Consider the following 70,492-nt stretch of genomic DNA (forward strand, 5'->3'; position numbering starts at 1 on the left):
GGTCAAACTTCTCGCCACAGGAGAAATGCCAACCCTCCCGCGTGATGTCTGGTGGTATAATTAAACCTATGCTGAATAAAGTAATGTGCAGATAGTCAGAAGAGTGGGAGCATGGTATGTGATAACGCCAACCCATCTATTCCTGAAACAACTCCTGTAGGAGCCTGCTGAGGAACTGAAAATGCTGTTCCATCACCATCGGAGTAGGAGAAAAGCATCTGTAATCCTTGGACAGCTGTAACTTTATGGCGAATACAGAGGCATTAAAGTCTAAAGAAAGCAACTCAGCTCTGGAAGGAAATATTATCCTTCTGCCAGGCTTTGGGTAGGGCTGGAAGATTTCTATACCCAACCCAGGAATTTGTGCTTAGGGCACTAGCCTGGGACCCACAGATCTAGAGTTAAGTCCTGAGTCTGCTACAGACACCTTGGATGACCTTTCACAAGCCACCTAGGCCAGATTCACTGATTTTGGGTGCCCAGCTTGATACACCAAGGTGCTGGACAGCTAATATTTGAGACACCCCAAAATTAATGGCCCTGTTGGAAAATTTGTGGCTAAATTGTCCATAATCTCTCTGTGCTTCAGTTCTCTATCTGCAGAATGGGGATAATATTTCTTCCAACCTCACCAGGGTTCTGGGAGGAGAAAGTCATGAATGTGTGAAGGGCACTCAGATGGGGGCCATACAAGATAGAGGAGAGTCAGGGATACACTAGCAAGGGTGTTACCAGATTTGCCCGTTACTTTGGGGTAGGCTCATTTATTAGGGTAACTCTTCTGGGGAGGGGGTCTGTAACGTCAATGTACTGTCTGTGTCACTTGTGTTCTTATACAGAGCTCTGCTTCTGCAAGTCCCCTCCCAATGGAACTATCCTGCAGGACCCAGGTTCCCCAGGGCTGGTTCTTCCAGCCCCAGAACCAGACGAACACACACATACACATGAACAGAGCGTGTCTGAGAGGACTGGGTTAATCAGCACTCCCAAGCTGACCCCTTAGATGTCCCTGGACTCAGTAGGCTGGGTCGAGCTGCACCTCCAAGCTGCCACCCTCAGATGTCCCAGGTTCAGCACATCCCTTTCCCCACGTTCATGTTACAATTGTTCTGGTCGTGACCCACTTGATGAGCAAACCCCACAGGGCTTTTGGGCGCTGCAGGGTGTGACGTTATTGACATAAACTGGGACCATATAGATCATTGTTGCAACCAAGGTCCTGTAGTGGCACCCAAATCTTGTATAAAGGGGGTCAAATGGGGTGTCTAGGACAAGGTTATGGTTTACTGGTTATGATTATGCTGTCTATATGGGTGTATCAGTTTTGTAGTTGAAGTTATGAATATTGGCTCTATACTGTCTGTATGGCAAACTTATGCTATGCTTCTGGGTGACATCCCAGACAAGCTGAGATTACCTCTGCCTAGCCTGCTTGATGGCCCATTAAGGACCATCAGCTATACAATGGACCCATTGAGAGAAGGCAGATACGCCTTGTACCTCAGCAAAGTATGCAGGGACTGCCCCATGTGACTCCAGACTCCATTTTGCTGTAATTTTCCACAGTAAGAACAAAGAGGGGTTCTTACACCTGGAAAAGACTATATAAGGCTGATGCCTCATCTCCATCTGGTCTTCAATCCTGCTTCTTACCTCTGGAGGAACTTTGCTACACTGAAGCTCTGAACAAAGGACTGAGGACCCATCCCAGCGGGGGATGTATTCCAGAGGCTTGACTTGAACCTGCAGTTTATTCCATCGCTGCTGCAAGCCTGAACCAAGAACTTTGCCATTACTGTATGTCATTGATTCCATTTAACCAATTCTAACTCTCATCTCTATCTTTTTCCTTTTATGAATAAACCTTTAGATTTTAGATTCTGAAGGATTGGGAACAGCGTGATTTGTGGGCAAGATCTGATTTGTATATTGACCTGGGTCTGGGGCTTGGTCCTTTGGGATCAGGAGAACCCTTTTCTTTTACTGGGGTATTGGTTTTCATAACCATTTGTCCCCATAACGAGTGGCACTGGTGGGAATACTGGGAAACTGGAGTGTCTAAGGAGATTGCTTGTGAGACTTGCGGTTAGCCAGTGGGATGAGACCGAAGTCCTCCTAGTCTGGCTGGTTTGGTTTGCCTTAGAGGTGGAAAAAACCCCAGCCTTGGGCTGTAACTGCCCTGTTTTAGCAATTTGTCCTGAGTTGGCACTCTCAGTTGGGTTCCGCCAGAACCGCATTGTCACACAGGGATCTTTAGCTTAGGTACGAAGAGCGTTGCTGCAGAGCGAATGAGGAAGCCAAAAAACACCCACGGGGGGAGGGGGGGGAGAGGGAGAGAGAGAGAGAGAGAAGCAACCAGCTTAACCATGAATGTTATTTATTGCCAGGTAATAACCATAGGGGAGCCGAACAAACAAAACAGTTATAATATTAAATCTAACTTAAATTTGATTATAAAAGTCAGGTTTAGAAAACTATAACTGATCCCGCAAGTCAGGGTCAGAAGGCTATACGTAGAGAGAGAGAGTTGGGTTCTCACCACTCCATGAAGCTTGAATCAACCGAGGGTCGCAGGTGGTGGTAGTGCTGGAGACAGGCAGAGCCCCCATGATCAGTCAGGAGAAGATGAAGCCCCAGTGGAACTGATGCAGATTTTGGATCCAGGCATCAGAGCACTTGAGCATGGGTAGGGATTTTTGTAGGGAAAGAGCAATGGTTCAAGGGAGAACACTAGATTTGTGTATGGGTGAACTGATGGCTCAAGGGAGTATACCAGAGTTGTTTTGTTCAGGCTAGACAATGGGAACTGCTCATTCCTGGCTATGGGCGGTGTTCCTTCCAGGGAGCTCACAATGCAATTAGGCAGCTTCACTATTTTGGATACCAATAAAGGGTTTATTACTAGAATTGGTCTGATAACTACTGAGCTGGGTGTGTGCAGGTGTGGGTTCATTAACATCTGGAGCAGAGATCCCCCAGCATGCAGTGCTTCCCTGCCTTTCTGGTTCCAGAGTTCTGTGCGGTTCTTGCTTTGGAATCTCTGTTCTCCATTCTGTATGCTAATGGAGATGCCTCCCTGTCCCATCTTCAATGCAAATAGGGCTGGGGGGTTTCCTTAATCCTGTCACCCTTGTCTGGAGGGGCTTAGCTGTGTCTCCCACGGCCTTTTCAGTAAGTCTTTCTTCTGATCAGTTTTGGTTCAAGCACAGGCTGTGGGGGAGAATATCTTTCGTGAGTCAGACAGGCTGGATACCGTGCCTTGGTTCCCCAAGAACACAGAGCTGCTAGGTAACAAGTGACCCACTGTACTGCAGGTTCCCATCCCTGCTGAGCTCTTTGCAAACTCCCTGGGCCTTGCAGGAGTTCCGTTACACTATAACCACATTCCTACAAATATCCTGTGCTCCCTTAGCACCTGAGCTGCAGGGCTTACTATGTGTTTTACTGTGACTCTACCTGACCTGTGAGAATGCCCAATGCAGCCCTCTGCCAAACCCAATGCTGAGAGCCAGTGAGCTGTTCAAACGCTGGCCATCTGCAGCCTCTAGCCCGAGCGTTCAAAAGAGTGCTGCACCCACAATCCAAAGAGCTCAGCGTGTTGGGGGCTGGGCTCCTTTGAAGTCATTAAATCAAACTCGGGTGTCTGAAGATACGCTCTAGTTCAACCAGAAGTTATTGGGCTACATATAAAATGATGGGGTCTAAATTAGCTGTTATCTGTCAGGAAATAGATCTTGGAGTCACTGTGGATATTCTCTGAAAACAGCCACTCAATGTGCAGTGGCAGTCAAAAAAGCGAACAGAATGTTGGGAATAATTGAGAAAAAGGGATTAATAATAAAAAAGAAATATCATGTTGCCTCTAAATCAATCCATGGTACACCCACCCCTTGAATACTGTGTGCAGATGTGATCGCCCCATCTCCAAAAAGATACATTGGAATTGAAAAAGTTACAGAAAAGGGCAACAGAAATGATTAGGGGTATGGAACGGCTTCCATATGAGGAGAGATTAATAAGACTGGGACTTTTCAGCTTGGAGAAGAAATTACTAAGGGGGGATATGATAGAGATCTATAAAATCATTGCTGGTGTGGAGAAAGTAAATAAGGAAGTGTTATTTACTCCTTCTCTTAACACAAGAACTAGGGGTCAGCAAATGAAATTAACAGCCAGCTGGTTTAAAAGAAACAAAAGGAAGTATTTCTTCATACAACGCACAGTCAACCTGTGGAACTTTGCCGGAGGATGTTGTGAAGACCAAGACTATAACAGGGTTCAAAAAAGAACTAGATAAATTCATGGAGCATAGGTCCATCAATGGCTATTCACCAGGATGGACAGGGATGGTGTCCCTAGCCTCTGTTTGCCAGAAGCCTTCAATGGGCAACAGGGGATGGATCACCCAATAATTGTCCTGTTCTGTTCTTTCCCTCTGAAGCACCTGGCATTGGCCACTGTTGGAAGACAGGACACTGGGCTAGATGGACCATTGGTCTGACCCAGTATAGCTGTTCTTATGGATGTAGGAATCCTGCATGAAATTCTATGGCCTGCATTACAGCAAAAGGGAGGGTCATAAAGAGAGAACGGATGGTCCAGTGGTTAAGCCAGTGACCAAGGCCTGAACAGCAACCTGTGATCAATTCCCTACCCTGCTACCAACTCCCTGTGTGATCCGAGGCCATCACTTAAGTTTTCTGTCCCTCAGCTCCCCATGAGATGACAAGTTTGCTTGATGAAGGAATAGTGTCGACCTAATATACTTAGACTTCTTCAGACATTTCACTTGGTACCACATGACGTGAATAAAAAACTAGAACAATATAAAATTAACATGGCACACATTAAATGGATCAAAAACTGTCTCAAAATGTAACTGTAAACGGGGAATTGTCATTGAGCGTGTGTGATTCCAGTGTGGTTCCATAGGGTTCAGTTGTTGGCTCTATATTATTTAACATTTTTATCAATGACCTGGAAGAGAACATAAAATCATCGCTGATAAAGTTTGCAGATGACACAAAAATTGTGGGAGTTGTAAATAACAAAGATGACAGGTCACTGATACAGAGCGATCTCGATCACATGGTAAGCTGGGTGCAAGAAACCAATGTGCATTTGAATATAGCTAAATGTAAAGGTAGTATATCTCTAGGAGCAAAGAATGACGGACATACCATCGGGCTGGGCTCCAGCCTGGGAAGCAGAGACTCTGAGAAGGACTTGGGAGACATGGTGGCTAATCTGCTGAACATGAGCGCTCAGTGCTACGCTGTGGCCTAAAGGGCTAATGCCATGTTTGGATGTTTAAACGGGAATCACAAGTAGGAGCAGAGAGAGGATTTCACCTCTGTATTTGATACTGCTGGAATCCACTGGAGTCCAGTTCTGGTGTCCACAGGTCAAAAAGAATGTTGATAAATGGAGCGGGTTCAGGGAAGAGTTATGAGAATGATTAAAAGATTAGAAAACCTGCCTTACAGTGAGAGACTCAAGCAGCTTGATCTATTTAACATAAGGGGCGACTTGATTACAGTCTGTGAGCACCTGCATGGGGAACCAATATTTAATAATGGGCTCTTCAATCTAGCAGAGAAAGGTGTAACCCGATCCAAATTCAGACTGGAAACGAGGGGTAAATGTGTACCAGTGAGGGTAATCAACCACTGGAACAACTCACCAAGGGTCACGCAGTCAGTGACAACGGGGGGACCCAGCCCCACACTAGCTGGCCCTGCTGCTGTAGCTGTGGGTCCCGGGGTCTATCTGTTACTGGACCAACTTCTGACAAGCCTTCCACCCGCACAGAGCCCCTCCTCGAGTGGGATCCCTGCGGCTGGGAGCGCCAGGAGCTGGGCCGGGCTGTCTCAGGGTTAATGGGAGGGAGGCGGGCGCACTGGGATTCACAGGACTCTGCCCTGCCGGGCTCCCTGCTGCCCTCGCTCCTGCCCACCTCCCCCGCCTGCGGGGCTGGGGGCGCGGCGGCGGCTCTCGCTCCTGCTTTCCCAGGGATGCTGTGCGGTCGGCCAGCCCCTGTTCTCCCGCTGAGCATCCATCGCAGCCCTGCCCCTTTCGCTGCCTGCGAGCCAGACGCGCCCCGAGCCGGAGCAGGCGGCGGAGCCTGGCGCCGCGGGTCGTGCCCAGGGCCAGCCGGCGGCGTGGATGAGGTTGATGCTCCTCTGCTGCACCTGGAGGGACGAGCCTATGGGAGAGGACGAAGGTTCGTACCTGGGCTGGGGCCATTGCGTTGCCTCTGCAGATGCGGGAGCCCCGGCTGCCGGGCAGGGACAGCCCCGAGCGGCCGGGAGCCTCCTCTCATCCCCCCGCCCGAGCTCCTCTCCCAGCCCGGCCGGGGCTGCCGGCGCGCCCAGCGCTCCCCCGCAGGGAGGAAGCCTGGGCCAGCGCTTGGCGCAGGGGCTCCCGGGAGCCCGAACTCCTGGGTCCCGTTCGCAGCCCGCAGGGGCTCGCTGTGACCTTGAGCGAATCGCTTCCCCTGGTGCAGTGGGTGTGGACGGGCGGGCGGGCAGCCCAGGCTCTGACACGTCCCTGGGCAGGTGCAGAGGGGGCTCCCACTGACGCGACTTGGTGTACCGTGCCCCCGCTCCCGGCCAGGCGGGCCCTTTGTGATACAGGGGAGGCCTCCTGCCCCACTGCAGGCAGGCAGCCCTCAGGGGGCAGCTGGTGGCCAGTGGCCAGCTCTTTGCCCTGGGCTAGAGGGCGAAGAGCCAGCAGCCCATGGCCAGGAGGAGCCCTTCAGGCCAGGGCCCCAGAAGCTGCCCCCTCAGTCCTGCAGTGAGGCGCTCACCACTGATCTCTCCCTGGCTTGGGGTTCCCATCCTCCAGCACAGGGGCTAGTAACCCTGGTGTCTGAGCCCTCCCCAATGCCAGGGGGTGCATGCTGGGCCGGAGCTTTCTACATCCCTATTTCTATTCTCTGGGGCATCAGTGGCCTGTCTCTGGCCCTCTGGGGGTCACCAAAACCCTCCCATCAAAGGTCCCATGCTCCCAACTCCCAGCTAGGCTGACCAGACAGCAAGTGTGAAAATTTGGGACGGGGGTGGGGGGTAATAGGCACCTATATAACACAAAGCCCCAAATATCAGGACTGTCCCTATAAAATTGGGGCATCTGGTCACCCTACTCCCAGCCCCTTGCGATGCCATTTGCCAGCTGTTCTCTGGCTGCTGGGGGTTCATCATTTCGGGGCATGGCCTGTCACAGCCCCTTGGCTCCTGGCCCCCAAAGCAGGAAGGGAGCAGACCCTGGCCTGGCCCAGATGATCCTGGTGGTTAATGGCTCCCTCTAGTCCTGGCTGCCCTGCCTCCCACACCAACGCATGGCCCCTCTCCATGCAGCCTATCACCTTACTGCCACCCGCAGCTCCGCTTTCAAGCCATTCTGCTTCCACCCCCCGCGGAGCTGGGCTCCCTGCGCCCTTCCAGGTCTCAGTCCTGTGGGCCTCCACTGCCCCCACGCGGGGCCCTCTCTCCTGACAGCTGGGGAGCGGTTCCTGGCTCACCATGGGCAGTGGGCCCCCCTGCGCCCACTGACACCCTGCATACTCAGCCTGTTGACCTGCCCCTCATCTTGTCACCCCACATCTCCTCCCTCCCTCCCTCCCCCTCCCCCCTCCATACCTCGTCCTCTACCCCCTTATCTGGTCCTCCCCTCCCCCACATGCCTCGCTGCCCAGGTCCTCCTTTCACCCTCCTCACCGCACATGCCTCATCCTATCCTCACCTTCTCCTTTCTTCCCCCTCATGCACTTTGCTCTTCCCCTCCACAGCGAGTCACCTGCCTCACAGCATCTTCCTCACAACCTTCCCTCACCCCTCATGCACCCCTCAGGGCTAGCAGGGCTCCCCACCCCCACCTTCCCCAAACCAGCGGCCTCCACTGCTTTCTCCCCTGAGCTCTGGACTTGCTCTTCCTGCCCCTGCCCCTGCCAGTCAGAGGAGATGGAGCAGCAGTCGTGGGGACGCAAGGCAGTGCTGGTACCGCCAGGGAGCCCACCACTCCCCAGGGCCCCAAGCTGGCCCAGGCCACACTCCTGACCCGTGCCAGACACCACATGCCCAGTGCCATTCACCCTGCCCCCGCCTGAGCCCCGATGTGACTCTGTCCCAGCCCTGCTCTGCCCTGCCAGCACAGGCCATGGGCACTGGAGGGGGCAGATCTGGCTGTGGCTGGTGTGGGGCCCCAGCCCCTGTTCTAGAAACCAGCAGGGGATCAATAAGTACAGGCAAGGTGAGTGCGGAGCACAGAGCAGCGACTGGGAGAGCATGGCCATGCCTGGCTTGTGCTGTGCCTCCCCCGGGCCAGAGGCCAGGCTTGGTCAGGGCCCAGAGATGGGGGGTCAGGGTCAATGTGGGTCCCAGTGGGGGATGTGGGGTCAAAGCCTGTGTGGGTCTGGAGGACGGGGATCAGAGTCCATGCAGGTCCCAGTGGGGGGAGGGGTCAGGGTCACTGCAGTTCCAGTGTGGGAGAGGAGTCAGGGTCAATAGGTGTTGCAGTGACAGGATGGTGGGGTGTGTGGCAGGGGTGAGTGTCAGTGCGAGTCCATGTGATGGGGGGAGGAGGCTCAGAGTTACCGTGGGTCCTGGTGTTGGGCAGGTGGGAGTGGGGGAGGGTCAGTGCAGGCCCTGTGAGGAAGGGGATGGGTCCCGGTGGCGGGCGGGCTGGGGGCTCTCAGGTGTGAGGGGGGATGTGCCCGGCCTAGTTATTCCTGCTATGTAGCAGTTTTGGTGCTCCTGGCACAGGGGCCTGTGGGACTAATTGTGTGCCCGTTTCCAGTGCCATTCCACCAAGGCTTGCCGTATCCTGCATAGCCTGCCAGGCAGTCGCTACGTCACATTCCCCTTTCATTGATTGGAGAAACTGAGGCACCGAGCAGGGCGGGGATGTTCTATGTCCCCCCAAGTCAGGAGTCCTGCTGCCCTGTCCTGTCCCTTTACCACCAGCTCCCACTGCTACGCATGTCTCTCTCCGTAGTTGCCTCAATGCAGGCAGGTGAAATTAGGTGCTGGGCTTCCACGGGAGAAGGGCCCTCAGGGCTCCCCAAGCCAGACTGGCTGTGCCCTCGCATGGGGGTGCGACAGTCTGTGCCTCTTCTGTGTCCTGCAGGAAGCGACCTGCCTGTATGTGCGAGCTGTGGCCACAGTATCTACGATGGGCAATACCTCCAGGCCCTGAACGCTGACTGGCATGCCGACTGCTTCAGGTAGGAGCCACGCGGGGCAGGCATGGAGCTCTCCGGCCTGTGCTCCTCAGCATTGGGCCTGCCACGCCTGGCCAAGGCTAGAAGTCTAGGGACAGACACTGGTGTCACCTCCCCGTCAAGGTGGCCACATGTGTACACACACACACACACATACATACAATGTCCTGCACAGATATACACACAAACACAGTGTCCTGCACAGATACACATACATACACACACACACACAATGTCCTGCACAGATATACAAACACACACACCTGCAATGCCCCTTTGGCACACAACTCCCTGGGTCCTTAGCCCTGGTCCCAGCCAGCCATTAGACTTGGGGTGGGGCATTCCCAGGATGGGCTGCAGTTCTCCCCACAGCCCTGCAGAGCCAGGCTGGGGCTGGAGCTCTGGGGCCCTAGCAACCTGTGACCCTTGCAGTCTGCTTTGGTTTCTTGCTTGCTTCCCTGGGCTCCTCTGTCCCCTCAGCACCTGCTCTGCAGGCTTCTTCCCAGCTCTCAGCACTGGCCATGTCACCCAGACTGCCCTGTGGCCTAGCCACAGGTGGGAGCCCTGTGCACTGAGCAGGGCTTGAAGCCTCTCCAGCACTCAGTCAGAGAGGGCTGTCCTCTGAGCCAGGTGCCCCAGGCATGCCAGGTTTTCGGACAGGCCAGCCGGGGTGAAGGGGTGTTTGTTGCTGCAGCTGGATCCCAGCTGGGGTGAAGCGGCTGCTGGAGTGTGAGCATGTCACTGGGAGCCTGCAGGCTCTCAGAGGGCCTGCCCTTCAGTACCACACAGGTGTGCTGCCCCCTCACGTCTGTGGTTGCAGCACAGATAAATGTCATTCCACAGGGAGGGCTCGGACACCTGGCACACAGCATAGAGTGTGTCCCTAGCCTGGGAGAATGGGAGTGCCCAGCTCCCTGGCATTCTTGTTGCAACCTGCCTTCAGCTCGACCCACCCAAACCTTACTGGAATGCTGTGTGCCAATGCTTGCTTCAAGGGATCTCCCTGCTATTCTACTGCAGTCCCAGCCTCTCCCAGCAGGGGCGCTATAGGGACTGGGGCAGGGGTGCTGGCTGTGGGGGAGCTCCCAGCTATTTATGCCCTGGCACCTCCCAGCAGGGGGCTCTGTGGGGCAGTGTGAGGATGGCACCCTTCATCATTATTACTGTTTGTGTTACTGGAGCACCTAGCAGCCTGGCCCAGGATGGCCCAGGACCCTATTGTACTAGGTGCTGTACAAACGCAGAACAAGCTGACCCCTTGGCCTGTCCCTGGGGCACAGTGGTGTCTGCAAGAAGTCTGTCTGGGAGCGACCCAGATTCTGTGGGAAGTTGGGCTGCTCTCTGCACTCCACAGCCCCATGCGCTACTGCAACTGGGCAGCCATTAATAGCAGCAGCAGCTGGAGAGCATGTGAACGGGGCCATCTGCTCCTCATTAGCCTGTGTGCCTGCTAAGCCTGAGCCACGGAGGGGAGGGGTGGATTGTGCATCGCATCCTGTGTGCTGGAGTCCCCAGAGTGGGGGGCAGTCTGCTAGGCTTACTGGGGCCAGGACAGAGCCAAGCCCCCTCTGCCCAGGCAGGGGGGTCGGCAGGTGTTTCTCTTCAGTCTGATGGGGGGCATGGGAGGGGGCAGGTGGTTGGGGGTGGAAGTCGTGCTGGTGCCCTCCTCGTGCTGGCACTGTGATGGTGCCCCCTGTGCGCAGGGTTAGACAGCACAGTGGCTAATGCTGGCAGCTGCACTGGAGCTTTGTGGACAGTAGTGCAGCCAGCCACTGAATCACTGCTAGCACCAGTGCAAGTGCAGCACGGCAGGGCTCTTTGGAGCTGGGAAAGCCCAGTTCCCTAGGAGTGCACACGCTGGGACCTGCCCCAGGGCTCTCTGCACTTGGCAGGTGTGCACCTGTGCATTGCATGCCAGAGGGTGTGCATGCGTCTGCAGGGATGCGCTGGCAGGGACACTGTGAGTTTGGGGGTGGGGGTGAGCTGTGATGCTGGAAGGCAGGGCATGTGCATGCACAGTGCTGTTGCAAATGGGAGCAGAGATGTGGGAGGCCGTGTACGGGTGACAACAGGGCCATGTCCATTTGGACAGTGAAGCTGCACACGTCAGTGCTGATGTTCTGCGTGGAACAGTGGGGGTGCCAGTGGGTTGGCTGCTGATGTTTGCAGGAGTGTGCCAGCAGTGCCATGGCACAGCCCCAGAGAGGGGAGGCCTGTGAGTCCTGAGGAGCCAGCCCAGGGGAAGCGCAGCAATGGCCGATGCAGGGCAGGCTGCTGGCTGTCACTGAGGAAGCGCCGTCCCTGTGTGATTACAACTCTGGTTTCCTTTCCTCCTCAGGCTGCTGGCTGCGGTCTGGGGGGAAGTGAGAGCAAGTGTCTCTCCGTGAGTCACTGAGGCCAGAGCTGTGGGGAGCAGGCTGAGGAGGAGGGGATGATGTCATGGGTTCCTGGTCCCTCCTCCCCTCTCACTTAATGCTTCCAGCTCTTTGAAGTGTCTGTAGGAATTAGAAGCCACAGAAGTGTGTGCAGGGCCTCCCTGGCCAGCTGGGGGAGGCGCCCCCACGGCTGAGTGCAGGGCCCCACCATCCCAGCAGGGGCATTGAGTGCCGCTCACTGAGGCGCGGGCCGCACGGCCCCGGACTCATTCTGGTTCGGAGGATGCTGACTGCTGTGCTCAAGAAGAGCCGCTTCCTGAGTGCTGGAGCCAAGTAAGTGTGTGGGGCTGCTCTGGCTCGCCCCTGAGCCTCTGCTGTGGCTAGGGGCACCGCATCACCATGGGCTTGGGGACACGGTGTGGGACAGTTTGCGATGGAGTCCGGACAGCACCCTGGGGTCCCAGCCCAAGACATGGATAGAGCGAAAGAGGCAATCCCAAGGAAAAGGAGTGTGCCTGGAGACATACTGCCAAGGAAATAGAAACCGTGGCAGGAAATGTCCCCTTCCGCCCCCCTTCCCTCCCCCCAGCCCTCTAGCCTATGCAGCTACCCCCCACATATCTCTCCTCACACAGCCTGCTCACTGCTTCTCCTGCACTCCCCCAGTTAGCAGGCAGCTGAGGCCAGACCAGCTGTGGGAGGTGGAGGAGCTGAGCAGGGTGGGGGTGATGGTGAGATTCTGATAACCTTCTGGGGGCTGCGGCTGGAGCTGGAATTTTCCTCCCCCAGGCTGGAGGGAATTGACTTTCGGTGACTAGAGGAACCTTCTGTGCGTTGCAGCATTTGGTACCTTGTATGCACTTGGTAAAAAGTCTGGCTGCTTTTTGTGTGAAATATCCCCCCCCACCTCCACCCAGCACCGAGGAACTGAAAACCCCTCTGCTCCAAAGTTGGCAGCTTTACCAGCCATCTGGGTGTGTGTGTCGTTATCCCCTTTATCAGATGGGGAACCTGAGACACCCTGAGAGGAAGTGATTTATGTGGGGGGGGGGGGGGGAGGATGCTGGGCTCTGTTGGATTGAGCAAGGGTTGGGAAGTCAGGTGAGTGAGCTGGATTCTTACTCTGGATCTGATTTAGGCCAAGCGGACACTGCACCCTGCCAGTGGGAGTGCCAGGGTAGATCAAAGGCAGGTGGGTTTGCCTGCTCTGAGCAAGGCTAGGGGACATGCCCTGGACGCTCCCCATCGCTGCTCCCTCCGGCAGAGCTGCACAGGGGCTAGAGCAAAGGTCTTTGCACCTCGCCCTCCTGCAAGGCTGAGAGCCCATGCAGCATGGTGACCCAACCGCTGCACCCCTCCCAGGATCACGGATCAACCCCAAAGGTCCATCTCTTCCTATGGAACTTCCGGCAGCCTAGCAAGTGGGGTTCTCCTATTTAGATCTGTACAACGTGCGTGTGCACTGGTGCTATATGTCTGAGCGCACACGTGTGCAGCTGTCTGTGCATGCACAAGTGTGTGAGCGCACAAGTCCCAGTCAGGAGCCTGTCAGGGTCCGTGGTCCTAGCCAGGGTGCAGGGGGAACACAGGGCACCCAGAACGCTGCTGCACCAGGTCCACCTGTGCAGGGCGCCCGGCTGCACACCCTCCTGGCAGGCCCAGGGCCAGGAAGAGTGGCGAGAGCATGGCCCACCCGCAGGGTGCTACAGGGTTGGGTAAGAGCAGGGGCACTCCCACACCAGCACTGCGAAGGTTAACGCAGCTGGGTTGCGCCCGGACACGCGTCCTCATTGGTCAGCACCCTCCCGGGAGAGTTTGACTCAAGCAATCGGAGGGCGGATTCCCTGCCAGGGTGACGTAATGGGGCTGCCAGGGAATGACATCATCGCAATTGACATGCGACCCACGTGCTGCCGAGCGGGGAGAAAGGGGGAGGAGGCAGGAGGGGGCTGCAGAAGCACAACCCCACCCCCACTGCTCCTCACTCTGCATCGCCCCCTACAGCCCCATACCTACAGCCCCACCCCCTCTGCTCCTCACTCTGCATTCCCCCTCCAGCCCCACATCAACAGCCCCACCCCCACCGCTCCTCACTCTGCATCCCCCCTACAGCCCCACACCTACAGCCCCACCCCCACGGCTCCTCACTCTGCATCCCCCCTCCAGCCCCACACCTACAGCCCCACCCCCACCGCTCCTCACTCTGCATCCCCGCCCCCTCCAGCCCCACATTCCCAGCCCCACCGCTCCTCACTCTGCATCCACCCCCACCGCTCCTCACTCTGCATCCCCACCTACAGCCCCACCCCCACCGCTCCTCACTCTGCATCCCCACCTACAGCCCCACCCCCACCGCTCCTCACTCTGCCTCTCCGCCCCCCTCCAGCCCCACGCTCCCAGCCCCACCGCTCCTCACTCTGCATCCCCCCTCCAGCCCCACACCAACAGCCCCAGCCTCACCGCTCCTCACTCTGCATCCCCACCCCCCTTCCAGCCTCACACCTACAGCCTCAGCCCCACTGCTCCTCTCTTTCCATCCCTGCCCCCCAGAGCCCCACTGCTCCTCAATCTCCATTCCTGTCCCCCCTCCAGCCCCACTTCTCCATACCCCACCTCTTACTAGAGCCCCAGCCCCTTTCCCCTCACTCTCCATCCTCACCCTCCCTCCAGCCTCACACCAACCACCCCAGCCACCATTCTCCATACCCTACACTCCACTAGAGCCTCACCCCACCACTCCTCACTTTCCATCCCTACCTCCCTCCAGCCCCTCAGCGACAGCCCCAGCCCTCCTGCCCCCCTCCATTCCCACACCCTTCTCCAGCCCTGCCCCCAACAGCCCCACCCCCACCTCTCCTATGTCTCCATTCCCGCCACCCTCCAGCCCCACACCGACAGCTCCACCACCACCACTCCTCACTCTCCATCTCTGCCCCCTTCCAGCCCCACACCGACACCCCCAGCCCCACCACTCCTACGTCTCCATCCCCACCCCCCTCCAGCCCCACACCGACAGCCCAAGGCCCCCATTCTCCATACCGCAACCCCCACTAGAGCCCTACCCCCACCACTCCTCACTCTACATCCCCGCTCCCCCTACAGCCCCACACCGACAGCCCCACTCTCACTGCCCCTCCCTTTCCATTCTCACCATGCCTCCAGCACCACACCAACGCCCCAGGCCCACCGCTCCTCACTCTCCAGAACCACCCTCCACTTACACCACCTGATCTTCACTCTCCATCCTACCCCCCTTCAAGCCCCACACTGACACCCCCCTCCAACCCCACCCTCCTCCAGCCCCACCGCTCCTCACTCTCCATCCCTCCTCCCTCCAGCCCCACACTGACAGCCCGACCCCCACCCCTCATTCTCCATGGCCACACCCCCAAACTCCAGTCCCACACCGATACCCCCCACTCTAGCCCACAACCCCTGCCCCTCACTCTCCATACTGCTCCCCCACTCCAGGGTTACACTGACACTCCAATGCCCCAACTCCAGCCCACCTCTCTCCATACCCCATGATCCTTACCCCTCACAGCTCTCATAAACAGTCTGCATTCTCCCAGCCACATGTTCCCCACTTTTCTGCATGGCTCTTCCCTACCAGGTATATACAAAGTGATCTTCCTATGCTGTGAGCTTCCCCACAGCAGTGTCCTGCCAGAGCCCGAGTTCCAGCAGGATACATCTGGAGCTGTCGTGAATTGCACTGTTCATGAGTGCTGTGCAGTCCCACCCTGGCTGTAGGGACTAGCTCTCCAGCGAGCCCAGCACCTGCTAGCAGCGGGCTGCCAGGTCCCAAGGCGGGACATGGAGAGCTGTACACAGAGCACAGCAGCTGGGGCTTCCCCACTGGGACAGGGGGTTCATGGGGAGCAAAGGGTCCTGCCGTGTGAGTCAGAGCTGCTGTGCCAGGCCAAAGGACACATTGTCGGGGGGGTGGGGGGGAGCACATCTGCAGGATGGACGGCCCAGACAACGGGAAGGACAGTGCTGCTCATGGAACTCATTCTTTAATGCATCTTGTACGGTGTGCTGAGCACAGTCTGAGCCAGACAGATCTATGCTGCAGTGTGAATGATGAGAACCAGCCAGGGACTCTTTGTACAGTGCCTAGCGCAGCGAAGCCGTGATCCCTGACTGGGGCCCTAGCTGCTACTGCACCACAAAGCGAGTACGTGTACGTCTACACTTAAAACGCTAGAGCGGTGCAGCTGCAGAGCTTCAGGGTAGACACTCCCTACGCTGACAGGAGGGATTTTGCCGTAGACGTAGATAATCCACCTCCCTGAGAGGCAGTAGCTAGGTCCATGGAAGAATTCTGCTGTCTACCTAACGCTGTCTATACCGGGCTCAGGTGGTATGACTGTGTCTCTCGGGGGTGTGGATATTTTCACACCCCTGAGAGACGTAGCTACACGGATGTAAATTCCTAGTGTAGCCCAGGCCTGAGATTCCAGGCCTATTACCTGTCTGTGTGTTACTCTGAAGCCTGGAATGTCGGTTGAGTCAGCGTGAAGCCATGGAAACAGCTACAAGCATGATTGAAGGCTCTTTTTGTTCAGACTGTCACCAGGTTCTGAGATTCACAGTGTGTTACCATCCAGTTCGCAGGCATTGGTACCTTACAAGTTCCATCCGTGCTACAGCAAGGCACGGCGAGGGAGTCTGCACTGACAATGCTGCAGCGGCACAGCTGTAGCGCTTCAGTGAAGACGCGACCTATGGGGCTAGGCAGAGTTCTCCCGGCAGTGCAGGCATTCCACCGCCCGGAGAGGCAGCGGCTAGGTTGACAGAAGAATTCTTCCGTCCAGTGAGTGCTGTCTACCCCAGTGTTTCGCTCGCACAGCTGCGGCTCTTGGGGGGGTGGCTTCCTGGCCAATGGGGTCACAAGACTGCTATCCAGTTCCCTTCTCCTCCAGCACCTGCTCACTCCACCCCCATGACTCACACAGACACCCCATCTGTAGCTAAACCCACGAATGTTCCTAGTCTGGACTGGGCCCAAGAGTCATCAGAGGTAACTCAACCATTCACCCCCCTTACTCTGCAGCTAATTTGCACTGATTGGGTGGGGGAGATGGCACAGATGTGGATCACTTGGCCCAACTGCCAAACCCGTGCACCAGCCTGGGCTCCCAGCTCCATGTACAGCTAACACAAGAGATGCTGTCATACTCTGGCCCCATTTCCCTTTGGGGTAGGTTCCAGGCTGTGGCTGGACAGCACGTGATGTGCACAAATCCATTGCTGCATTGCAGCCCGCGTGCAAACAGGACGTGATTCTGTGACGCTGCTTCCTCTTCTCCCCACACCAGGAGAAACCAAGAGCAAGTTGTGATCCAAACACAGCCAGTGCCTTCCCAGTGCCCCACAGTGTTACCACACCTGGGAACTTAGCTGCGAGGGGGGGCTCCCTCAGCCATGGTGCCAGGCTGGGAATTGAGGGGGATCTGCAGGCAACACAGATAGGACACAATTCGAGACCAGCAGTGGCTACCCAAGCTGCCAATCTGGGACGCTATTAGAGACCAATAGTGGTCACCCGAGCTACAGAGCTCGGCCACAATTAGACACCAGGGGAGGCTACGTGAACTGCAAAGACTGAACAGAATTAGAGATGGGGTGTCTGTGTGAGCCGGGGGGAGGGGTGGAAATAGAGATGGGGGTGTCAGTGTGAGCTGGGGGGAGGGGTGGAAATAGAGATGGGGGTGTCTGTGTGAGCCGGGGGGAGGGGTGGAAATAGAGATGGGGGATGTCTGTGTGAAAAGGGGGGAGGGGTGGAAATAGAGATGGGGGTGTCTGTGTGAGCCGGGGGGAGGGGTGGAATTAGAAATGGGGGATGTCTGTGTGAACTGGGGGGAGGGGTGGAAATAGAGATGGGGGTGTCTGTGTGAGCCGGGGGGAGGGGTGGAAATAGAGATGGGGGTGTCTGTGTGAGCCGGGGGGAGGGGTGGAAATACAGATGGGGGTGTCAGTGTGAAAAGGGGGGAGGGGTGGAAATAGAGATGGGGATGTCTGTGTGAAAAGGGGGGAGGGGTGGAAATAGAGATGGGGGTGTCTGTGTGAATGGGGGGGGGTGGAATTAGAGATGGGGGTGTCTGTGTGAACAGGGGGGAGGGGTGGAATTAGAACATAAGAACGGCCGTACCGGGTCAGACCAAAGGTCCATCTAGCCCAGTATCCTGTCTACCGACAGTGGCCAGTGCCAGGTGCCCCAGAAGGAGTGGACCTAAGAGGCAATGATCAAGTGATCTCTCTCCTGCCATCCATCTCCATCCTCTGACAAACAGAGGCTAGGGACACCATTCCTTACCCATCCTGGCTAATAGCCATTAATGGACTTAATCACCATGAATTTATCCAGTTCTCTTTTAAACGCTGTTATAGTCCTAGCCTTCACCACCTCCTCAGGTAAGGAGTTCCATAAGTTGACTGTGCGCTGTGGGAAGAAGAACTTCCTTGTATTGGTTTTAAACCTGCTGCCTATTAATTTCATTTGGTGACCCCTAGTTCTTGTATTATGGGAATAAGTAAATAACTTTTCCTTATCCACTTTCTCCACATCACTCATGATTTTATATACCTCTATCATATCCCCCCTTAGTCTCCTCTTTTCCAAGCTGAAGAGTCCTAGCCTCTTTAATCTCACCTCATATGGGACCCGTTCCAAACCCCTCATCATTTTAGTTGCCCTTTTCTGAACCTTTTCTAGTGCCAGTATGTCTTTTTTGAGATGAGGAGACCACATCTGTACGCAGTATTGGAGATGTGGGCGTACCATCGATTTATATAAGGGCAATATATTCTCAGTCTTATGCTCTATCCCCTTTTTAATGATTCCTAACATCCTGTTTGCTTATTTGACCGCCTCTGCATACTGCGTGGACATCTTCAGAGAACTATCCACGATGACTCCAAGATCTTTTTCCTGACTTGCTGTAGCTAAATTAGCCCCCATCATATTGTATGTATAGTTGGGGTTATTTTTTCCAATGTGCATTACTTTACATTTATTCACATTAAATTTCATTTGCCATTTTGTTGCCCAATCACTTAGTTTTGTGAGATCTTTTTGAAATTCGTCACAGTCTGCTTTGGTCTTAACTATCTTGAGCAGTTCAGTATCATCTGCAAACTTTGCCACCTCATTGTTTACCCCTTTCTCCAGATCATTTATGAATAAGTTGAATAGGATTGGTCCGAGGACTAACCCTTGGGGAACACCACTAGTTACCCCTCTCCATTCTGGGAATTTACCATTAATTCCTACCCTTTGTTCCCGGTCTTTTAACCAGTTCTCAATCCATGAAAGGACCTTCCCTTTTATCCCATGACAGCTTAATTTACATAAGAGCCTTTGGTGAGGGACCTTGTCAAAGGCTTTCTGGAAATCTAAGTACACTATGTCCACTGGATCCCCCTTGTCCACATGTTTGTTGACCCCTTCAAAGAATTCTAATAGATTAGTAAGACACGATTTCCCTTTACAGAAACCATGTTGACTATTGCTCAACAGTTTATGTTTTTCTATGTGTCTGACAATTTTATTCTTAACTATTGTTTCGACTAATTTGCCCAGAACTGATGTTAGACTGACCGGTCTGTAATTGCTGGGATCACCTCTAGAGCCCTTTTTAAATATTGGCGTTACATTAGCTAACTTCCAGTCATTGGGTACAGAAGCCGATTTAAAGGACAGGTTACAAACCTTAGTTAATAGTTCCGCAACTTCACATTTGAGTTCTTTCAGAACTCTTGGGTGAATGCCATCTGGTCCCGGTGACTTGTTACTGTTAAGTTTATCAATTAATTCCAAAACCTCCTCTAGTGACACTTCAATCTGTGACCGTTCCTCAGATTTGTCACCTACAAAAGCCAGCTCAGGTTTGGGAATCTCCCTAACATCCTCAGCCCAGAAGACTGAAGCAAAGAATCCATTTAGTTTCTCCGCAATGACTTTATCGTCTTTAAGCGCCCCTTTTGTATCTCGATCGTCCAGGGGCCCCACTGGTTGTTTAGCAGGCTTCCTGCTTCTGATATACTTAAAAAACATTTTATTATTACCTTTGGAGTTTTTGGCTAGCCGTTCTTCAAACTCCTCTTTGGCTTTTCTTATTACATTCTTGCACTTAATTTGGCAGCGTTTATGCTCCTTTCTATTTGCCTCACTAGGATTTGACTTCCACTTTTTAAAGGAAGTCTTTTTATCTCTCTTTTTATCTCTTCTTTTATATGGTTGTTAAGCCACGGTGGCTCTTTTTTATTTCTTTTACTGTGTTTCTTAATTTGGGGTATACATTGAAGTTGGGCCTCTATTCTGGTGTCTTTAAAAAGCGCCCATGCAGCTTGCAGGGATTTCACTTTAGTGTGAGCCAGAGGGGGAGATGGAACTAGAGATGGGGGTGTCTGTGTGAACAGGGGTGTGGGGTGGAATTGGAGATAGTGGTGTCTGTGTGAGCCGGGGGGGGGGGGAGATGGAACTAGAGATGGAGGTGTCTGTGTGAACCGGGGGGTGGGGTGGAATTGGAGATGGGGGTGCCTGTTTGAGCCAGGGGATGGGATGGACATAGAGACTGCACGTGGCAAGGATGGGGGTGTCAGTGTGAGCTGGGGGGAGGGATGGGATTAGAGATGGGGATGTCTGTGTGAACCAGGGGGTGGGGTAGAATTGGAGATAGGGGTGTCAGTGTGAGCCGGGGGGAGGGGTGGAATTGGAGATGGGGGGTGTCTGTGTGAACCAGGGGATGGGACGGACATAGTGACTGCACGTGGCAAGGATGGGGGTGTCTGTGTGAGCCAGGGGATGGGACGGACATAGAGACTGCACATGGCAAGGAATCCTGGGACTGGGGCCTGTTTCATTCCCTAGGGTGAGCAGGGGATGGAGGAGAAGGGAACTGGAAGCCAGCATGACCTGGGCATCACTATATTGAGAATAGTCTATGTGGGACCATGCAGCTGGGAGTCACCTAGCTACTGGTGCCTGGGCTGGCGAGCGCCTTGGCGGCTGGCTGGCGGGCGCACAGCGAGCAGGGCTCTCCTCTCATGGTCAGAGAACAGGCTTTGCCACATGCTGGGGCCCTCTGCAATAGCCATGATCAGAGACAGGAAATGGCCCTGGGTGGTCCTGGCCTGGCTGCTGCAGCCTCTCCGCGCACAGGGTGCAGGATGGTGATGGCTTTTTCTGGAGCGGTAGAACCAGGTCTCTCCCTAAGGCAGCAGGCGGCTGTGGTGCTGTAAGTGCTGATAACCACTGGCCATCGCAGCCTAGTCTGTCAGCCATCGCCATCCCCTGTGGAGCGTAGTCCATGGAGCCTTTGGCTCTGTCTCCATTATGGAGCCTGCCCGTTGGCCCAGAGGTGCTAGGTTCCAGGAGAAGCGCCGGCAGCACAGAGTGACGTGCAGTGATTTTGATCACTCTGGGTATGTGTACACTGCAGTTTGACAGCAGCGGCTGGTCCGCGCCCACTGACCCGGGCACGCGGGGTCTGGGCTGTAGGATCCTGCGAGGTGGGAGGATCCCAGAGCCCGAGCTTGAATGTCTTTACCACAAGTAAACAGCCCCTTAGCCCAAGTCAGGGGGTGTCTACATGCAGTGTAGACATACCCTGAGTGTGAACCTCTGCACCAGAGCTGGAACGGCGGCTCTCCCAGCAGTAGGGTTACCATATTTTAAGCATCCAAAAAGAGGACACTCCACAGGCCCCGGCCCTGACCCAACTCCGCCCCTTCCTGGCCCCGCCCCAACTCCGCCCCCTTCCCTGGACACTTCGCCCCCTGCCCCTCCCCCTCCCCTGCTTCCTGCGAACATTTGATTCGCGGGAAGCCTGAAACAGCAGGCAAGCTGGGGTGGGGGGGGGGGGCGCGGCCCAGTCCGGCCCCCATGGCGGCCGGCCGGCCCAGGCCAAGAGGCCCTGGGTCGCCGGCCCCTGGCCGAGCACCACCAGCCCCCGGCCCACACCGCCGGCTCCGCACCGCCGCCAGCGGCCCCCGGGCTGAGCACCGCCGGGCCCGACCCAGCCCCCGGGCCAAGCACCGCCGGGCCTGGCCGAGCACCGCCAGCTCCAGCCCCCGGCTCCGCACCACCGGCCAAGCACCGCCCACCCCCGGCCCCGGCCCCCAGCCGAGCACCGCCGCCAGCAGCCCCTGAGCCAAGCACTGCTGGCCCCAGCCCCCGGCTCCGCACTGCCGGCCGAGCACCGCCGGCCTCCGACCCTGCACCGTCGGCCCCTGGCCCGGCCCCGGCCGAGCACCGCTGGCCCCGGGCCCTGGCCGAGCACCCCCGGGCCCGACCTGGCCCCCGGGGCCGAGCACCCCGGACGAGCACCGCCGGCCCCGGCCCCTAGCTCCGCACCGCCAGCCGAGCACCGCCGGCCCCGGTCCCCGGCTCTGCACCGCTAGCCGAACACCACCGGCCCCGGCGGCTCCGGCCCCCGACCGAGCACCACCGGTCCCTCCCTCCCTATTTTCCCGGACATGTCCGGCTTTTTGAGATTTCCTCCCGGACGGGGATTTGATAGGGTTACCATTCGTCCGGATTTACCCGGACATGTCCTCCTTTTTTGTGCTAAAAATAGCGTCCGGGGGGGAATTTGTAAAGCACTCACAATGTCCGGGATTTCCCCCCTCCCCCGGCAGAGCAGAGCGAGCGGCTGGGAGGGCTGCAGGAAAGTCCCGGGCTGGACTCCAGAGCAGCTTCCTCCTCCCTGCATTCTGAGCCGGCTGGCAGCTCCTCCTCCTGCAGCCCGGTCCGGCAGCCCTGTGCAGGGCCAGGGACCGGGTTTTGTTGTGCTGGGGAGCTCAGCCATGTGTCTGGCTGGCACAGAGCCCAACACCCTGTTCTGAGCAGCAGGGTAAGGGGGCCAGGGGGCAGGAAGGTTCTGGAGGGGGCAGTCAAGAAACGGGGGGGGGCTTTTGGGGGGGAGTGGAGAAAGTTTTGGGCAGTCAGGGTACAGGTAGGGGGTAGGGTCCTGGGGGGCAGTTGGGGGGGGTCTTAGGAGGGGGCAGTTAGGGGACAAGGAATAGGGAGTCTTAGGTAGGGGGTGGGGTTCTGGAGGGCAGTTAGGAGCAGGGGTCCCAGGAGGGGGCAGTCAGGGGACAAGGAGCGGGGGGGTGGGGGGCTGGGAGTTCTGGGGGGGAGCTGTCAGGGGGCAGGAGTGGGGAGAGGGATCGGAGCAGTCAGGGGACAGGGAGCAGAGGGGTTTAGATGGGTTGGGAGTTCTGGGGGGGGCTGTCAGGGGGTGGGGAGTGGTTGGATGGGGCGTGGGAGTCCCAGGGGTCTGTCTGGGGGTGGGGGTGTGGATAAGGGTTGGGGCAGTCAGGGGACAAGAGGCAAGGAGGCTTAGATAGGGAGTGGAGTCCTGGGGGGCAGTTAGGGGCAGGGGTCCCAGGAGGGGGCAGTCAGGGGACAAGGAACGGGGGGAGGGTTGGGGGTTCTGGGGGGGCGGGAAGTGGGAGGGGCAGGGGCGGGGCTCCTCCCGTCCTCTTTTTTGCTTGTTGAAATATGGTAACCCTAGGATTTGAGGCCCAAAAAGCCGGACATGTCCAGGAAAATCCATACGTATGGTAACCCTACCCAGCAGCCCACAGGAGGCTGGCAGGCCCCTGCCAGAGGAGCGACAGTCTCTCTCTCTCCATCAGCACTTGCACAGCTCAGAGGTGCCCACACAGGTGGGGTCAGGGGTCAAGAGCTTCCCAATTGCGCAGACACTGTCAGGCTGCAGCCCTGAACTCACGTAGTCTGCTCTTCACTCTGCACGGGGGGGGGGGTGAGGGGGCCTAAGTGTCACCAGGGTAGTTACGTGATGGGGGAGGGGCTGAGGGTCACTGGGGCAGTTACACGATGGGGGAGGGGCTGAATGTCCCTGGGGCAGTTACACGATGGGGGAGGGGCAGTTACATGATGGGGGAGGGACTGAGCATCACTGAAGGCAGTTACATGATGCGGGGAGGGGCTGAATGTCCCTGGGGCACTCCCAGGATGGGGGAGGGGCTGAGTGTAGCTGGGACATGACCAGGAAAGTGGGGGGAGGGGCTGAGCATTAACTCCTGCTGTGCTGGGAGGGAGCTACTGTCAGCCCAGGGGAAAGGAGCAGGCCTGGGAGAGGCCAGCAGGATGCAGCCTGAGCTGGAGGGCAGGCAGAGCTGGCTGGACCCAATGCTCGCCTGGTGCAATTCCCCTGGAGTCACTGGGACAGCAGCAGGGCCGGGGGTGGGGTAGCGAGGGGGTGAGGAGTGAGATCTGTAAAGTCACAGAGGCTGGGGGTCGCTTGCCTGTCGGCAGCTGCCAGGTTGCAGTGACATGGTGGCTAGTACAGGTGTGTGAGGGAGGGGAGTTTGGGTGAGTGACAAGGAGCAGAGACCAGCAGGGCCATGCGGGAGGGATGGAGGGCAGCTCAGCGTGGAGGGCCGGGCGCTAGCTGGGGCAGCCCCCATGCCCAGAGTCCAGCCCTGCAGCCGTTTGGGGAGGTAGCGTCCGGCAGGAGCAGCCCAGCCCCACTGTGGCTTTCCTGTGGCTGGGCGAGGGGTGGGTCAGACCTGCATGGTGCCCTCGTTCGGATCCCGATAGGTCACGGGCACCATCTGTGATCTGCCCTCTTGCTACTGCAGGTGCTGCGAGTGCGGGGCCCTGCTGTCCCACCAGTACTATGAGAAGGATGGGCGCCTCTACTGCAAGAAGGACTATTGGGCCAGGTTCGGGGAGCTGTGCCACGGCTGCTCGGAGCAGATCACCAAGGGGCTGGTCATGGTAAGTACCATTCGCCAGAGCAGAGGCGTCGCCCTCTGTGAGCAGTCTGAATGTGGGTGCACCTAAGGAACAGCTTAAAGTGAGGGGCACAGGGCTGTGTGCATTCAGCCCAACCCGGGTGTGAGGCCTGACCCTGTGCAGTCATTTACTCCGGTGGAGCACTGCCCAGCCAGACCGGCATTGAGATCAATGCCCTCACAGTGTGCAGGCAAGCAGAGAGTCAGGCCCAGGGCTCCTTGGATGCTGGGGATTCCCACAAACCCGGTGGTCTTGTGGCTAGCAGTGACTGGACATTCCCAACCCAGCTTCTCCACGGGGCAGCGTGGGACATGACCTGGGGCTCAAACTGAAGATGTGGGCAGTGTTAGCTCATCTAACATGATGAGGTCATTGGAAAGGGGGTAGTTTCCAGCAGTGGGCGAGTAAATAAGTCACACACACAGCAGGGAGCCTGTCACACTTACCCAGCACCATGGTCGGAGAAGCCAGGCTCATGCACCAGCAGGGGAACTGGTACAGCACCATGCTACAGGTAAGGGCCAGACCGGGAGCTGCGGCCACTGCCCACGAAGGGGAGGGCCAGAAAGGATGCTGCTTTCCAGCAACCAGGGCCCCTTGGCCATTGGAGCCGGGATTGGGGGGCTTGTTGGTATCACTAATGTCATTGGATTTTGGATGGAAACTTGTAACCTCAAATTTCTTGCCTGAGGCAGATAAGTGGCAATTAGTCAGGGAGCTGGGAGAATAGCCAAGGTGCACCAAGGTGGTCGAGTTCCATATCTACCCCCTTTGCAGACAAGGGGTCAGTTGTGATACCCATGGGTGCTGGAACTAGGGGTGCTGGGGGAGGCTGCTGCACCCTCTTGGTGGAAGTAGCAATAGCAACCCAAATACGTGGTTTCAGCACCCCTGGTGGGACCCCAGTGAGATGGCAGTGGAGTCACGCCTGGTGAGAGAGGTTCCAGCCCCAGGAGTTAAGGGGACACTGTCACGTCAAACCTCCTGTCCTCTATTCCTGGGGAGCCCCAAGCTGACAGCGCTGGCAGTCTCACCTCCCTGTCCGTGACTCACTCTGCGTCTCACTCAGCGTGGGCAGCACAGAGCGGCTGATACCTCTCGCTTCTGTTTGTCTGGTGGGGAGTGATTTGGTGCAGGTTTTACTGGCAAACTCCCAACCTTCCCCATGCGAGCAGCTGTGCTAGTCAGTGCCGTGCTGGGGCTGCAGCACCCGCTCAGCACGCAGGGTTTGGGCTGCAGGGGATGTTTACATCCGACAGTCACTACCTGCCAATCGATTGCCTTTCGGTTCATGAACGCCGTCCTGCTGAGTTTATACAGCTTCTCCCCTGCTCATGTGGACAGGGCCTCTGAGGCAAAGCCCAGGGGTCCCCCCAGGGCCAGGGCCTCTGAGACAGAGCCCGGGGGTTCTCCCATTAATGGCGCCTCTGAGACTGAGACCAGGGGTCACCCCCCCAGGGCCAGGGCCTCTGAGGCTAAGCCCAACGGTCCTGCCATGCGGGCAGGGGACTGGACTCGATGACCTCTCGAGGTCCCTTCCAGTCCTAGAATCTATGAATCTATGAAAACGGTCCCCCCCAGGGCCAGGGCCTCTGAGGCTAAGCCCAGGGGTCCCTCCCCAGGGAATGGGCCTCTGAGACTGAGCCCAGGGGTCCCCCTAGGACAAGGGCCTCTGAGGCTAAGCCCAGGGGTCCCCCCAGGGCCAGGGCCTCTGAGACAGATCCCGAGGGTTCCCCCATCGATGGCGCCTCTGAGACTGAGCCCAGGGGTCCCCCCCCCCAGGGCCAGGCCTGGGCCTCTGAGGCTGAGTCCAGGGGTTCCCCCATGGCAGCTTGCCTCCATGCTCGAGTCTCTTTCCGAACCCCAGGGCTTAGCCTGTGCATGTCCTGCATGCCACCCAGGAGAGCCCGTCCCCGCCCAGGTGGTTACCCCAGAAGAGCTGTGTTCGGAGGTCTGGTCCAGCCAGCCAGGGAGCCGAGCCAGCAAGTGCCTTCCGGGCAGCCCTGCCTCTGCACTTCCCGTCTCCTGCCCCGGGTGCTTCAGTCAAGTGCTGTCATTGCCACAGCGGGGAAAGGCCAGGCTGGGGAGGCCAGCCATGTGACTATGCTGCAGCGCAGGGCACTTCCCCTTGTTTACAAGCACAGGGCAGGGAGGGGCTCTTTGCCACCCCAGCCACTAGATGTACTACCCTGGTCATGGGCGCAACCCCTGGGTCCCATCCAGGCTGTCCCCACTGGGCAGGGCCACTCCCAGGGCTTTGTCCAGCCAGGGGCGAAGAACTCTCACCTTCAGCAGCCTTGGCCTGGCCATCAGGGCACATTTTCCTTGACTACATCTAATCCTGTGATTCCTGAGGAGCTCTGGCTGAGTAGCTGCCCTCTCTGCCGGGGCTCTGCAGGGCCTTAGTGCTGTCCCTGTCCCCTACTTGTCCCTTGGCCAGCTCCCTGAATCTCCTCTCACTGTGGGCTCCCTCCAGCCCCGGAGTCTGTCTGGCTTTTCTCTCTGAGACGCCCAGAGCAGAGCCCGGTGATCCTGGCTCTGGCTCCCCAAGCAGGAGAGAAGGGCCAGACCCCTCCCTGCTAGGGCCCAAGGCCATCACTCCATGCCACCTCACAGACAGATCCCTGCCTGGTGGGCTCCCCTCACCGCAAGTCCCTCCCCCTCACCGCCTGGCTGGGGGTGAGCTCCCAGCACACGGCCAGTGAGAGGCAGACTCCTGCAGCGGGGAGCAGGGATCCAAGCCCTGAAGGCAGGGTCCCTGGTGCAACCCCTTAGAAGGGTAGGACTTGGGGTAATCTTGCTTCAGAGCCTGGCCCAGGGCTGCCAGGGGGCCCAGGGTTGCCGTCCCTTGTGCCCCAAATGCAATTGAGGAATAGCGGAACAAAGCCCTGCCTTGGCCAGACCTGCTCCAGCTGCTGTTGCGCCCCCGGTGCTGGGGTTCCTGTAGAGGAGGCACAAAGCTGTCAGAGCTGGCTCCTCTCCTACCAGAGGGCCCCTGTATGGGGAGTTTCTCAGGGGGCCTTGCTGCTGTGTTGTATGTTGGTGCCAAGTGAATGGGGCCCTGTGTCCATGGGCAGAGCTCACGGGCAGAAGACCAGAGAGGAGGAATGGCTATAGCACAGGGCAGCAGAGAAGTGGATCTTGCCAGTGGCACCATGAGGGGGCCCAAGCTCGGGCTGCTGGGGTTCAGAGCAGGGATGCAGGATGTAACTCCTGCCTCGCCCTATCATTGGCCTAGACCCCCCATGAACCAGTCCCATGTGCCTGTCCAGCCATGGGGCCAGCAGCCTGTGGGACTCAGGCCCAGCTGCAGGAGGCTCTTCCAGTCACAGCAGAGGAGTGAATTGGGCAGGATGCTTGGCCCAGCGCTCGCCCGGCTGCTCCCTGAGCGGTGGGGGGCGCAGCCAGGTGGGCACGCTCAGCCCTCGCTCTGTATCTCCTGAACAGGTGGCTGGGGAGCAGAAATACCACCCAGAGTGCTTCAGCTGCCTCAGCTGCCGGGCATTCATCGGTGACGGCGACACCTACGCGCTCGTGGAGCGCTCCAAGCTCTACTGGTATGTGGGGCTGGGGTCACGCCCCTCCCCCCAGAGCCCTGTCCCCCAGGGCCGGGGTCACACCGTCCCCCCATGTCTGGGTCACATCCCCCCCACCCCAGGGCTGGGGGCCCGCTCTTCTCCGCCCTCCCCGCCCCCTCCCGCGGGGGCAGGGGGTAGAAGCTTGGTCCTGCCGGCTCCCCTGCCTCTTCCCGCAGTGTGCTGGGTTCCTGCCCCTCCCGTCCTCCTCTCCGTCCCTCCCTCCCTGCCAGCCGATCAGTTGATGGCCCTTGCAAGGGAGGGGTTGGGGGAGGAGTGGAGTCAGCGTGCTTGCTGCTCGCGGCAGAGAAGAAGCGGGAGCAGGGCCTTGGGGAAGGGGGGTGGTGGAATAGGGGCATATCCCCTCCAGCCCCCTGCTGTGAGCACCCCATGACCCCAGCCCACACCCCCAGCCCTCTGCCCTGACCCCCCCTCACACACACACAGCCCTCTGCCCTGAGCCCTGCAGCCCTGCACACCTCCCAGGCCCATGCCCTGAGCCTTGCAGCCCCGCACACACCCCAGGCCCCTGCCCTGAGCCCTGTACCCCCCTCTCACACACCCAGCCCTCTGCTTGACTCCTTCACCACCCCCACGACCCCAGCCCTGACTCTAGCACCCCCACACATACCCAGGCCCTCCCCACACTCCATGCCCTGACACCTGCACCCTCCTCGCATGCCCCCAGCCCTCTGCCCTGACTCTTGCACCCCCCCACATATCCAGCCCCAGCCACACCCCATGCACCCCCCACATCCTGACTCTTGCACCCCCCACATACCCACCCCCATCCTGAGCACCAAACGGGAGCTCCTGCACCCCCTCCCCCACATTCCCACCTGCACCCCTCACACCAAATGGGAGCTGCCCAGGTAAGCGCTCCACACCCAAACCTCCTGCCCCAACCCTGAGCTCCCTCCCTCATTCTAGCTCCTGGCCAGACCCTACACCCCAACCCCTAGCCCTGTGCTCAGTGCACTCCCACCCTCAGCTCAGAGCAGAGAGAGAGGAAGAGAATGGGCCAGAACCAGGGAGAAGGTAGGTACCCACTGTATGTGGGCAGGGCCGGGACCCCAGACCGGCAGCGAGCTGAGTGGGTCCAGCAGCTGGGATCCCGGTTGGCAGGAGCCAGCGGATGGAACCCCTGCGTGGCAACGGGCTGAACTGCTCAGCCCACTGCCAGTCTGGGGTCCCGGCCACCGGCCCCGCACAGCCTGCTGCCAGTCTGGGGTCCCGGCCACCGGCCCCGCACAAACTGCTGCCAGTCTGGGGTCCCGGCCACCGGCCCCGCACAGCCTGCTGCCAGTCTGGGGTTCTGGCTGCCGGACCCTTGCCAGCCAGGGTCCCGGCCACAGGCCCCGCTCAGCCCACTGCCGGCCTAGGTGAACAGAACCCCAGACCAGCAGCAGGCTGAGCGGGCCAGCGGCATAAGATCAACATTTTAATTTAATTTTAAATGAAGCTTCTTAAACATTTTGAAAACCTTGTTTATTTTACAATACAACAATAGTTTAGTTATATATAGACTTATAGAGAGAGACCTTCTAAAAAACATTAAAATGTGTGACCGGCATGTGAAACCTTAAATTAGAGTGAATAAATGAAGACTTGGCCCACCCCTTCTGAAAGGTTGCTGACCCCGGACTAGTGGCCAGTGGACTGATCCATTCCAGTGGGTGGGGAGATACCGAACTAGTGGCCAATGGACGGATCCATTCCAGCGGGCGGGGGGGTACTGGACTAGTGGCCAATGGGCTGATCCATTCCAGCGGGTGGGGGGATACCGAACTAGTGGCCAATAGGCTGATCCATTCCGGCATGTGGGAGGGGGGTACTGGTCTAGGGGCCAATGGCCTGATTTGGGCCATCCTGTATTGTCACACTAACTCTCGGGACTGCTATGGCCCCACTGTGCTCCTGTTCTTGGGCCCACGTCCCAGTGCAGCCTTCTGGACACACTGGTGATAGTAGGGCAGAGTATAGCCCAGCTGTGGCACTTTGCAGAGTGGGTGCTCAGCGAGTCCCCCTCACACCGCCTGGGACAGGCCTAGTCTATGGGTACCAGGCTGGAAATCCCTCTTGGGACATGCCACAGACTGAAATGCACTGTTAGGGAACACGGGGTGAGCCCCAGCCCACTGTTCACTACCTCTCCTGGGAGGAGCTATTCCCCTCCATGGGCCAGCGCGTGGGTCCCCCTGGTCTTGAGCCCATCTGCAAAGGAAAACTGCTAACAAACTGCTCATGGCGTCTCTCCTGTCTCCCCCCGCTGGGTCTCTGCCCCGCTGCCCTCCTCCCCACCCCTCCCAGTGGGCACTGCTACTACCAGATGGTGGTGACCCCGGTGATAGAGCAGATCCTGCCGGATTCCCCTGGCGCCCGGATCCCACACACTGTCACGCTGGTGTCCATCCCGGCCTGCAGCGACGGGAAGCGAGGGTTCTCTGTGTCCATCGACCAGCACTGCAGCTCCCAGGGCTGTGGCTCAGAACACTCCCACACAGTCCGAGTCAGAGAGTAAGTATCTGCCCTGGGGGAGGGGGACGATGCTCTAGCACTAGCGGGGAGGGGGGAGCACTCCACAGGTAGCTGACTTGGGGCTAGTGGGCACGGATCTCCCTGGTGCAGTGGGAGCCCCTCTGCCAGTTCTCACAGCTCTGTGCATGGGGAAGAGGCCAAAGAGCCCTGCAGACTGAATCCAGCCCCCCCATCCCATGCACACACCCTCCTTCACCCTTCTGAGGGGTGGGAGTTCACGTCCCATCTAGTGCAAGCAAGGAGGGGCCCAGGTAGAGCCACTTGCAATGGGAGCTGTGTGTGCAGCACCGAAACCACCACCACCCAGCCCCTTTTCCTGAGGGGCCACTGAGCAGCCAAGAACAGGGGAGAATCCGCCCCCTACTGAGAACAGGGGAGAATCCCACCCCCCAAGTGGAGGACACAGGAGCCGCTGGGGCTGGGGGTGCCTGGACCAGTCTCCTGCAGGGGGCATGACCCTGTGGTGCTGGGGGTGACCAGGTGTCATTTTGTATGCAGGGAGGTGGGGGGCACTGGTGCCTGCTCTGCCCCCCGTGGGTGAGACTTGAAAGCCTCTTCGCTGTTTGGGGTGGGGATGCTTGGGACCCTGGAACTGCATCCAGGGGGCTGGACGTGGGGCCTCCGTGAGCCTGTCCCGGTGCAGGTGTGGCGGGAGCTCACTGCACTGTGTGTGCCCTGCCTCCAGAGTGGACCCTGACTGCATCAGCCCTGACATGAAGAACTCCATCCACGTTGGGGACCGTATCCTGGAGATCAACGGCACCCCCATCAGGCACGTTCCACTGGACGAGGTACGCCCCCTCCTCATGCTCCCCCAGCCGGCCGGCAGGGCCCAGGCAGCTGCCCAGGGACCTGAATCCCTCACTCTGTGCCTGCAGATTGACCTGCTGATCCAGGAGACCAGCCGCCTCCTCCAGCTGACCATAGAACACGACCCCCACGATGTGGTGGCCCGAGAGTCGGCGCTGGAGAGCAGCCCCCTGGCTGACCTGCACAGCCCCCAGCGCTCGCCGGCCTGCACGCCTGGCGGTGAGGCCAGTGCCGTGAGCCAGAGGACAGTCATGTAAGGACAGAGCTACAAGCATGACCAGCATGCTGCTGGGTGGGCCGAAGGAAGGGTTGGGGGGGTGAGAGCTCCGGTGGGATAGAGCCTGGGGCCCCTGCGGCAATGGCCCAGCTGACTTGCTGTGTGCTTTGCCTGGCTCTGCAGGAGGAGCTGCAGCATTGACAAGTCCCCGTGCTCCAGTTCCTTGGGCTCCCCTGCCTCCCAGCGCAAGGACATCAGCCGCTCCGAGTCGCTCCGCGTCGTCTCCCGCACGCACCGCATTTTCCGTCCCTCGGACTTGATCCACGGCGAGGTGCTGGGGAAGGGCTGTTTTGGACAGGCCATTAAGGTACCACTCACCCAGCTTGGGCTTCTGCTGGTCCCCACACCCACCCATATGGTAACCCAGCTTCCCCTCTTGCCCCCCACTCCCTGGGGACCCCTCCCCACTCTCTAAGCTGAGAGCCCAGGAGAGCAGCGGCCAGGACCCTCAGGCCACTGTCAGGGCTTGCATTGCAGATCCCTGTTCCTTCTCCCAGTGTCACCCGTGTGATGGGCTCAGCTCCCTTGTTGCCCCATTATCCTGTACCTCTCCCCCCACACGGGGAGGTGGGTCTCCCAGTGGCTGCCATAGAGAGGCGAGGGCCCTGCCCCACTCCAGTATCCATTGCAGCCCCACCCTGCTGAGACATGCTCCTTGCAGCAGGGAGCTGCGGGGTGTGGCTGCAACACTCTGCCCCTCTCTGCCAGGTGACACACCGGGAGACAGGCGAGGTGATGGTCATGAAGGAACTGATCCGCTTTGATGAGGAGACCCAGAGGGCATTCCTCAAAGAGGTGAGTCCACCCTGCTTGCTGTCCCTGAGCCCTGATCTCACTCCAGCCACACCCTGACCCATCGCAGTCTCTGTCCTTCAACCCTGATCCTGACCCAACCCAGTCTCTGTCCCTCTCCTACTCTTCAAAGCAGCAGGAAGGCTTTTCATACTGTCTCAACAGACCTCATGAGCAAACTAGGGACACCTAGACGCACCTACTGTAAGATGGGCGCACAACTGGCTGGAAAACCGCACTCAGAGAGTATCTTAGATGCCTATATATAAATGCGAGAAGTATGGGTAATAAGCAGGAAGAACTGGAAGTGCTAATAAATAAATACAACTATGACATTGTTGGCATCACTGAAACTTGGTGGGATAATACACATGATTGGAATGTTGGTGTGGATGGGTACAGCTTGCTCAGGAAGGATAGACGGGAAAAAGGGAGGAGGTTTTGCCTTATATATTAAAAATGTACACACTTGGATTGAGGTGGAGATGGACATAGGAGACGGAAGTGTTGAGAGTCTCTGGGTTAGGCTAACGGGTAAAAAACAAGGGTGATGTCATGCTAGGAGTCTACTACAGGCCACCTAACCAGGTGGAAGAGGTGGATGAAGCTGTTTTTAAACAACTAACAAAATCATCCAAAGCCCAAGATTTGGAGATGATGGGGGACTTCAACTATCCAAATATATGTTGGGAAAATAACACAGAGGGGCACAGACTATCCAACAAATTCTTGGACTGCATTGCAGACAACTTTTTATTTCAGAAGGTTGAAAAAGCTACTAGGGGGAAGCTGTTCTAGACTTGATTTTAACAAATAGGGAGGAACTAGGTTTATAATTTTGAAAAGGCCAATTTTAACAAATTAAGGGGACTGGTAAGGGAAGTGGATTGGGCAAACGTATTAAGGGACCTAAAGGCAGAAGAAGCCTGGGATTACTTTAAGTTAAAGATGCAAGAGCTGTCAGAGGCCTGTATCCCCAAAAAGGGAAAAAGATTACTAAGCAAGAGACTTAGACCGAGCTGGATGAGCGACCGGCTGAAAGGGGCGATTAGGAAAAAACAGAAAGCGTACAAAGAGTGGAAGAGGGGAGGGATCAGTAAGGAAACTTACCTTAGTGAAGTCAGAGAATGTAGAGATAGAGTGAGAAAGGCCAAAGGCTGGGAAGAGTTGGACTTAGCGAGGGGAATTAAAAGTAATAGTAAGAGGTTTTACAGCCATATAAATAGGAAGAAAGCAAAGAAAGAAGAAGTGGGACCGCTGAAGACTATAGCCGGAGAGGAGATTAAAGATAATCTAGGCATGGCGCAATATCTCAATGAATATTTTGCATCGGTGTTTAATGAGGCCAATGAAGGTATTAGGGATACTAGCACCGTTACAGAGGGGCATACGGGATGGGGGATTACCGCATCCGAGGTAGAAACAAAACTAGAACGCCTTAATGGGACTAAGTCGGGTGGACCGGACGATCTTCATCCGAGAATATTGAAGGAATTGGCGCGGGAAATAGCAGGCCCATTAGCGACTATATTTAATGAATCTGTAAACTCGGGGGTAGTCCCGTTAGACTGGAGAATAGCCAATGTGGTTCCTATTTTCAAGAAAGGGAAAAAAAGTGACCCGGGTAACTATAGGCCTGTTAGTTTAACATCAGTAGTGTGCAAGGTGCTGGAGAAGATTCTGAAAGAGAAACTAGTTGAGGACCTTGAAGTTAATGGCAAATGCGATAAATTACAGCATGGTTTTACGAAGGGCAGATCGTGCCAAACGAATCTGATCTCCTTCTTTGAGAAAGTAACGGACTTATTAGATAAGGGAAATGCGGTGGACCTAATATACCTGGATTTCAGTAAAGCGTTTGATACAGTACCCCATGAGGAACTATTGGTTAAAATGAAAAACATGGGGATCGATATGAAAATCCAGAGGTGGATAGGGAATTGGTTAATGGGGAGAATGCAGCGGGTCGTATTAAAGGGTGAATTGTCAGGTTGGAGGGAGGTTACTAGTGGAGTGCCTCAAGGTTCGGTTTTGGGACCCATCTTATTTAATCTATTTATAACTGACCTCGGGACCGATTGCAAGAGTGGGCTGATAAAGTTTGCGGATGATACGAAGGTGGGAGGCGTTGCAAATTCGGAGGAGGACAGGGATATCCTGCAGGGAGACTTGAATGAGCTTGTGAATTGGAGTATCAGAAATAGGATGAAATTTAATAGTAAAAAGTGTAAGGTGATGCACTTGGGGACGAATAATAACAATTTTAGTTACAAGATGGGGACGCATTGGTTAGAAGTAACGGAAGAGGAGAAGGACCTAGGGGTCCTTGTGGACCGCAGGATGACTATGAGTCGGCAATGTGACGTGGCGGTGAAAAAAGCCAATGCGGTCTTGGGATGTATTAGGCGAGGTATATCTAGTAGAGATAGGGAGGTCCTGCTTCCATTGTACAAGGCGCTGGTGAGACCTCATTTGGAGTACTGTGTGCAGTTCTGGTCTCCAATGTTTAAAAAAGATGAACTCAAACTGGAACGGGTGCAGAGAAGGGCGACTAAGATGATCAGAGGAATGGAAAACCTGTCGTATGAAAAGAGATTAGAGGAGCTTGGGTTGTTTAGTCTGACAAAGCGAAGGCTGAGGGGGGATATGATTGCTATCTTTAAATATATCAGAGGGGTTAATACAAGGGAGGGAGAGGAATTATTCCAGTTTAGTACTAATGTGGACACGAGAACGAATGGATACAAACTGGCCGGGGGGAAGTTTAGGCTTGAAATTAGACGAAGGTTTCTGACCATCAGAGGGGTGAAATATTGGAACGGCCTTCCGAGGGAAACGGTGGGGGCGACGGACCTGTCTGGTTTTAAGATTAAGTTGGATAAGTTTATGGAGGGAATGGTTTAATGATAAAACATAGTAGCCAAGGAAAACCAAGCAATGGTACATGAACAGCATAATGGCCAACAAGGGTCAGGCTAGAGACTCTTGCCTATATGCTCGGGGTATTACTGATCGCCATATTTGGGGTCGGGAAGGAATTTTCCTCCAGGGTAGATTGGCTGAGCCTCTGGAGGTTTTTCGCCTTCCTCCGCAGCATGGGGCAGGGATCACTAGCAGGAGGGTCTCAGCCGATTGAAGTCACTAAAACACAGGATTGGGGACTTCAACGGTAGAGTCCAGGGAAGGGTCTTGCGGCCTGCAGCATGCAGGGGGTCAGACCAGATGATCATAATGGTCCCTTCTGACCTTAATGTCTATGAGTCTATGAGTCATTGAGAATTTGAAAGTAGAAGGCAGCCTGGGTGAAAGTGATCATGAAATCATAGAGTTTGCAATTCTAAGGAAGGGTAGAAGGGAGTACAGCAAAATAGAGACAATGGATTTCAGGAAGGCAGATTTTGGTAAGCTCAGAGAGCTGATAGGTAAGGTCCCATGGGAATCAAGACTGAGGGGAAAAACAACTGAGGAGAGTTGGCAGTTTTTCAAAGGGACACTATTAAGGGCCCAAAAGCAAGCTATTCCGCTGAGTAGGAAAGATAGAAAATGTGGCAAAAGACCACCTTGGCTTAACCACGAGATCTTGCATGATCTAAAAAATAAAAAGGAGTCATATAAAAAATGGAAACTAGGACAGATTACAAAGGATGAATATAGGCAGACAACTCAGGAATGCAGGGGCAAGATTAGAAAGGCAAAGGCACAAAATGAGCTCAAACTAGCTACAGGAATAAAGGGAAACAAAAAGACTTTTTATCAATACATTAGAAGCAAGAGGAAGACCAAAGACAGGGTAGGCCCACTGCTTAGTGAAGAGGGAGAAACAGTAACAGGAAACTTGGAAATGGCAGAGATGCTTAATGACTTCTTTGGTTCGGTCTTCACCGAGAAGTCTGAAGGAATGCCTAATATAGTGAATGCTAATGGGAAGGGGGTAGGTTTAGCGGATAAAATAAAAAAAGAACAAGTTAAAAATCACTTAGAAAAGTTAGATGCCTGCAAGTCACCAGGGCCTGATGAAATGCATCCTAGAATACTCAAGGAGCTAATAGAGGAGGTATCTGAGCCTCTAGCTATTATCTTTGGAAAATCATGGAAGATGGGAGAGATTCCAGAAGACTGGAAAAGGGCAAATATAGTGCCCATCTATAAAAAGGGAAATAAAAACAACCCAGAAAACTACAGACCAGTTAGTTTAACTTCTGTGCCAGGGAAGATAATGGAGCAAGTAATTAAGGAAATCATCTGCAAACACTTGGAAGGTGGTAAGGTGATAGGGAATAGCCAGCATGGATTTGTAAAGAACAAATCCTGTCAAACCAATCTGATAGCTTTCTTTGATAGGATAACGAGCCTTGTGGATAAGGGAGAAGCTGTGGATGTGGTATACCTAGACTTTAGTAAAGCATTTGTTACGGTCTCGCATGATATTCTTATTGATAAACTAGGCAAATACAATTTAGATGGGGCTACTATAAGGTGGGTGCATAACTGGCTGGATAACTGTACTCAGAGAGTTGTTATTAATGGTTCCCAATCCTGCTGGAAAGGCATAACAAGTGGGGTTCCGCAGGGGTCTGTTTTGGGACCGGCTGTGTTCAATATCTTCATTAACGACTTAGATATTGGCATAGAAAGTACGCTTATTAAGTTTGCAGATGATACCAAACTGGGAGGGATTGCAACTGCTTTGGAGGACAGGGTCATAATTCAAAATGATCTGGACAAATTGGAGAAATGGGCTGAGGTAAACAGGATGAAGTTTAACAAAGACAAATGCAAAGTGCTCCACCTAGGAAGGAAAAATCAGTTTCACACATATAGAATGGGAAGAGACTGTCTAGGAAGGAGTATGGCAGAAAGGGATCTAGAGTTATAGTGGACCACAAGCTAAATATGAGTCAACAGTATGATGCTGTTGCAAAAAAAGCAAACGTGATTCTGGGATGTATTAACAGGTGTGTTGTGAGCAAGACACGAGAAGTCATTCTTCCGCTCTACTCTGCGCTGGTTAGGCCTCAACTGGAGTATTGTGTCCAGTTCTGGGCACTGCTTTTCAAGAAAGATGTGGAGAAATTGGAGAGGGTCCAGAGAAGAGCAACAAGAATGATTAAAGGTCTTGAGAACATGAGCTATAAGGAAGGCTGAAAGAATTGGGTTTGTTTAGTTTGGAAAAGAGAAGACTGAGAGGGGACATGATAGCAGTTTTCAGGTATCTAAAAGGGTGTGAAAAGGAGGAGGGAGAAAACTTGTTCACCTTAGCCTCTAAGGATAGAACAAGAAGCAATGGGCTTAAACTGCAGCAAGGGAGGTTTAGGTTGGACATTAGGAAAAAGTTCCTAACTGTCAGGGTGGTTAAACACTGGAATAAATTGCCTAGGGAGGTTGTGGAATCTCCATCTCTGTAGATATTTAAGAGTAGGTTAGATAAATGTCTATCAGGGATGGTCTAGACAGTATTTTGTCCTGCCATGAGGGCAGGGGACTGGACTCGATGACCTCTCGAGGTCCCTTCCAGTACTAGAATCTATGAATCTATGAGTAGTTATCAGTGGTTCACAGTCAAGCTGGAAGGCATAACGAGTGGGGTCCCATAGGGATCTGTCCTGGGTCCGGTTCTATTCAACAGCTTCATCAGTAATTTAGATAATGGCATAGAGAGTACACTTATAAAGTTTGTGGATGATACTGAGCTGGGAGGGGTTGCAAGAGCTTTGGAGGATAGGATTAAAATTCAAAATGATCTGGACAAACTGGAGAAATGGTCTAGAGCAGGGGTTCTCAAACTGGGGGTCGGGACCCCTCAGGGTTGCGAGGTTATTACATGGGGAGTCAGCCTCCACTCCAAACCCCGCTTTGCCTCCAGTATTTATAATGGTGTTAAATATATAAAAAAGTGTTTTTTCAATTTATAAGGGGGGGGGTCGCACTCAGAGGCTTGCTGTGTGAAAGGGGTCACCAGTACAAAAATTTGAGAACCACTGGTCTAGAGTTAATAGGATGAAATTCAATCAGGACAAATGCAAAGTAGTCCACTTAGGAAGGAACACTCAGTTGCACACGTACAAAATGGGAAATGACTGCCTAGGAAGGAGTACTGCGGAAAGGGATCTGGGGGTCATAGTGGATCACAAGCTAAATATGAGTCAACAGTGTAACGCTGTTGCAAAAAATCATTGTGGGCTGTATTTATAGGAGTGTTGTAAGCAAGCCACGAGAAGTAATTCTTCCTCTCTACTCAGCACTGTTACTCAGCTGGAGTATTGTGTCCAGTTCTGAGCACCGTACTTCGGCAAAGATGTGGACAAATTGGAGAAAGTCCAGAGAAGAGCAACACAAGTGATGAAAGGTCTAGAAAATATGACCTATGAGGAAAGATTGAAAGAATTGGGTTTGTTTAGTCTGGAGAAGAGAAGCCTGAGAGGGGACATGAGAACAGTTTTCAAATACGTTAAACGTTGTTACAAGGAGGAGGGTGATAAATTGTTCTCCTTGTCCACTGAGGACAGGACAAGAAGCAATGGGCTTAAATTGCATCCAGGGTGGTTCAGGTTGGACTCTAAAGCTTTGTGACTGTCAGGGTGGCTCAGCACTCCCTAGGGGGGCTGTGGAATCCATGTCACTAGAGCTTTTAAGAACAGGTTAGACAAATCCTGGGGTTGGTCAGAGTCAGACAATCCTTAGTCCTGCCTCAGTGCAGGGGACTGGACTAGGTGACCTCTTCAGGTCCCTTTCAGCCCAACATTTCTATGACTCTGAGGGGACCCAGCGAAGTGGGGGCAGGGGAAGGGCCCTTTCTCAGACTCCTACACTGCCCCCTATGGGCTCTCAGCGGTTTGGCCAGGCAGCCAAGGCCAGCCAACAGGCAGCAGTGCCGTGTTAGGCTACTCACTTTGTGACCCCATCTCAAAATGTAATTGTAAACAGGGAATTGTCATCGAGTGGGAGCGTTTCTAGTGGGGTCCTGCAGGGATCGGTCCTTGGCCCTAGGCTATGTAACATTTTTATCAATGACCTGGAAGAGAACACAAAACCATCACTGATAAAGTTTGCAGATGACAGAAGACTTGGGGGAGTGGTAAATAACAAAGAGGACAGGTCACTGATTCAGAGAGATCTGGATTGCTTGGTAAACTGAGCACAAGCAAACAATGTGTGTTTTTAATACAGCTAAATGTAAATGTCTATGGAACAAAGAGAGTCAGCCACACTGCCCTGGGAAACAGGGACTCTGAAAAAGATGTGGAGGTCGTGGTGGATAATCAGCTGAACAGGCGCTCCCAGTGCAATGCTGTGGCCAAAAGGGCTAATGCGATCCTGGGATGCGTAAACAGGGGAATCTCGAGTAGGAGCAGAGAGGTTATTTTTCCTCTGTATCTGGCACTGGTGCGATCTGTGTCCAGTGCTGGTGCCCACATTTCATGAAGGATGTTGGTAAATTGGAGAAGGTTCAGAGAAAAGCCACAAGAATGTTTAGAGGATTAGAAACCTGCCTGATAGTGATTGATTCAAGCAGCTTGATCAGTTTAGCCTAAGAAGGAGAAGGTGAAGGGGTGAGCTGATCTCAGTCTGGAACAGAAATTTGGCTCTTCAGTCTAGCAGACAAAGGTCTAACAAGACCCAACGGCTGGAAGCTGAAACTGGACAGGGGTAGGTTAGAAATAAGGTGAGTTTTTTTAACAGTGAGAGTAATTAACTCTTGGAACAATTGACAAGGGTTGTGATGGATTCTATTTTAAATCAAGATGGGCCATTGCTCTAGGAATAACTATGGGGCAGGTCTCCGGCCTGTGCTCTACAGGGGTCAGACTAGATGGTCACAGTGACCCTGCTGGCCTTGGGATCCATGATATGATGACCATGGTGCTTTGGCTCCCATAGGTGAAAGTGATGCGGTGCCTAGAGCACCCCAACGTGCTGAAGTTTATCGGGGTGCTGTACAAGGACAAGAGGTTGAATTTCATCACAGAATACATCAAGGGGGGGACCCTACGAGGCATCATAAAGAGCATGGTGAGCAGGGGAGCTGCCCCAGCCTAGAGCCCTGGGCACAACTCGGGGGTTGGACATGAGAAATCTTGGATGTTATGACACTGTTGGTAGAACATTGAGGTGGCTGGGCGGTGCCCGTGCGGACTATGGCCAGGGCTCTCCTGGGGCAGGGGTGGCTGGACTGTGTCCGTGTGGACTATGGCCAGGCAGGGCCGGCGCAACCCATTAGGCGACCTAGGCGGTCGCCTAGGGTGCTACAATTTGGGGGGCGGCGACTGCGGTGGTATTTCGGCGGCGGGAGCTTCCGCCGCCTATGGCGGCAGAAAAGCTGGCGGTGCTCCTGTGGCCAGAGCTCTCCTGGGGCAGGGGTGGCTGGGCTGTGCCCATGCAAGCCCTTGCTGATCGCTTCGGGGCAGGCTGTGAGCCATGGCCTAGCAACTGCTCCAGGACGGGTGCAGGCAAGCACCTCTTCCCTCTCCTGTCACTAATGGAACCCTTCCACCCACAGGACAGCCAGTACCCATGGAGCCAGCGCGTGAGCTTTGCCAAGGACATTGCATCTGGGATGGTGAGTGTGGGGTCCCAGCAGAGATGGTGCCAGGGGCTGGGCACTCTGCCCATGGGTTGAGTTGCTGTGGGAGGGTTTGCTGTGCACATACAGACCTGGCTCACTGGTGGGGGCAACGGGACACTCCAAACAAAGGTACAAGAGGGAATGCATGCAGGGGAATGCTGGTACGGCGTACTGGAAAGACGGAGGAGGAGCCCGCCCCCAGCCCGTCCATGGAGCTGTGTCTCCTCTGTCTGTACAGCAGCCCCACTGGAGGACTCGGTGGGGGAGTACAGCAGCCGGTGGAGCTGTTGGCATTCTGCTCCTTTCCTTGCTGCGGTTCCCAGTGGGGAAATGAGCAGAACACCAGCAACTCCTCCGGTGTGGCTGTACTGCTCCCAGCCCGGCCCCCAGCCCGTCCATGCAGCTGCATCTCCTGAGTTCTCTGGCCTGGAGTCTGTATAGCAGAAGTCTCTGGTGCAGCAGGAAGAGAACAGAGCCCCCCCGCAGGTAATGTGGGATGGATGTGGATCATGGGGAGGGGACGGGGAGAGTGCGGGGGCCCCAGGCTGGGGACGGGGTGGGGAGGTCACGTTCCCCCCCCCCCCCTTTGTGTCCCTCTCATGAATGCAGCATACCGGCAAGAAATGATTTCTACTTGCACCACTGGGGGGAACAGTGGGGAGCTCAGTGATAGTCTATAGATGCTGTACATGTACAGGCAGGCACAGTACAGGTGTTTATGGGGGGCATTGCTGCACGTTTACAGGAAGGGGGTAGTGTGCAACTGTTTAAGGGGGAATTGCTGTGTATGTAGAGGTGGGGGCGCTGTGCGGGTGTTCAATGGGAGTGTTGCTGTGCATGTACAAGCGGGGGTGGTGTGTGGGTGTTTATGGGGGCAATACTGTGCATGTACAGGCGGGGGTGGTGTGTGGGTGTTTAGGGGGGCATTGCTGTGTATGTACAGGCAGGGGCGCTGTGCGGGTGTTTATGGGGGCGTTGCTGTACATGTACAGGCGGGGGTGGTGTGTGGGGGCTTATGGGGGCGTTGCTGTACATGTACAGGCGGGGGTGGTGTGTGGGGGTTTATGGGGGCGTTGCTGTGCACGTACAAGCAGGGGTGGTGTGTGGGTGTTTAGGGGGCATTGCTGTGTATGTACAGGCGGGGGCGCTGTGCGGGTGTTTATGGGGGCGATGCTGTGCATGTACAGGCGGGGGCGCTGTGTGGGTGTTTATGGGGGCATTGCTGTACATGTACAGGTGGGGGTGCTGTTCGGGTGTTTATGGGGGCATTGCTGTACATGTACAGGCGGGGGGGGTGTGTGGGTGTTTATGGGGGTGTTGCTGTACATGTACAGGCGGGGGCGCTGTGCGGGTGTTTAGGGGGCGTTGCTGTACATGTACAGGTGGGAGTGTTTATGGGGGTGTTGCTGTACATGTACAGGCGGGGGTGCTGTTCGGGTGTTTATGGGGGCGTTGCTGTACATGTACAGGCGGGGGTGGTGTGTGGGGGTTTATGGGGTCATTGCTGTGTATGTAGAGGTGGAGGCGCTGTGTGGGTATTTAGGGGGCGTTGCTGTACATGTACAGGTGGGAGTGTTTAGGGGGGTGTTGCTGTACATGTACAGGCAGGGGTGCCGTAAGCAGGGTTGAGTGCCAGCGTGCTGCCTCCATGCAGGGGGGCGCAGTGAGTTGGTGCCATTCTGACCCCAGTCCTTGCTCCCCCAGGCCTATCTGCACTCGATGAACATCATCCATCGCGATCTCAACTCTCACAACTGCCTGGTGCGGGAGGTAAGTGCTGCTGTTTGCTGAGCCAGGCCCAGGCCCCATCTTGGCCTCTGCACAGAGCCCTGGGCCTGGCTGGGAGCAGGGCAGCTGGCCAGCAGCGGTGGCTGAGAAGGCCCGGGCTGGTGTGCGGCGGGGGCTGACTCCAGCCTCGGCGCTGCGTGGCTCTTCTACCACGAGTGGCTGCAAGCAGCTGCCTTGGCCTCTGCCTGTGCCCGGTGACCTGTGCCCATCTCTCCTGCTCAGAACAGGAGTGTGGTGGTGGCTGACTTCGGGCTGGCCCGGCTCATGGTGGATGAAAAGAACCAACCTGAGCAGCTCAAGAACCTGAAGAAACCGGACCGCAAGAAGCGCTACACGGTGGTGGGGAACCCCTACTGGATGGCCCCGGAGATGATCAATGGTAAGCGGAGAGGCTGGGGCACGGTTGAGAGCGCCAGACTCAGGGCAGCCAGGGCATCACGGGCATCTGCAGCTGGGGGACACATCCATGGCCTGGCAGTGCTGGGCCTGCCTGTCCTCATGCCACCAGAGGGCAGTGTAAGGGACAGGGGGAAGTAGGGCCTGGTGGGGGCTGACCCGTCTCCTCTCTCCCCGCAGGAAGGAGCTACGATGAGAAAGTCGACATCTTCTCATTTGGCATTCTCTTGTGCGAGGCAAGTACATCCCCTCAGCCCTGCCCCCACCCCCTTCCGCCCCTTGCCCACGCCCCCAGTTCCCGCGTCTGGGTGTCCCTGCAGCGCTAAGTGCCAGGACGGAGCTCTCCGTTGAGTTGTGCTGTGTCCCACTCCTAACCCCTGTGCTCCCCCATCCCCAGATCATCGGCCGGGTCAGCGCCGACCCCGACTACCTGCCCAGGACCATGGACTTCGGCCTCAATGTGCGAGGGTTCCTGGAGCGATACTGCCCCCCTGCCTGCCCCCCGAGCTTCTTCCCCATCGCCGTGCACTGCTGTGACCTCGACCCTGAGAAGAGGTGAGCAGGGGAGCCCTGGTCAGCCCCAGGCAGCGAGTGTTGGGAAGGGAAAGGGATCGCTGGCCCCATAAACACTCGCACAGCGCCCCCTGCCTGTACAAGCACAGCAACGCCCCATACACCTTGCTCCCTGCTGACAGAACGAGAGACTCTGGGCTGGAGTGGGGAGTTGAACAGTGCCCCTGCCCCCTGCAGAGGGCGCTCTCCCCCTGGGACTAAGTGCCCCCTCTGACCCTCGTGCTAAGCGCAGACTGAGTGAGGACAGGTCTGACCCCTGTGTCCTGGGATGCTGTGGTCTGACCCCCATGCTCAGGGTGCTGGGGTTAGGGGTCTAACCCCTGCACCCCGGGGTGCTGTGGGGAGGGGTCTGACCCAAGTGTTCAGAGTGCTGCGGGGGAGGGTCTGATCTTTGTGCTCAGGTGCTGGGGGGAGGGATTGCCCTTGTGGCGGGGGAAGGGTTCCCCTCGCGCTCAGGATCTAACCTGGCCTCTCTCCCCCAGGCCCTCCTTCCCGAGGCTGGCGCAGTGGCTGGAAGCACTGCACATGCACCTGGAGATCCACCTGCCGCTGAGCTCGCAGCTGGAGCAGCTGGATCGGGCCTTCTGGGAGTCGTACCGGCGGGGCGAGGGCGGGCTGCCCATGCACCCCGAGGTCCCTGACTGAGCACCGGGCCATAGGCAGTAGCCAGCCCCGGCGTGGGGGGAGAGCTCTCACACGCTCCTCCCTCACACTCACAGCGCATGGGGAGCACAGCCCAGAGGGCAAGCACTGCCCCCTCCTGCCACCGGCCCCCCCAGGGCTGGCTCTCTGGGGTGCCTCAGCAGCAGCCGGTGGCCGAGCCCTCTCGGCAAGGCCAGTTTGGTTGCTTCCCTTGCCGTGTTTGCCATTCAGTTCCCTTGGGAGAGCCAGGCCTCCCCACCCACTGCACTTTCCCCAGCTCCCTGCCTCCCTGCCCATGGCCCCCACGGGACGGCAGCAAGCCGCTGGTCCTGACTGTACATAGCCCCTCCCATGCAGAGCCTGGGGCCAGGAAAGGGCCCCTCAGCATGCTGGGTGTGCAGCAGCCTGCCATGTGGCAGGGCCTGCGGGAGCTGAGCACAACCTGCAGCCCCGCTCCCCTACTCCTTGGTGAGCCGCCTGCCTGCACAGTCGTTTGCACACTCCTCAGAGCGTGAGGGGGCACTGACTCGCTCCCACCCCAGGCTCTGCCCCAGCGGCTGAGGGGCACTGGGCCTCGCTCAGCACCTGCAGGGTGCCCCGGCCTTCCCCTGTGCAGCCGCTTGGCCTGTCAAAGTGGTGCCTTGGGTTTGTGAACTTGCACTGCAAAGCTAAAGGGTCCTCTGGACCAGTGGGGCCTGCTGGGAGCTCACTGGCGCTTTGCAGGCGTGTGCATGCGTGTGATGGGGTGCATGTGCAAGTCGGGCGTGTGTCTCTCTGATGGTGCAGGGGGCGGGGCTGTTGCTTCGGGGCTGGTCCCAGTAGATAACTGTTGCAATGCCCCCTCCATAGAAATGGCTAGGGGTCCCACAAACTCTTTCTTTTCCCTTTCAGGGTCCCTCTGTGTCACTCTCCCCTTACCTTCTCCTCCCTGGGCCTACAGCCCCCGTCTCTTTGCTAGTGTTTAGTTCAGTGCAAGAACACCTTGGCATGAGGCCAGCCGGATCCGAGAAAGGGACCTGGGCCCTCCAGCAGAGGGGAGCGCTCCCCACAGGGGGTCTGATCCCAGGCCCATTCCTGCCCTGCTGGCAGGCTGCTGGGGCGCGCCACCGCCTCTGCTCTCCTCTGGCACATCTCCTCTCTCATTAAACGTCTCCCAGCTCTGCTCCGGGGCCTTGGCCTCTCTTGTGCCCTGGTGTTCTAGGAGCCAGCTCCCCTCTCTCTAGGATTGCACTGTGTATCTCCCGGGCCGTCATAGTCCCTGCTTCTGTGTTCACGCCACGTCCGCCTGAGGTCCCAGATGCAGAGCCCAAGCCAGAGGGACAGGAGCCCTCCTGGGTGACTGGCTGTAGAGCTCCCCCAGCAAAATTCCTGTTGAGCTGGAGCACGGCTCGCTGGGGCGAGGCACCCAGCAGCGTGAGCGTTTTCTGTGGGGTAGGAGCGTGTGTATGCTCTGGGTGTGTCTCTTGGAGCAGATGTGGCGGTGTCTTGCCTGTGTGTGTGAGAGAGAGAGTACGTGCTGAGTCCCTTGAAGGTGGCGCAACTCCCTGCACATGTGGCTGGAGCGTCTCTTTTCCCATAACTGTACAGTGATGTGCATGTCTGTCTTGCAGCGTATGTGACTCCTGCTCCCTTCACATGCCTGCTAATGTGTCCCTCTATGGAGGGTGTGCGCCCCTCCAACCCCCTGCCTGCGTTTGTCACAAGCCCATAGCTCTGGGTTTTCTGAACCTGGGGAGAGGGTGTGGGGGGACACAGCTGGTTTCATTTCCTTTCCCACCCACTACAAAGGCTCCATGAGGGGGCTGCCGACCCGGTGCCCAGCACCATGCGGGGTCTCTGTGGGAAAGCGCTGGCAGAGGGGCTCTGGTCTGGAGGGTGCCCCCCCGGTGGTTTTTGCAGTGCGGTGCTGTTCATGCTACGTTTATTCAGGTTAATTTTCTGTAATATATTTAAAGAGAAGAGTTTGTATTATTTTTTCATATGGCCGCCATGGCGATTTGAAGTTTGCCATTGTCACTGCCTCAGTTCTGCTTACAGGAAGCATTCAAACTGTGAAGCGTCTCTGCGCACTTTTACCTGGAAGTAAAACCGATGTCCTCGGAGGCGGGAAGGAGAATTCTCAAACTGTGATGTAACAAGTCATGACTCAATAAATCCAGTCCTTCCCCTCTGACTGCCTCACTCAGCACAGCAGGGCTCTGCCCTGCCATCTCCTCTGGTGTCCCCTCTGGGGGGGGGGGGGGAGAGGAGTGGTTCAGGCCACCACACAATGGCCCCCAGTCACTCCTTCATGGAGCCATGTGCCCAAGGGCTGTGGTGGCTCTCAAACAGCATCAGCTTCTAGCTATCCCAGTTTGCATGAACAGGAGTCACTGGCAGAGCGTCTGGGCTCCCTGGACAGTCCTGGGGAGTCACCCAGCAGAGCCCCCATTCCTGATATGACTGGGACTCCACAGAGCCAATGCCTTGAGCTTAAAGCAGGCGTCACTCGTACATGACCACACAGCATTTGTGCTGTGCAGGTGCCGCAGGGAGGGGAATGGGAGGAGCTGAATAGCAAAGCCTAAATCCCCTCTCCATTGTGACTGCCTGTGCTCGGTTCTGACAGGGTTCTCTCCCCGCTGGCATGGGAGCCGTGTACGGAGAGACCCAGCTACCTGCTACTACGGACCTGCAGCCAGAAAGCAAGAGCAGCTCTTCACCCGAGTTGGGAGAGCAGCGGACAGCCCAGGGAATGCAGAAGGGGCCAGGCTAGTTTTCAAGTCAGAGGAGGATGTAGCAATTACCGGCAGAGGGGACATGGGGGCACTAGCTGGAAAAGCGCACATGTGTCAGCAACATTCCCTGCAATGCCTTCCAAATGCAAACGTCCACCCAACAACTGTCCAGCCACTTGGTGTCTGTATCTGCATGGGCAGGGTGGGGCCAGCCTCCCCACCCCCCAGCATGCCTTGATGCTGAACTGCAGGGCTACAGCTAGGGTGGGAAAGCTCTTCAGTCCTCTTTCTGCCTGCCAGTAGGGCCAGCTGCACTGTGGCTGCATCAGCTGTATCACACCCCACCTAGTGCACCCAGCTACTAAGGAGCAAAAAGTGTTTTCCCCAGAGGAGGGCGTGGTCATGGGTAACAGTGTCTGTGGTGAAGGTTGCCCAGCACTTATACCACCCTGCTTTCAGTGGATTATAACTTCGCCATGTTTTAACTGTTCAGGCTGAAATTCCCCATGCCAAGAGTTTGGGAGGTTTCTGGAATGAGTTCAAGGGACAATACGGTGCTTTGACCATGTTGAAACATGATTACAACCCTATGCTGGCCCTGTGTTTTGGAGCAAGGGCTTGGAATCTGGCAGGAGGGCTGCGCTGGTGTCAAGGAGGGGCTGTTTGGTGTCCCTGGGAAAATTCACCCCCGTTAGGCCATTACGAGCTTCTAAAAAATCTTCTGTGTGTCTCATCCCCCTCTAGCAGTGTATAGCTTACTACTGCTACCAGTTCATCCTTTGCTCAAATGGCAGAGCTCTGTGTCGTGGAGCTAAAGTCAAACACTGTTCCTAATCCAAGCTGTAGTCAACATAGTGCCACATGATGGAATTTCCGTTTGTTTTTAAATTAGGAAATTAAACACAAAACTCCATGTTCAAAGCAAGGCAAGGCCCTCCCAAGTTAGAAAATGCAGGAATTGAGGTTTCTTGTGCAACTTTAATTCAGCCTCCTTTTGCATCTGCATTATACCACCTTTAATGACATGAGCCCATACTATCTTTTTCCACCAGATCCTTGTATCATTCAGTGCTCTGGACGGACACTGCTCTGAGAATGGAATCTGTAAGACCCCTGCCCCATTTATGGCAAAGTATGTAGTGAATGAGTCAGGGACAGCAGGAAGAAAGAGGATGGTCTCATGGCTAAGGCCATAAGAACGGCTATACTGCGTCAGACTGATGGTCCATCTTGCCCGGTATCCTGTACCCCGAAAGTGGCCAACGCCAGATACTTGAGAGAGAATGAACAGGGCAATTTCCTAAGTGATCTATCCCCTGTCATCCACTCCCACCTTCTGGCAGTCAGAGGCTAGGGACACCCAGAACATGGGGTTGCATTCCTGACCATCCTGGCTAATTGCCATTGAGGGATCTCTCCTCCATGAATTTATTAGCTCTTTTTTGAACCTGTTACAGTTTTGGCCTTCACAACATCCCCTGGCAACTAGTTCCACAGGTTGACTGTGCATTGTGTGAAGAAATACTTCCTTTTGTTTGTTTTAAACCTGCTGCCTATCAATTTCATTAGATGACTCCTAGTTCTTGTGTTATGAGAATGAATAAATAACACTTCCTTATTCACTTTCTCTACACCAATCAAGATTTTATAGACTTCTATCATATCCCCCTTAGTCATTTCTTTTCCAAGCTGAAAAGTCACAGTCTCATTAATCTCTCCTCATATGGAAGCTTTTCCATACTCCTAATCATTTTTGTTGCCCTTCTCTGTACCTTTTCCAATTCTAATATATCTTTTTTTCAGACTGGGCCCTTGCAGGAGGCTCAGGAATGGAGTTAAGTGTGGAGTCCTGTTTAGTCTGGATGTGGGTGACCATCCCCACCCTTTTTGTTAGCCTCACATGGTTGGCTAAGTCTTCTCCCAGCAGCATGGGAATAGGATAATAGTCATAGACTGCAAAAGTCCATATTCCTGACCAAGTTGGACAGGCAACTTGGTTGTAGGCAAGTTAAAAGAGTTGGCCTTAAAGGATAGCACCGTCACTTGAGCCTCTGGGTCGATGAATTTGGGATTGGTGGATAGCTGACACCTGTGCGCCAGTGTCTCTCCACGCAGTACCGGTAATCTTCCTCCCGCCCACACTTACAGTTTCCCTTCTCTCTGGGGGTATTTGGGAGACATCTGGGCCTGAGGGCTCTTGGTGGGACTCCGGGATGATGAGTTGTAGTCGGTTGGTGCTCTTGGGGCAGTTGGCCTTCACATGCCCCAGCTCATTACATTTGAAGCATCGCCCAGCTGATTGTCGGCTGGGGCGAGGCTGGTGGTTGGAGAGTGGAGTGGTGGGACAAGAGGGCATCTGTGGTCTCCCTGGCTGTGTGGAGGGCTCCTCCTTGCGAGGTGGGGCTTTGGGCTGACCCCAATGGTGGGGTGTCGTCTTGGATTGCCCCTTCTGGTATCCGCTCCAACTGCTACTAGCTTTCTTCTTCTCCACCACCTGCACCCATTTGGTTCCAATCTCCCCCACCTCGATTACAGTTTGGGGCTTTCCATCTAGGATGTACCTTTCTATTTCCTCAGGAACACCTCTAAGAACTGCTCCATTTGTATTAGGAGAGACAGATCTTCCAGAGATTTAACACTTGCTCTTGATATCCAGGCATCCCAATTTTTTACAATGTAGTAGGCGTCTCGGGAAAATGTCAAGTCTGGTTTCCACCGTAGGGCTCTGAACCGCTGACGGGCATGTTCGGGCGTTAGCCCCATTCGAATTCTGGCCTTTTGTTTAAAAAGTTCGTACTCGTTTATGTGTTCTTTAGGCATTTCAGCTGCCACCTCTGCTAAGGATCCACTGAGCTGCGGCCTCAGCTCCACCATATACTGGTCTATAGGGGTGTTGTACCCAAGGCAGGCCCTTTTGAAATGTTCTAAGAAGGCCTCTATCATCGCCTACCTTGTATGTGGGGAATTTCTTGGAATGGGGAGTGGCAGTACCTGGAGAAGGACTGTGAGGGTTACCTGCTTGATCCAGCTTAGCCCTTTCCAGCTCTAAGCGCTTCAGCTCCACTTCCAAGCACTTCATCTCTCTCCTGTCCTCCGCTTCTGCCTCCAAGCACTTCATTTCCAAGCGCTTTGCCTCCACTTCTGCTTCCAAGCGCTTCATCTCTAGGTAGAAATTCCTTTCTGCCTCAGTTAGAACTCGGCTTGAGTTAAGGGCATCCCTCCATCTTGGCACCTGGATCTCAGTCGGGGGAGGGCTGACCCTTCCCTCCTCGGAAGTCCCTGTTTCCCCATCCCCTCCCTGCATTTCCATCATGGAGCTGGATGTCTGGGCTTGATCTGGGTCGGTCTTCTCCGTAGCGTGCCGCTTTGGGAAGATGGGTTTTTCTAAGGTTTCGATGCCTGCCCTCAACCTCATGCACAGGTTGCCCTATTCTAGCCTAGCTATTTAGTTGCCAAGAAGATAGAAAAGAGAAAAAAAAATAAACTGCTAGTTGGACGCCCTGGCTTTGCAGGCTGATTCCTTTGCATGGCTGTTCCCCCTCAGGCAGCAAAGAAAAAAGAAGAAACAAAAACCCCCTGGCTTTCAAGCAGCCAAAAGGAAAAATTTGTCCTTTTAAAATCCTGAAGTCTGTGCTTCTGGTTCAAAATGATCCCACCACTACCACCATGTCAAGGCTGATTCCCCACTCTGGCACTTCAAGAGCAGAAGATCGGGGCCTGCCAGGAGTCTAAAAATTAATACTGGCCATTCCAGGCTTGTATTAAACTCCCAAGGTTACAGCTTTTCTCTGACCTTGGCTTGGTAAATTCTGCCACCACCCAAATGCAAAACCCCTTTTTTGGAACCCAGGAAGGCAACTTGGGAATTCCTTCCTGCAGCTTCCCTCAAGCCCTTTCACCCCCCTCCAGGGAAGAGCTGAGAAAGAAAACAAAGGAAATTAGCTGTTTCCACCAGCTAACTAAACAACATGTGCACAAACCTCTTTGGACACCAAAAATCCAATCCTGTTCTTAAAAAAGGTAAATTTTATAAAAAACAAGAAGAAAGAAAATACATCTGGAACTTGGGCTTTTGCTAGATTTTAAAAGAGCAATTCCAAAAATTAAGCACCCAAACTAGCTTTCTTGGGGGTTCAGCTTAAAGGTTACAAGCAAACAAAAGCATCTGGGGTTAGCACAGAGGAGTCCACTCGCCCATAAGAAATAAACAGAAATAAACCTAATCGCATCTTTTAAACATTGCTGATCTACTTACACATCTGGGGGTTTCAAATAAGTAGTTCTAGGTTTGATCTGGTGACCTATGATCATACCTGGCTTAAAGCTTCTCACAGCATAACTGCTCCCTGTTCCCCTCTTTCCCAGAAAACAACAAAGACAAAGGGGAAGTTCCCCCCCCCATTTAAAAAAGTTCTAGCCTTCCCACTGGTTCTTTTGGTCAGGTGCTCACTCCATTTCCTTTACCTGGGGGACTTTTTAACCCTTTACAGCTAAATAAAGCAGAGAACAGCCACCAAAAGGGACTTTATAGCTAACTGGCAGGCTGGGTGTCTATAAAAGGGAGCTACCTCCCTCCCCCCGCCCCACCCCGCCCCTTCGTTTATCACACAGCCTGATGCTGGGTCTTGGGCTTGTGTGGAGTTTCCTGCGTGCCGCCTCCTTCCTTCACGGAGTGTGGGTATTGCAGTTCCTGAGAACCCTCCAGCCCTCCCTCCCTCTAGCAGTGTCTTCTTTTTGTGAGCTGGGCTCTGCCGTCTCCAGCGGCCCCTAGTGGCAGCCAACAGCTCTGCAGCCCATTTCTAGGGAGGAAAAAGGAAATTCTGCGCAGAACATTAATTTCTGCACAACCTCTGCACTGCACAGTGGCACAGAATTTCCCCAGGAGTAACCCACTGTTAGGATCCTCCTGGGAATTTCTCGGCATAGCTCACAGTCTGAGACCCTGCTAGGGGCACAAGGAGCACACAGGGCAGGCCCAGGCCTCTGCTTTGTGGGCTGTGGAGACTCCCTTTGTGTGGGGCTGGTGGGGAAAGAAAAGGGAAACAATTGTCTTACTGGCCCTGCCTCTCTCAGGAGACCTTAGAGCAACCGCACAGAACCTGGCCTCCTTCCACCCCACAGGGTAAGTGCAGTGCCTGACGTGGCTGAAAAAGAGTGGGTGTATGGGTGCGTGTGTCTCATTTCTACAGAGTGTTTGCTTATGTCAATTCCATTGTAGGTGTGCGCACACCCACGTGCACGGCCGTCAGAGACGTTTGCCTTAGCGGTATCCGTAGGGACGGCTGTGGCGCCCCTGGAGTGATGCACTCATGGCATGATATATCAGGCGTCGCCATCCCTATGCCCTCTCAGTTCCTTCTTACCGCCCATGGTGGTTAGTTGGAGCACCTCTCTCCCTTGCTTCACCAGTGGTCAGCGGTTGTTTTTGCCTCGTTAAGAGCTATTGAGCCTTAGCGCTTTGTAAATAGTTTTAATTGTTTCTTGTAGTTAGTTAATAGTTAGAGTCCCCAGTGGGACTTTGCCCCAGGTGGGGCATGGCCCGGTCCCCCGGGTTCAAACCTTGCACGGACTGTTGCAGGCCTATTCCTGTTAGTGATCCCCATGGCAGCTGTCTCAATGCTTGGGCGAATCACACATCAAGAAGTGCCGTTTGGGCCACAAGCTCAGAAAGAAGCAGGATACCAGACTCGGAGCCCTTCTCACGGGGAGGGTCCTTCGCCCAGCATCTGAGTTATCCTGCCAGGAATCGGCAAGTACCTCGGCATCGGTGCTTAGTGCACCACCCGGCCCCGATTGATTTCCCCAGTGCCTAAGAAGACAACCCAGAAGCACAGCTCCGCAGCACCAGACAAAAAGGCCCAAGGGCGTTCAGGCAAGGGACCTGGTTTGGCTCACCTGACCACCCGAGAGCCACGAGTGCAGGCCTCTCTAGCTGAAACTCTGAGCCCCTCGAAAGGTCCATCACTGACTCAAGGAGCTGTTTGGGACCCAAGCCCCCATCAGCACCAGCACCTGCCCAGGTCTCCCTGGTGCGAAGAGAGCAGAGCCCTCCGCTGGCACCATCGGTGCAGTGGGGGCAGCAGGAAGGGGCAAAGGCTCCCCAGGAGGGCAAGCCAGCCGCTGCGACCTCTGTGGGGGTAGCAGAGCGCCATCGTTCTTCCGAGACAAAACAGCGCTCCCCACCCCTGCATCGCAAATCCCCGGAGCCGCTCCCCAGACCCTTGGTGCTTACCGTTGGTCACCGGCACCGTGATCGTGGTCACCGTTATTTATGCAAGGTTCGCCTAGAGATCAACATTATCTCCATACTACCGGCACCGCTCGCCTTCCTACCGGTCTACGTCGTATCACTGTTCCCTGTCACCTGCCACATGGGAACGATCCCCATCCAGGCTCCAGACTCCTCGATGTCACTACCGTTCACCCCAGTACTGTAATCGATCATCCCTCTCCGGTCTCTGACAGCAGACACACTCCGGCATCGACGGCTCCTCCATGGTCGCTGGAAGGGGACTCCTCCAGCACAGAGGCCCAGTTTAGCCCTTTGCCCAGAGAATGTAATCAGAAACATGTGAATGATAAGTGGTAATTCTTTAAGAACACTCTACCTCAATTCCCTGTAAGCTGCGTGTCTGCGCAGCAGCCTTTTTAGTGCCATGCAGGCACTCAGGGAACCTGCCCGGGGACTGGCTGGGGGAGGGGCACCCGGTCCCCAACCAGCACTGGAGGTGCCGCAGCAGGGAGAGGTGCCTCTATCGCCCAGCCCAGGTGCTGCTGGGGAGAATCCCTTCTCCCCGATGGAGCACCCTCCTCCACCCCAAACCCCTCATCCCTAGCCACACCCCAGAGCCCACACCTCCAGCTGGAGACCCCCTAAGCCCCCACCCCAACCCTCTGCTCCACCCCAGAGCCTGCACCCCCAGCCAGAGCTCTCACACCCCTGCACCCCAACCATCTGCCCCAGCCCTGAGCCCCCTCCCACACACCGAACCGCTTGGCCCCACCCCCACCACATGAGTTTTGTTATGTGCACCAATATGAAGGTCATGTATCACACATCACCTCCGTATTGGTGCACATAAAATTAAATCCACACATGGGTGAGGAAAATTAGAGGGAACACTGCGCTCTAAGCCACACTCTCACAATTGAGGAAGAAAGCCAAATTCATTTAAAAAACCCACTTGGTTTAGAGGGGAAGTGAGGGAAGCTTTATTTTTTTTAATGTAACAGATTGTCAGGACTGAGATCCCTACTTTGAACTTTAGGGTACAAATGTAGGGGCCTGCATAAAAACTTCTAAGCTTAATTACCAGCTTAGCTCTGGTTCGGCTGCCACCATTTTCAATGGATTCCCTCCCTGGGAAACCTTGAAAAACCTTCACCAAATCCCTGGTGAAAACAAATCCAACCCCTTGGATTTAAAACAAGGGGAAATTAACCATTCCCCTCCTTCCTCCCACCAACTCCTGGTGAATCAAGATCCAAAACCCCTTTGGATCTAAAACAAGGAAAAAATCAATCAGGTTCTTAAAAAGAAGGTTTTTAATTAAAGAAAAAGGTAAAAATCATCTCTGTAAAATCAGTATGGAAATCAACCTTACAGGGTAATCAAACTTAAAGAGCTCAGAGGACTCCCCTCTAGTCTCAGGTTCAAAGTACAGCAAACAAAGAGAAACACTCTAGTAAAAGGTACATTTACAAGTTGAGAAAACAAAGGAAAACTAACACGCCTTGCCTGGCTATTTACTTACAAGTTTGAAATAGGAGAGGCTTGTTTAGAAAGATGTGGAGAACCTGGATTGATGTCTGGTCCCTCTCATTCCCGGAGAACGAACACACTCCCAAACAAAGAACACAAACAAAAGCCTTCCCCCCCCAAGATTTGAAAGTATCTTGTCCCCTTATTGGTCCTTTAGGTCAGATGCCAGCCAGGTTACCTGAGCTTCTTAACCCTTTACAGGGAAAAGGATTTTGGAGTCTCTGGCCAGGAGGGATTTATAGTACTGTACACAGGACAGCTATTACCCTTCCCTTTATAGTTATGACACGCCCCCCAAATCACAGATAGTGTTGGATGTTCGGTTCCACACTGGCTGTGATTTCTTCCTGGAGTTCTAGGAGAAAACAGAGTTAATAAGACACATGTACCTTTAGACATACTACTGATTATATAAAAACTAACAATATGTTTCATTTCAAAAACAATTGTTAACCAGTTAACTCTGGGAAACTTTCCCGGGAGAGTGCATTAGCCACTTTGTTAGAAGCTCCCGAAATGTGTTGTATTTCAAAATCAAAATTTTGGAGAGCTAAACTCCACCGAAGAAGTTTTTTGTTATTTCCCTTGGCGGTATGAAGCCACTGTAGCGCAGCATGGTCTGTTTGTAGTTGGAAACGCCGTCCCCAAACATATGGGCGTAGCTTTTCCAGCGCGTACACAATGGCATAGCATTCCTTTTCGCTGATTGACCAATGGCTTTCCCTCTTAGACAGTTTCTTACTGAGAAATACGACAGGATGGAATTCTTGATCCGGTCCTTCCTGCATTAAAACTGCTCCCACGCCTCGCTCGGACGCATCTGTGGTTACTTGGAACGGTTTGTCAAAGTCTGGGGCCCTTAGCACAGGGTCAGACATGAGTGTTGCCTTAAGCTGGTTAAAGGCCTTTTGACACTCATCAGTCCACTGAACTGCATTTGGCTGTTTCTTTCTGGTTAGGTCTGTCAGCGGGGCGGCGATTTGGCTGTAGTGGGGTACAAATCGCCTATAATATCCAGCCAAGCCTAAGAAGGATTGGACCTGTTTCTTAGACTTTGGAACCGGCCACTTTTGGATAGCATCCACTTTGGCCTGTATGGGATTTATAGTTCCTTGACCCACCTGGTGCCCCAGGTAAGTCACTCTGTTTTGGCCTATTTGACACTTTTTAGCCTTAACAGTTAGCCCTGCCTGCTGGATGCGCTCGAAAACTTTTTCCAGGTGCTCCATGTGCTCTGCCCATGAATCAGAAAAAATGGCCACATCGTCGAGGTAGGCAACTGCAGATTCTCCCAATCCTGCTAGGAGACCATTTACAAGTCTTTGGAAGGTGGCGGGTGCATTTCGCAACCCGAAAGGGAGTACATTGAATTCATACATCCCTGCCTGGGTGACGAAGGCTGACCTTTCCTTAGCGGGTTCATCTAGTGGTACTTGCCAGTACCCCTTGGTTAAGTCCAAAGTAGAGATGAATTGGGCATGTCCCAATTTCTCCAATAGCTCATCTGTGCGTGGCATTGGATAGTTGTCAGGACGAGTTACAGCATTTAGCTTACGGTAGTCCACGCAAAAGCGTATTTCCCCATCTGGTTTGGGAACTAGAACCACTGGAGATGCCCATGCACTCTTAGAGGGGCGGATTATACCCATCTGTAGCATGTCCTGGATCTCCCTTTGTATAGCAGCTTTGGCATGAGGTGACTCCCGGTAGGGTGGGGTTCTAATAGGGTGAGCATTACCTGTGTCAATGGAGTGGTATGCCCGTTCGGTCCATCCTGGAGTGGCTGAGAAAATTGGTGCAAAGCTTGTGCACAGCTCCTTGATCTGCTGTCGCTGCAGACGTCCAAGGGTCATGGAGAGGTTCACCTCTTCCACGCCACCATCCTTTTTTCCTTCGTAGTAGACACCTTCAGGCCACTCCGCGTCATCTGTTTTCTGGGCAGTAAACTGGCAAACGTTTAATTCTCTGGAATAAAAGGGCTTAAGAGAATTAACATGGTATACCTTAGGCTTTATGTTGGAGGTGGGGGAGGCTATGAGATAGTTAACAGCTCCTAGGCGCTCCTGGACCGTGAATGGTCCTTCCCACGATGCTTCCATTTTATGGGCCTGGATTGCCTTTAAGACCATGACTTGGTCTCCTACTTTGAAGGACCGTTCTCTGGAATGCTTATCATACCAGGCCTTTTGCTCTTCCTGAGCATCCTTTAGGTTTTCTTTAGCAAGGGCCAAAGAATGTTGGAGGGTGTTTTGTAGGTTGCTTACAAAGTCTAGAATGTTTGTTCCTGGAGAAGGCGTAAACCCCTCCCATTGCTGCTTCACCAACTGTAATGGCCCCTTAACCTCACGGCCATACACAAGTTCAAATGGTGAAAACCCTAAACTGGGATGTGGTACAGCCCTGTAGGCAAAAAGCAACTGCTGCAACACGAGGTCCCAATCATTGGAGTGTTCATTTACAAATTTACGTATCATGGCCCCCAAAGTTCCATTAAACCTCTCCACCAGGCCATTGGTTTCATGGTGGTAAGGGGTGGCAACCAAGTGATTCACCCCATGAGCTTCCCACAGGTTTTCCATGGTTCCTGCCAGGAAGTTAGTTCCCGAATCTGTAAGGATGTCGGAGGGCCAACCTACCCTGGCAAAAATGTCTGTTAATGCCTGGCACACACTTTTAGCCCTGGTGTTGCTTAAGGGTACTGCTTCCGGCCATCGGGTAGCAAAATCCATGAAAGTCAGTACGTACTGCTTTCCTCTGGGTGTCTTCTTTGGGAAAGGACCCAGAATATCCACAGCTACGCGCTGAAATGGGACCTCAATTATGGGTAGTGGCTGGAGAGGGGCTTTAACCTGGTCTTGGGGTTTTCCCACTCGTTGGCACACCTCACAAGACCGGACATAATTAGCAACGTCCTTGCCCATTCCCTCCCAGTGGAAGGACTTCCCCAACCGGTCCTTGGTTCTGTTCACCCCAGAATGGCCACTGGGATGATCATGGGCTAAGCTCAAGAGCTTTACCCGATACTTAGTGGGAACTACCAACTGTCTTTGAGGATGCCAGTCTTCCTGGTGCCCACCAGAAAGAGTCTCCTTGTATAAAAGTCCTTGTTTTACAACAAACCGGGATCGGTTAGAAGAGCTGAGAGGCGGTGGGGTGCTCCGCGCCGCCGCCCAAGCTTTCTGAAGGCTGTCATCTGCTTCCTGCTCGGCCTGGAACTGTTCCCTTGATGCTGGAGACATCAGTTCCTCCTTGGACTGTGGACTGGGGCTTGGTCCCTCTGGAAGTGATGCAGGTGCTGGGGCTGTTTCCATTGACTGTGAACCGCTGTCCGCTGGTGCACTATGTGGTAACTCAGGCTCTGGCTGAGCCTCTTGGGTAGGGTTATCTGCTGCTTCTGCCAGTTCAGGCTCGCTGGTGCCCTCTGGCATTGGAGTTGTAGACGGGTTTGCAAGCGCTGGACTCAGGGCTGGCAATGGTTCTGGTGCTGGTTGCGTTGCCAGTTCCGGTTCTGGGACTGGCTTTGGCTGGGTCTCTGGGATTGGATCCACTACGGCTGTTGCAGTTGTTGGCAGAGGATCCAGTTCCACCACCTTTGTCTGGGTCTCCGGTAACACAGACGGGGCCCTGGTGGACGGCTCAGGAACAGGGATGGGGGTGAAAGCTTGCTTAGCCTGGCTGCGGGTGACTATTCCCACCCTCTTGGCTACCTTCACATGGTTGGCCAAATCTTCCCCCAGCAGCATGGGAATGGGATAATTGTCATAGACTGCAAAAGTCCACATTCCTGACCAGCCCTTGTACTGGACATGCAACGTGGCTGTAGGCAAGGTTACAGATTGTGACACGAAGGGTTGAATTGTCACTGTAGCCTCTGGGTTGATGAGTTTGGGGTCCACTAGGGATTGGTGGATAGTTGACACTTGAGCCCCAGTGTCCCTCCAGGCGGTAACCTTCTTTCCGCCCACTCTCAAGGTTTCCCTTCGCTCCGAGGGTATGAGAGAGGCATCTGGGTTTGGGGATCTTTGGTGTGATTGGGGTGTAATGAACTGTAATCGGTTAGGGTTCTTGGGGCAGTGAGCCTTTATATGTCCCAGTTCATTACATTTAAAACATCGCCCTGCTAAGGTATCACCGGGGCGATGTTGGTTGGTGGAGACTGGTGTGGTGGGGTGAGAAGGCGTCTGGGGTTTCCCTTGAGATGTGGGTGGGGCCTTGGGTTGTCCCCGGTGGTAAGGTTTTGTTTCGGCTTGCCCCTTCTGATATTCGCTCCAACTGCTACTAGTTTTTTTCTTTTCTGCCACCTCCACCCATTGGGCTCCAATCTCCCCCGCCTCAGTTACAGTTTTGGGCTTCCTATCTAGGATGTACCTTTCTATTTCCTCAGGAACACCCTCTAAAAACTGCTCCATTTTTACTAGGGAAAGCAGATCTTCCAGAGATTTAACATTTGCTCCTGATACCCAGGCATCACAATTTTTGTCAATGTGGTAGGCATGACGGGTAAATGACACATCCGGTTTCCACTTTAGGGCTCTGAACCGCCGACGGGCATGCTCGGGTGTTAGCCCCATTCTGAGTCTGGCCTTGTTTTTAAAAAGTTCATAACTGTTCATGTGTTCCTTAGGCATTTCAGCCGCCACCTCTGCTAAGGGTCCACTGAGCTGCGGCCTCAGCTCTACCATGTACTGGTCTGTAGCGATGCTGTATCCAAGGCAGGCCCTTTCAAAATTTTCTAAGAAGGCCTCAGTATCATCGCCTGCCTTGTAGGTGGGGAATCTTCTGGGATGGGAAGTGGTACCTGGAGGGGGGTTGTTAGCATTGGCTGGTGCATCCTGCTTAGCCTTTGCTACTTCCAGTTCATGCTTCCTTTCTTTTTCTCTCTCCTCCATCTCTTTTTCTTTCAGCTCCATCTTTTTTTCTTTCAGCTCCATCTCTCTCTTGTGGGCCTCCTCTTTGGCTTTTTCTTCTCTTTCTCTCTGCTCTGTCTCGAGTTTTGTTAATTGAAGCAGTCTCTGATGTTTTCTTTCATTTTCTTCTGCTTCTAGTTTGGCCAGTTCTATTTTGTTAGCTACTTCTTTGGTAGTCATTTTTCCTGTTTTCTTGTGCTGGGTAACCCCCTTTGCAGTTGACAAACTGGGAAGCTCTCAGCTCTGGCTGCTGCAGAGTTAACAGTAACTTTCTAACTAGCTACTCCCGAGGATGTAAAAAGAAAAAAAAAACAATTCAGCTTGTAAATACCTTTTACCAGTCATTTGCTAATTGAACCCTTCTCTTAACAAAGGACCTGTAAAAAAAACTTAACACCTCTGCCTTCAGGCAAGGAGAGATAAGATATGCATCTATCTACTTCTAGCTCGGCTTTCCAAGCAGCTAGAAGGAAAAAAAATCTCACTGGCTTTTTGGGTATAAAATGATCCCACCGCTGCCACCATGTCAGGACTGAGATCCCTACTTTGAACTTTAGGGTACAAATGTAGGGGCCTGCATAAAAACTTCTAAGCTTAATTACCAGCTTAGCTCTGGTTCGGCTGCCACCATTTTCAATGGATTCCCTCCCTGGGAAACCTTGAAAAACCTTCACCAAATCCCTGGTGAAAACAAATCCAACCCCTTGGATTTAAAACAAGGGGAAATTAACCATTCCCCTCCTTCCTCCCACCAACTCCTGGTGAATCAAGATCCAAAACCCCTTTGGATCTAAAACAAGGAAAAAATCAATCAGGTTCTTAAAAAGAAGGTTTTTAATTAAAGAAAAAGGTAAAAATCATCTCTGTAAAATCAGTATGGAAATCAACCTTACAGGGTAATCAAACTTAAAGAGCTCAGAGGACTCCCCTCTAGTCTCAGGTTCAAAGTACAGCAAACAAAGAGAAACACTCTAGTAAAAGGTACATTTACAAGTTGAGAAAACAAAGGAAAACTAACACGCCTTGCCTGGCTATTTACTTACAAGTTTGAAATAGGAGAGGCTTGTTTAGAAAGATGTGGAGAACCTGGATTGATGTCTGGTCCCTCTCATTCCCGGAGAACGAACACACTCCCAAACAAAGAACACAAACAAAAGCCTTCCCCCCCCAAGATTTGAAAGTATCTTGTCCCCTTATTGGTCCTTTAGGTCAGATGCCAGCCAGGTTACCTGAGCTTCTTAACCCTTTACAGGGAAAAGGATTTTGGAGTCTCTGGCCAGGAGGGATTTATAGTACTGTACACAGGACAGCTATTACCCTTCCCTTTATAGTTATAACACAAATGAAGAAAGGAAAGTTGATAATAATGAATATAAATCAGAAGCTAGGAAATGTAGAAAATTGATAAGGGAAGCAAAAAGTCAAGGAGAAATTTATGGCCAGCAAAGTTAAGGACAATAAGATGACATTTTTTAAGTATAATAGAAATAAAAAGAATGCCTAACAATAGTATTGGTCAGTTACTAGATGGAGATGGTAGAATTATCAACAATAATGCAGAAGTGCTCAATAAATGTCTCTCTTCAGTAATTGGGTCAAGAACAGATGCTGTAGTCATATCATATGATAACACTCTTTCCGTTCCATTAGTATTGCAGGAGGATTTTAGACAGCAGTTACTAAATTCAGACATTTTAAAATCAGCAGGTCTGGATAAGTCACATTCTATAATTTTAAAACAGCTGCCAGAGGAGCTCATTAGACCATTATGTTGAGGTCTTGGAACTCCAGGGAAGTTCCAAAAGACTGGCAGAAAGCTAATGGTGAGCCAATGTATAAAAATGGTTAACAAGATGACTTGAGTAATTATAGGCCTGTCAGTCTGACATCAGTTCCAGGCAAACCAGAATTGCTGATCCTGGACTCGAATAATAAAGAATTAAAGAAGGGTGATATAATTGATGCCAATTAACATGGAAAATAGGTCCTGTTAAGTAAAAGTGTTGATGTAATATACCTAGACTTCTGTAGGTATTTGACTTGGTATCACAGAGCATTTTGATTAAAAAACTAGAATATAAAATTAACATGGCACACATTAAAATTAAAAGATAGCTAATGAACAGGTCTCAACATGTAATTGTAAACGGGGAATTGAACAGGTGTGTGTTACACTGTCTGGAATGGCTCACTGGCAGGGCCGGCTTTAGCAAGAGCGGGGCCCGATTCCTGGGGGCGGGGCTTGCTGCAAGCCCCGCCCCCAGGAATCGAGCCGCGCTCCAGCCGGGGTTGCCGGGCTTGGGTCCGACCCGGAGCCGGGCCGGGCCGGGCCAGAGCCGCGCCGCAGGGACTGGGCCGGCGCCGCACCGGGCTGGACCCAAGCCATGCTGCGGGGACCGGGCCAGGCCGGAGCCGGACCCAAGCCGCGCCGCGGGGACCGGGCCGGAGCCGGACCCGAGCCGCGCCGCGGGGGCCAAGCCGGGCCGCGCCACGGGGGCCAGGCCGGACCCGAGCCACGCCGCGCCACCGGGGCCGGGCTGGAGCCAAGCTGGGCCAGAGCCGCTGGGGCCTGCGTGCTCGGCGGGAACGGGCCGCGCCTCCCCGGAGCCCTTCTCACGCCCCCACCACCCCAGCTTACCTGGTGCTGCCGGCCCGCCCCTGCTTCTTTTCAGGGGAGGGGGTGGAGCGTTCAGGGGAGGGGAGGAGGGGGAAGTGAGCTGAGGGCGGGGTGGAGAGCTGCAGCGCGGGGCCCTCTTGGCGCAGGGCCCAATTCAGCCGAATCGGCTGAATCGGCCTAAAGCCGGCCCTGCTCACTGGCTCACTGTCTGGAACATACCCAACTAGACTTCACCATCCCAGTACCAAATGTGAATTCCCAAAGTACTACAATAGTCTTATAATGGAGTCACAGACAGTCGTCTTAGACACTCCAGTCTACCTTGCCACCCAGCCAAGCTGGACTACATGATAAATGGTCACTTACACCAAAAATCACACAACATTCAGGTTATACTCTGTCCCGAGAGACCATTCACTCACCCAGATCGATTTGCATCCTAGATCTCACACGGTAACACTGGTTGCCAATTCTATAGTAAAACTAACTAAAGGGTTTTTAGCTAAGAAAAAGGAATGAGCATTATTGAGAGGTTACAGCAGGTAAAATATATGTACAGATGAGTCACAGTCTATAATTTCAAAGTGTAGCAGAGATGTAGTAATCTGCCAGTTTCCCAAAAGTCTTTTAGGGCTACCCAGAGTAACTCTGGGGGTCTCCATCTTCTCGTTCAGTTATTCTTCCCTGTTAGAATCCAAACAGTCCAGAGATGAAGAATTTTTCCTTGTGGCCATGTTTATAGCTTCTTCTCACAGAAACTAAACTGACAGCAAAAGTTCCCCACTCAGGTCCCTTAAAGTGGGACAGCAGTTAAAGTCTTTGATCCTTGATCTTGCACAATGGCTTGTTTGTGTTTAAGGAACAGGATTTAACATCTTCTTGTAAAATACCATCATTTGCATTCACAAGGCTTTTCCCCTGTTTGGTGAGTTATAATAATAATAATTAATGGAGATATCCCATCTCCTAGAACTGGAAGGGACCTTGAAAGGTCATCAAGTCCAGCCCCCTGCTTTCACTAACAGGACCAAGTACTTATTTTGCCCCAGATCCCCAAGTGGCCCCCTCAAGGATTGAACTCACAACCCTGGGTTTAGCAGGCCAATGCTCAAACCACTGAGCTATTCCTCCCCCGCTGTTGAGTTACATAGTCAGAGAAGTTTACAATGCAAATGCTTGTGATCACTTTATAACATGGAGTGTAGTTAAGTGAGAACAATACATGCAGCATCCTCCAAGCATTTTTAAAACACTAAACAGAGTCTTACCAACTTAAAATCTAATGTTTATTGTGACAATGCTAACACACAGGTAAGCAAGACTGGTTTCCAGCTATGGAAACTGTGTGATCATGGGAGAATCCACCACAATCTTTGGTAAGTTGTTCCAATGGTTAATTACTTTCACTGTTAAAACTATATGCCCTATTTCCAGCCTGAATTTGTCTTGCTTTGACTTTCAGCCACTGGATTGTGTTAGACCTTTCTCTGTTAGATTGAAGAGCCCAGTATCAAATATCTAGTCCCAATGTAGGTACTTACAGACTGTGATCAAGTCACCCCTTAACCTTCTCTTTCTTAGGCGAAATCTGTTGAGCTGCTTGGGTCACTTTAAGGCATGTTTTCTAATCTGTTCATTATTCTTCTCTGAGTCGTCTTCAATTTGTCAACATCCTTTTTGAACTGTGGGCACAAAAACTGGACACAGGATTTCAGCAGTGGTTGCACCAACAGCAAATAAATAACCTCTCTACTAGAGATTTCCCTGTTTATGCGTCCAAGGATCACATTATTCCTTTTGACCCCCAGGCTGCCCTGGGCGCTCATATTCAGCTGATTGTCCACCACAAACCCTAAGTCCTCTTCAGAGTCCCTGTTTCCCAGGATAGGGTCCCCTATCCTGTAAGCATGGCCTGCATTCTTTGTTGCTAGATGTCTCCATTTACATTTAGCCATATTGTTACTGGGTTCACTCACTGCTGGTGGCACCTCCTGCTGGCCATCCTGAGGATTAGCTCTGGCCAGGCATTGCACCCTCCCCCGGCAGTGTCTTTTCCATCATTCTCTCGCTCTGCAGACCCCTCTCGCTCCAGGAACCGCAGCTTCCTCTTCATGACTCGGCCCTCCAGACAGGTCACCATACCCCGCTTCTGGGCTATCAAAGACCCTCTTGACAAATGGGCTCAGGCAGTCTTCCTGCTCCCTGCCCCATGGGTGCCACCTTATCATCAGCTGGTAGGGGAACCCGGGCTTGCCCTCTACTCTGGGTCCTGGATCAGGGACCCTTGGATCAGCAGCCAAGGTCTGACCAACCCCACACCTTGCTGCTTTCCCCCCCGAACCTTGCCTACCTCTCTGGCTCTCCCCCTTCTCTGGGTTTGCCAAGTCACCCTTCTCCCAGGGACTGGCTGCAAACTCCTTCCCTCCCACCCCTTCTGTTGCCAGCTTTTGGGTTTATATCGGCACCGCTGGTTCCTGCCCAACTGAGTCTGCTCTACTAAATCCCTGCTCCCTGTCTTCTTCTCCAGGTGCAGCCTGGGCAGTGAAATTGGCTCCCTTAGCCATTTTAAACCTGCCAGGCCCTGTGCGGGGTGACCACCCCATCACACATATTAAAATGCATTGTTGGCACCCAGCTTACCAACTGATCAAGATCATTGTTATCAGTGACCTGTCCTCTTTGTTATTTGCCATCCCTCAATCTCTGTGTCATCTGCAAACTTTATCGATGATAATTTTACATTTTCTTTCAGGTCATTAAAAAAAATGTTAAATAGCACAGGGCCAAGCACCAGTCCCTGTAGGACCCCACTAGAAACACACCGTGATGCTGGTAGACCAGGTGCCAGCTCATGCCAAGGCCCCAGGCCTCACTGAACACTTTTTCAGACAACACATAATTAGGCTGTGGAACTCATTGGCACAGGAAGTTGTTGCAGTTACGAGCTGAGCCAGGCAGTAATAAGGGATGGTTCATTTATATGAATAACCAGGATACCCAGAGTTCTCCCAGGCAGTGCTAACAGACATTCCGGAATGACTTCAGCCAATTTCTAGCTATCAGTGACTAGGATGAGCCCTACTGTGGGGGCAGATTATCCCACATGTGCTACTGCAGGGTCCTTGCACCCTCTTCTGAAACATCTGGTGCTGGCCACTGTCAGAGATCGGATACTGGACTAGACGTACCTCCCATGTCCTATGTTCCCGTTTAGGCACCCACCACAGTCACCCTCAGCTGTCCCCTCAGGTACCCCCCATGACCCTCATTCTCCCCATAAGGTGACTTCCCCAGTGCCTGCAGCTACTGCCTCAGGCATTCCCCCTCCCCTCTGGCAGGCCCTTCAGCTCCCCTCTCAGGGACTCACACTGCAACATCCCAGGCACTCCTCAGCTGTGCACCAACTAACCAGCCCCGCCCATGCCTGGCCCAGCAGCACCCAGCTCCCAGTCCCACACAATCACCCCAGGCACCAACATCCCATCTTTCCTCTCCAGTGCCTCCCTCGTGTTCCCTGGAGATAGCATCCCTGGTAGGGTTCCTCTGAGAGATGTGCTTGTGAAGTACAGACCGTTGGGGGGGGGGGCAGTGGAGACAAGGGAAAGGGAGTGGGAGACACTGCATTTTTGTGAGCTCAGCGGCCATTCGCCTGCTCACTAGGAAGAAAAATGTAATGATAAAATGTAGGGTCCTGGTTGTGTGGGCATGTGAATGTGTGTGTGCACATGGCTGCATGTATGTGTCCATGTGTGTATGTTTGCACGGGTATGCATTCACACACTCTCTTACCACTTCTTCAAGGGAGGAGTGAACAGACACCTGCCTCCCATTCCCACTTGCTTCCTCTTTGCAGGGGATATGCCTCCTTGTTCCACCCCTGCCTCTCCTCAGGATGGCAGGTGAGGTCATGGAGGGACAAATGGTGACTCTTGTGATGCTGGCAAACCAGGTGCCAGCTCATGCCAAGGTCCCTAGGCCTTGAGTGAACACTATCAAATGCAGAGCTAGAAACTAGTCTGACACGCCTGTGGGTTAGTATGGCTATAACAGGAGTAAGACTTGTAACAAGGTGTTTAGTGTAGGATGCAGCATGTATTAATCCTGCTTATATTCTCTCTATCCCATATTAAAAGGGCATGTTTAAATGTTTGCTCCATAACTAGAAAAATGTTTGCTAAGACTGTAAATCCCCCACAGTCTGCCAGCAGATCGAGGGACATGATCATTCCCCTTTATTCGACATTGGTGAGGCCTCATCTGGAGTACTGTGTCCAGTTTTGGGCCCCACACTACAAGATCTGACCTCCTGAGGTCCTGTCCAAACCTGATATTCTATGATTCTATGAAGGATGTGGAAAAATTGGAAAGAGTCCAGTGGAGGGCAACAAAAACGATTAGGGGGCTGGAGCACATGACTTATGAGGAGAGGCTGAGGGAACTGGGATTGTTTAGAGGTTTTTAAGGCCCGGCTTGACAAAGACCTGGCTGGTGTTGATTTAGTTGGTGTTGGCTTGGAGCAGGGGGTTGGACTAGATGACCTCCTGAGGTCTCTTCCAACCCTAATCTTCTGTGATTCTATGATTATAATCTATTTAGTATATTAAGCTTAGTTTGCATTTTTTGTGTATTTGCTAGGTAATCGGCTTTGATCTGTTTGCTCTCCATTATAATAACTTAAAATCTATCTTTTATAGTTAATAAACGTGTTTTTGCTTCATCTAAAATCAGTGTGTGGAATCATAACGCAGGGGGAGAAAGCTGTTGAATATTCCTCTCCACAGTGAGGGAAGGGGCGAATTTTATGAACGTATGCTGTACAGTACCCTGTGCAGCACAAGACAGTGTAATTTTGCGGTTATATTCCATAGGGGCTGTGTGCCTTAGGAACTGGGAAGTGCCCTAGCTGAAGCCTTCTCATGCAGGGGCTATTTAAATGGCCTCCCTGCATGTACTGCAACTGTGAAAGTGCAGGTTGAAGCCTGGAGGGCTTGGCAGCTTGAAATAGCAGTACAGTGTAGAAGGGAGTGCAGGCTGATGGATCACGGGGCTCAGTGATATCCCAGTTCCAGGTGACACCTTGAGGGAACCAATCACAATCTCACAAGCCACACCTTCTACAAAGATTATTACAATAGTGTGTAGGGTGAATACAAGGGTGTATTCTGTCACAGAGGCAAATATAATTTCCTTTTTTTTTTGGCGGATGGGATCACTGGGGTCCGGGGGCTCAAATGGTCTCACTGGAAATTTATGTCAGAGAAAAGTACAAAGCCGTGTGCACTAAGGTGGGGAGGTTCACCCACAGAGCCTCTCAGATACAAAATGCACCAGATCTATGTGCCTATCTGTGCCAAATTTGAGATCCCTGGGGTCTGGTTTCCCACTGACTGCAATTGTGCACTTCTGAAAATCATGCCCCATATTCAAAGCTCCCACGCTTTGTGCAGCTTTGTGTGTGACATCTCCAAAGGAAGAGCCAGAAATGTCATGCTGGCTGGAGTGGCTCTTGACTGAGAGTGCTAACCTCAGGGCAGACTGTCCAGACGCAGGGCAAGGACCCTGAGGTGGTATCGTCTATAACTAGATTTCACAAACCCAGTAAAAAGTGTGACCTCCTAAAGCACTAGAACAGTCTTACCATGGGCATTCCAATCTATTCTGCCACCCAAACGAGCTTGACTTTGTGACAGATGGTTGCTTTACACCAAAAATCACAATACTCAGGATGTTCTCAGTCCCAAAGGACCAGTTACTTACTTACCCCAGGTCAATTATACTCAGACTGTAAACCAAAGACAACGCTTGTAGCCAATCCTGTAACAACCTGACGAAAGGTTTATTAACTAGAAAAAAGAAATTAGAGTTATTTATGAGGTTAAAGCAGGTAACATACATACTAGTGAGTTACAGTCAGGATTCAAAAGATAATAGAAACTTCTATAGTGAGCAGACTTTAGGGCTAACCCAGCTGGGGACTCCTTGCTTATGCTTAGAAATCCTGCCCCTCAGAGTTCAAGCAGCATAGGAATAATAATAAATTTTCCTTAATAGGCATTTTTATTCCCTTCCCCCAGTGTTCAAGCTGTGATGGGACGAGGGCTTGGACAAAAGTCTTCTGTCCACAATGGCTTGTCTGATGTCCGCAGACCTTCTTTTGTTGGGGAGGAGATAACACCTCCTGTGGTGACTAGTATTTCACACTTGGCAGTGCTTCTCGTCTGATTCATAGAATCATAGAATATCAGGGTTGGAAGGGACCTCAGGAGGTCATCTAGTCCAACCCCCTGCTCAAAGCAGGACCAATTCCCAACTAAATCATCCCAGCCAGGGCTTTGTCAAGCCGGGACTTAAAAACCTCCAAGGAAGGAGACTCCACCACCTCCCTAGGTAACGCATTCCAGTTCTTCACCACCCTCCTAGTGAAATAGTGTTTCCTAATATCCAACCTAGACCTCCCCCACTGCAACTTGAGACCATTGCTCCTTGTTCTGTCATCTGCCACCACTGAGAACAGCCGAGCTCAATCATCTTTGGAACCTCCCTTCAGGTAGTTGAAAGCAGCTATCAAATCCCCCCTCATTCTTCTCTTCTGCAGACTAAACAATCCCAGTTCCCTCAGCCTCTCCTCATAAGTCATGTGCTCCAGACCCCTAATCATTTTTGTTGCCCTCCGCTAGACTCTTTCCAATATTTCCACATCCTTCTTGTAGTGTGGGGCCCAAAACTGGACACAGTACTCCAGATGAGGCCTCACCAATGTCGAATAAAGGGGAATGATCACGTTCCTCGATCTGCTGGCAATGCCCAAAAATACAGCCCAAAATGCCGTTAGTCTTCTTGGCAACAAGAGCACACTGTTGACTCATATCTAGCTTCTCGTCCACTGTGACCCCTAGGTCCTTTTCTGCAGAACTGCTAGATAGCCATTCGGTCTCTAGTCTGTAGCACTGCATAGGATTCTTCCATCCTAAGTGCAGGACTCTGCATTTGTCCTTGTTGCACCTCATCAATTTTTTTTTTGGCCCAATCCTCTAATTTGTCTAGGTCCCTCTGTATCCGATCCCTACCCTCCAGTGTATCTACCATGCCTCCCAGTTTAGTGTCATCTGCAAACTTGCTGAGAGTGCAGTCCACACCATCCTCGAGATCATTAATAAAGATATTAAACAAAACTGGACCCAGGACCGACCCTTGGGGCACTCCGCTTGAAACCAGCTGCCAACTAGACATGGAGCCATTGATCACTATGATCAATTGATATGAACCAGGCTTGTTATCCCAAGGGGAGCCCCTGACATGCTTCAAACCAAATGCACTGCTTCAGGTAGAATAAACAAACAGATTTATTAGCTACAAAAATAGATTTTTAAGTGATTATAAGTCAAAGCACAAGAAGTCAGATTTGGACAAATGAAATAAAAGCAAAATGCATTCTAAGCTGATCTGAACACTTTCAATATCCTTAAAAACTTAGATGCTTCTCACCACAGGCTGGCTGGTTACTTTTCAGCCAGGCTCTCCCCTTTGATCAGTGCGTCAGTTGTTTGGTGGTGATGTCTGTAGATGGAGCTGGAAGAGAGAGAGAGCGCATGGCAAAATGTCTCTCCCTTTTATCATGTCCTTTCTTCCCTCTTGGCTTTGTCCCCCCGCTTCAGAGTCAGGTAAGCATTACCTCATCGTAGTCCCAAACTGCCCAAAGGAATGGGGGGGTGACTCCCTCAAGGGTCTAACAGATTCTTTTGTTGCTGCCTAAGCCAGTGTCCTTTGTTCCTGGGAGGCTGGGCTGGGTTTGTCCCATACATGCCCTGACGAGGTGTGAACTGCCCCTCTGCTCTTGCTTTAAGTCATGAGGATACATTTTCAGTCTCATAACTATATACATGAAATTATAACCTATAACCTCACTATAACAACCATGCTCAGTGCATCATGAGCCTTCTGAAGACACCCGACATGACAAACTTTGCATTGGACACACACAATCATTTTATGAAGACGAACATGGGGGTGCTGGGTGTTCCCTCGAGATACAGAGTGTCATACCGGATGACTGCTGAAAAGCTGGTAAATGAGGTATTCGCTTGCTGGGGGTTCCCAAAGATGATTGACTCCGACCAAGGGGTTGCCTTGTGGTCAGACTTGATGGGGAAGCTCACAGCACTCAC

The 70,492-nt window shown here is 53.6% G+C and overlaps 1 protein-coding gene across 2 annotated transcripts; it reads left to right on the forward strand.

The window, feature by feature from the left end:
* The first annotated feature begins 6,100 nt into the window (after positions 1-6,100).
* On the forward strand, positions 6,101-46,494 carry LIMK1 (LIM domain kinase 1). Of its 2 annotated transcripts, XM_054008581.1 has the most exons (16): positions 6,101-6,223; positions 9,127-9,223; positions 24,214-24,352; positions 27,818-27,927; positions 30,256-30,462; positions 31,169-31,274; positions 31,362-31,546; positions 31,694-31,877; positions 32,279-32,365; positions 40,241-40,372; positions 40,860-40,919; positions 42,630-42,695; positions 42,936-43,092; positions 43,290-43,345; positions 43,507-43,664; positions 44,165-46,494. In XM_054008581.1, the coding sequence occupies exons 1-16, from the start codon at positions 6,166-6,168 to the stop codon at positions 44,325-44,327; spliced, it is 1,965 nt and encodes a 654-aa protein (XP_053864556.1). In that variant the 5' UTR covers positions 6,101-6,165; the 3' UTR covers positions 44,328-46,494. The 2 variants fall into 2 exon arrangements, with proteins under 2 accessions (XP_053864556.1, XP_053864557.1); XM_054008582.1 differs by lacking the exons at positions 6,101-6,223; positions 9,127-9,223 and adding an exon at positions 11,804-11,928.
* The last annotated feature ends 23,998 nt before the right edge of the window (positions 46,495-70,492 follow it).

This window comes from Malaclemys terrapin, chromosome 18 (assembly GCF_027887155.1).
Source record: "Malaclemys terrapin pileata isolate rMalTer1 chromosome 18, rMalTer1.hap1, whole genome shotgun sequence".
Lineage (NCBI taxonomy): Eukaryota > Metazoa > Chordata > Testudines > Emydidae > Malaclemys > Malaclemys terrapin.

Excerpts from the sequence above, each read along its gene's own strand:
- LIMK1 (XM_054008581.1), top strand. The coding sequence starts at position 6,166 with ATGAGGTTGATGCTCCTCTGCTGCACCTGGAGGGACGAGCCTATGGGA. Across the intron at positions 6,224-9,126 it reads GCCTATGGGAGAGGACGAAG|GAAGCGACCTGCCTGTATGT; the intron begins GTTCGTACCTGG and ends TGTGTCCTGCAG. Across the intron at positions 31,878-32,278 it reads GTTTTGGACAGGCCATTAAG|GTGACACACCGGGAGACAGG; the intron begins GTACCACTCACC and ends CCTCTCTGCCAG.